General features: G+C 36.5%; 2 protein-coding genes and 1 long non-coding RNA gene across 4 annotated transcripts; 2 read left to right on the forward strand and 1 right to left on the reverse strand.

Moving 5' to 3' along the window:
* The first annotated feature begins 16,224 nt into the window (after nucleotides 1–16,224).
* LOC149415831 (uncharacterized) lies at nucleotides 16,225–29,540 on the forward strand. The gene is made up of 7 exons (XM_089641732.1): nucleotides 16,225–16,327; nucleotides 25,594–25,798; nucleotides 26,346–26,495; nucleotides 27,752–27,907; nucleotides 28,081–28,218; nucleotides 28,350–28,646; nucleotides 29,536–29,540. Exons 2-7 carry the CDS (start codon nucleotides 25,645–25,647, stop codon nucleotides 29,538–29,540), a joined length of 900 nt encoding a protein of 299 aa, XP_089497858.1. The 5' UTR covers nucleotides 16,225–16,327; nucleotides 25,594–25,644.
* Nucleotides 29,541–35,925: 6,385 nt separating this feature from the next.
* LOC149415832 (uncharacterized) lies at nucleotides 35,926–37,401 on the forward strand. 2 transcript variants are annotated; one of them, XR_016303583.1, is made up of 3 exons: nucleotides 35,926–36,221; nucleotides 36,325–36,608; nucleotides 36,705–37,401. It is a non-coding gene; the product is annotated as an uncharacterized LOC149415832 (long non-coding RNA). The 2 variants fall into 2 exon arrangements; XR_016303584.1 differs by having other exon boundaries at nucleotides 36,774–36,816.
* A 96-nt stretch (nucleotides 37,402–37,497) lies between these two features.
* Nucleotides 37,498–41,861, reverse strand: LOC149415833 (uncharacterized). Its single transcript, XM_089641801.1, has 6 exons — nucleotides 41,559–41,861; nucleotides 40,988–41,167; nucleotides 39,630–39,806; nucleotides 38,984–39,202; nucleotides 38,540–38,789; nucleotides 37,498–38,115 (listed from the first exon to the last, which is right to left on the reverse strand). The coding sequence occupies exons 3-6, from the start codon at nucleotides 39,708–39,710 to the stop codon at nucleotides 38,105–38,107; spliced, it is 561 nt and encodes a 186-aa protein (XP_089497927.1). The 5' UTR covers nucleotides 39,711–39,806; nucleotides 40,988–41,167; nucleotides 41,559–41,861; the 3' UTR covers nucleotides 37,498–38,104.
* Nucleotides 41,862–72,089: the final 30,228 nt, after the last annotated feature.

The raw sequence follows: 72,089 nt of genomic DNA on the forward strand, positions 1-72,089 counted from the left end.
TCTTTAGGTGCCATCCTCGTGCCCCCGTACCCTTCAAGCCCCCTTAGGGGTACCTGCGCTCAGTGCCCAGGTGCACTTTAAAAAAAAAATCACCAAAATTGAACCATTAATGTGCTTTTTATCTTCATTTTACTATAGGTAAACAAGAGGGCTCAGGTCAATCCCTGAGACTCCCCACTTTAGTGTTCATAACTTTTTCAGTTTTAGTGTTGAAGCATCACAGTTGACACTATTAAGTGCGCAACGTAATTCCACCCAAGAAGTGTCCTCGTCAAATACCATAAATACAATTTTCGCCTAGTTTTTAAGTGTTTTAGCCTAGCAGACAATTCATCACAGTGTAATGAATTGTGATGAATTTGTTTTAGAAAATTAGGTGCGTAAAAAAAGGTATTTTAACTTAGTTTTCGGCCATCGGGATGCGGGAAATTTTCCCACGTCGTCTGATACCACGTTTCCCAAGATTTGTGCAGTGGAAATACCAGAAAACATAACATCCATTTCTCATGTTTTGACAATATTACGGTGGCCATCTTGATCCCACCAGAGAAACAATTTTATATAGGAGGGCCTCTTATTAAACTTTTAATTAATTAATTATTTATAACTTTAAAAGTGATTTGTGCCAAAAATATTTTTCCCCACTTTCAGTGAGTTTTTATACAATCTGAGGGCACTTTCCCCAAAAAAGTTTTTTTCCCCATTTCTGGGGATTTTGTGAATAAAATGGATTCAGAGGCTATTTCGGGCCAGGAATCCAATGGACATAGTGCGAGACCTCGGAAGAGTGCGGGGACCCCGTTAAAAAAAATATGTACCAAAAAACAAGAATCGAGAAGAAAAAATCGCCTTCTACAGCGCTCAACTCAAGGATCTTCAAAAAATAAACAGATTGTCGACGATTCCAACACTTCGGAAGACGAAGGTGAAGTGGAGGAAATAATTGTCGAACAGGACCCCCAGGAAGACAATACAACTGCACTGCAAGGCACTTCCATTACAATTATGGAACACTCTCCTAACATGGAGAACAGGAAGCGGCACCGGCTAGCTGACTCTCCAACCATGACCGAAAAGCGTGTAGTCCCGGCCATAGAAAGACTAACTAAACTGCGAAGAATTATATCTAAGGGCAGCAACAAGTTAAATAAACCGGACAAGGCAGAAATTTCAACGATCCTGGATTTCCTAATGGCAGATTACACCAACCTAATGATCGACTACACAGCTGTACTTTCAAAGGCTAACCTTGTGGAGGAAATCATAAATGGCCAACTGGAGATAGCCAAAAAAATCGACAACCTAACAGGTATCACCCGCAGCCTCCCCATCATAGACCCCAAGCTGACCTCCCAACTAGCAGCACGACACACATTCGCGAGTACGGCGGCGTCAGGACCCCCCTCTAAATCCATTATTGTTAATGAAGAACAGCGACAGGTTCTCCCTCGTCCCCAGACTGTGCTATTCTATCCGGTTGTCCCAGAAGGTAAAACTTCGGAAGATTTAGAAAAATCTCTCCAAAAAATGCTTAACCCCAAATCTGATGGTTTCCAGGTCGTGCGGACGAGGAAAATCAAGGGTGCAGGACTGGCTCTGCAAACTACCAATGCCAAAGGACTTGAGAATATTAAGAAGGTGGAATCAAAACTTGCACAGGGAGGCATCAAAATGGTCAACCCTCTTGGCCGCCTTCCCAAAATAGTTGTCTACAACGTCCCAAAAGGCGACACCTCACAGGACCAAGCCCTCTTTGATGAGATCTACACTAATAACCCAGAGGGAAAAACAAAAACGTCTAAGGAGGATCACCTTCGCACAATGAGGAGAGTCTCCTTGTTTGGCAGAAGAGATATGGCGACAATGAACATGATCATCACCTGCCACCCTGAAGCAAGGAAAGTACTCATTGACAGCGGGCTGTGCTATCTAGGGTGGAACGCCTGTCGCACTCGGGACTACCTGGGTGCAACCAGGTGTTTCAAATGCCATCAATACGGACACATCAGTAAGGCCTGCACCCAGGAAAAGGAGACTTGCCGCCACTGCGCTGAAGTGGGGCACAACTTAGAGGATTGCCCCAGGAAGGTACAGCCTGCTGTCTGTGCAACGTGTACCAGATTCATAAAACCTGCTTCTCATCCCACAGGCGACAGGATGTGCCCTGCCCACCAAGCCACTATTGAGGTCCAAGTCCGTATGACCGATTATGGATCCAATTAACCCCATTTGTGTAGGTCAGATCAACCTGCAGCGTTCCCGTTTGGCCACCCTGGAGCTGCAGCGGGTCATGCTTGACCTCAAACTTGACATTTTGCTCATTCAGGAACAATACACCTGGGAAGGTAAGACACCTAAGATAAGTTTTCCAGGGGCGGTGCTCGAAGTGGGCCGTGCACCAGGGGCGGGTGTCCTGATTAACTCTTCTGTGATCAGCCCCCTCCTTCTGGCTGGACTGTCCGACGAGTACCAAACCTGTGTATGTATTAAAGACGGTGCAACTGAGATCTACTTGATCTCAGTCTACTTTAAATTTGGGAACCCGGTGGGACCACATATCCTGAGTCTGACGCGCGCCCTCAACGCGCTTAGAGGACGCAACGTAGTTGTGGGAGGAGACTTTAACGCTCGCTCGCCGATGTGGTTTGACTCTTGTGACTATAGGACGGAACGTTCAGACGCCGTTGAGGACCTGATTGCGGCGCAGGGTCTTTGCTTATTAAATGAACAGAGTTCTCTTTCTACATTCTCAAATTCACATGGCGAGAGCAACATAGACTTAACTATCTGCTCTGGGTCTGTTGCGGCCAGGGTATCTAACTGGAAGGTCTACGAATGCGAAATAACCTCGGACCATAGACTTATAACTTTTACGGTTGGACTCAAGAATTTCACTCCTCCAAGATCCTCCTGGAGCTTCAAAACATCAAACGTAAATTGGGATAACTTTGGGATTGCACTACGCGATACACTAAGGGACTTTCATCACGCAGCTGCCAGGGATCCGGACAATTTGGGGAACTTTTTTAATGCGGCTGTGGTTTCAGCTGCAGACTCATCCTTGGGAAAAATAAACCCAACGATGAACATAAGAACTCCTTGGTGGTCGCCTGAGCTGACTTTGCTAAAAGGGGCCTACAAAAGGGCCTACAGGGCCATGAGTTCCGTCAGGCGACAGGGTCACACACAGGAGGAGACTTATCGACGCCTGACGGAGCTCAGGAGAGCCCGCGGGTCCTTCAAACGGGCTATCCTTCTAGCAAAACGAGCTGCTTGGCAAAAATGGGTTAATGAAATAGGTAATGCCAACCCTTGGAATATGCATAGCGCCATCGAGAAAACGGGTAAAGGTTCTGACCGGTTTCTTAGTAGCATCATGGGGGAAGGGAACGCTGAGACCTTGGATGTGGCCTCCACTCTCAAAACACTTCTGGGTAAGTTAGTTCCTGTAGACTCAGTAATTGGGGAAAGCGACCACCACAAACAGGTAAGGAACCTGTCGAGGATTCCACCTTGTGACCTCGCCCAGGAGGATAGCTTCATTCGAGTCACTAGACAAGAATTAGATGTAATAATTAAGGGTTTGGGTCCTAAGAAGGCACCAGGGCATGACAGGCTCAACGGTGCGATAGTGAAGCAAGTTTGGATCTACGCTAGGGAGGAACTCTTCCAAGTGATGGACACGTCCATGAGAAGAGGGGTTTTTCCCTCGGAATGGAAGAGAGGCGTGCTCAGGATTATCCCTAAGGGAAACGATAAACCGATGAATGACATCAAAGCCTACCGCCCTATTACTCTCCTACCAATAATGGGTAAGATTCTGGAAAAACTAATCAAAACACGACTACGGCAGACTCTTTCGGCTCCTACTGACAGGCAATTTGGATTCGTCCCTGGGAAATCCACCGAGCACGCTTTATTGTTTGCGCTCGATTGGGTGAAGGTTTGTCCGAAGAGGTATGTTGTGGGAATATTCCTCGATATTACTGGTGCCTTCGATCATGCATGGTGGCCGTTGATACTCACCAAGGTCAAAAACAGGGGCTGCTCCAAACAACTCTTTAAGATGATCGAAAACTATCTCTCAGAGCGATCTATCATCATATCCTTTGGAGACACCACCATAGAACGTGAAGTGGACATGGGTTGCCCATAAGGTTCCAACTTGGCCCCGGATCTCTGGAATATTGACTTTGATGACTCCTACAGGTTACCATTGCCTGAAGGAAGTGTCACGGTGGACTATGCTGATGACAAATTGTTCTTGGTTTCGGGGAACAGCAGAAAGAAAGTCGAGAGCAAAGCTGAAGAGGGTTTGAATCTAATACTTGAATGGGGAAAGAGAAACCGCATGACCTTCGCTCCCCACAAAACCATGGGTCTCCTGATGAAAGGCTTCCTAAGCAGAGCAAGGAACCCGACCATCAAAATGGGGGATACCTCTATCAGATTTGTCGAAAATGCAAAATACTTAGACGTTACTTTGGATCGATCGTCCTCCTTCCTGTCACACGTTAAAGCAGTGTCCAGCAAGGCACAAGCGCTGTTCCTTAAGTTGAGGAGAATCTCCACGGCGGTTTGGGGATTGCGTTCTCTGGCGCTCCGGACCCTATACAGGGGGGTGTATGTTGCGCAAGTTTCATATGCGGCCTCTGTGTGGGAACACCGACTGGAGAACGCACATATACTCTCAGCTCTCAAACGGGGTCAGCGAACCCCCTTGCTGGCTCTTTCCGGCGCGTATAGAACAGTTGCTTCGGACGCTTTGCCAGTTTTGGCCGGCATCTTGCCTATCGATCTGGAAATCAGGGAAGTGCTCACCAAGCAGAGACTCACCAGAGGATGCCCAGCCACACACCTAGGAGTCACTCTGACTCCGGGTGGCGCGGGGACTCTCCTTGGGCTGCTTAGGAGAATGAGAAAACTGTCACTCAATGAGTGGCAGATCAGGTGGGTCGAGAACTGGAAGATGGACTCACTCCTTCTTCCCGTCAGTTAAAGCCAGAATGGAAGGGGCTCATCTCACACGGGATCACTATGTTACGCAGCTGCTTTCTGGACATGGGGAATTCAGGGGGAGACTTCACGCCCTCTCACTGGCCCCCCATCCCAGTTGCGCCTGTGGTGACTTAAACCAGACAGCCGAGCATATTCTGTGGCACTGCGAGATCATGAAGGATGCACGTGATGAACTAACGGCCGGTTTGATTGTCGATAACAGACCAGTGGTTAACGCTGATCTAGTCGCTAACAGAGTTAATTTCGAATGTCTGAGGAAGTTTACAAGGATTTGGGTTGAGAGATGGCCTGTGCTTAGAGTTGCCGACTAGTTTCACATAAAATTTTAGTCCCGGGTGTATTTGTTCCTGAACTTCCATGGTTTAACTCTAATTGCTATTTTACTCTTCTGCCTTATTTGTACCACGCTCTAATAATCGCTTTTGATTCTTCTTTCTTAATATGTTTTTGCCTTTCATCTCAATAAGTATGTTCTTCAGCTCCTTATTCCTTTTCCTTTTTTTTTTGTTTCTTCTTTCCTTTTTGGTTTTTTTTTGTTTTTTTTCCTCTAGCTCTACCTCTTGTATTAATGGCTCCTGAGACCACAGACTTTTCTCTTCTTTTTTAACGATCATGCACATTTTATTTATTTTAATTTTTTTCAGGTGTTTAATTATTGCATCACAATAAATTTTCTGCTTTCACCCTTTTAGGCCAGAACTGAACTCCGTGTCTGTAATGTATCGTCCTAATCCCCAAAAGGGGTTGGTCAAGACCTATCCCCACATACGTTCAGGCGACGTACAGACAGGGGGGGCTGACTCTCCTTGCCAGCGCCACCCCCTGGATCACGGGCGGAACTGAAGAAAGAGGGAACGATGCCCCACGACCTTCCGTCCTGCCTCTGGAACTCGACGCTTTTCTCCTTGGGGTCTTGGGTTGTCCCCCTTTCCCGCTTACTGTCTTCAAGGCACCACCGAGTACTCAGCTTAAGGACGCGGTAAAAAGGTCTAGTAACTTCGATCGGATTTCCGCTCCGTGCCCCAGGGACAGCCTAGCACTGAGGGATGAAGCTTTTCCATTTACTGTCTCCCCAGCTTCAGACCATTTACTTACATGTATATTTCTTTTGTTAATTTAGGAGACGCAGTGCCGGCCGAACATGTACATCACTTTTCAGTTACCTGTTTCACCAGCTCATCATTATATATTTAAAAAATTTACTATTATTCCCCTCTTGTTTATGTTTGGCGCTTGCATACCGCCACCTAACCATGTATGCGGGGACATTGGAGGTCTAGAGTCCTTATTTATGAAATTGTAGAGTCATTTATACCAAAAAATTAGCTTCCTTGCGAGAGCCCCGAAGGGGTGACAATAAGTCACCTATACCGGGACGGGAAAGTGGTGGGTCCCTCCAATGACCCACAGAGGAGAAAAACATTTTTCTTGTTCCGAGTGCAACTATGCAAGTTATCAACAGTGTACCTTGAAGAGATACTTGCTTACTTACAGCTAAGAAAAAACTTTTTCGTTTTCTGGCTGCAATTATTCATGTTCTCAAAAGAGAGATTTGAAAAAACACCTGCACACTTACAGTGAAGACTAGTTTGTTTCATATGCAATTATGCATTTTCTCGAAGAGACTCTTTGACTGGATACTTTCTTTCTTCCTTGTGTTAACATTCTTCACGAAAACTATTTACAAAATAAATTTTAGTTATAGACGTGATGTTTCACCAGAGAGTTTCCAGTAAATAAAAGATGTATCATTTGTTATGGTCAAAATATTTATCAACTTTCTATTTCTTTAAATTTGTTCTGAATCGCATTGTAAAAGATTTGATTTCTTTTAAACTTAAATGTACGAATTATGTGAAAAAAAGATAATTATGTCATACTACTTACACGAATATCAAAATATGTGTGAATATGTGTACAGTAATGAATTTAATTATTTATTCAAATCATATAATTACACTTCTAAATTGACTGTCAAAACTATAGAATTGTAGCAGCAGCTACTAGTGCGTTCTAGAAAATTTTCTCTTTTGTTTACCTTGCGGAGATCGCACCTTGTACCTAAGAGAATTATTTGGTAAACACAGCCGCAAGGTACTTCAACCGCTCGAGAACGTACTACCTGGGTAGACAGGAAAAAGTTCCATTGATTTGACTGATGACGATTTGTCTCTCAGATATTTTAAAATTTAACTATTTTTTCGGTACACAACAGAACCGACAAAATTTACGTTTTATAATTTTTTACTTATTGAAAATTGTTGTCGAAATGCCTTCATGCAATCATACACTTCGTTACTTTTCGTCTAACTTTACCAACCGCATTTGGCGTTGTTCGCCGTTCACTGATGGCATCGCCATTGCAATGAAAAGTTAATGTTAAATAAATAACTTTCCTTTTTTGAGGTGATAAAATACCAAAATATGTCTTAAAGGAAAGGATGTTTTCTGATGACCGCGCCGCGCCGCCGCCCGCCGCCTCGCAGCACATCGCGCGAAATCTCGCTGATTCATTTATTTTTTCCAAATTAAACGACAAAGTATTGTCGTCTATTGGAGATTTTAAATTAGAGGACAAGATCAATTTTTTGGTCTGAAATAGAGGACGTCCTTTAAAATAAAGGACGTCTGGCAACCCTAAATGCAAGGCAAATACCTTTAGCTGTTAAAGATAAAGTCGAACATGAAATGAATAGACTTGTTTCAGAGGGAATATTACAAGCAGCAGAAACGAGTAGATATGCATCTCCCATTGTTCCAATAATTAAGAAAGATGGATCAGTTCGGATCTGTGGAGATTATAAATTAACAGTTAATCCAGGTTTGGTTGTAAATAAATTTCCAGTACCCGTAATTACGGATTTATTGACACAAATCAGTGGAGCGGTAAGGTTTTCTAAATAAGGTTTTAAAATGGCATATTCACAATTACAGTTAAGTGAGGGTAGTAGAGATATAACTACCATAGCTACAAACATAGGTATATAGATATACTCGACTGGTGTATGGTTGGAATGCAGCGCCAGGTATATTTATGCGGGTTATGTTTAATTCATTGCAAGGTTTAAACGGAACAATTATATTTTACGATGATATTTTGACTACGGGCAAATCAGTTGCGGAACATAATAAAAAATTAGTAGCTGTTTTGAATACATTGAAACGTTGTGGTCTCACGGTAAATGAAGAAAAATGTGAATTTTTCAAAATAAGTATTGAATACTTGGGGTACTTTATTTCGAAGGAAGGGTTTAGACCATTAGAAAGTAAAGTTAAAGCAATAATGGAGTCTAGTAGTCCTTGTGATATTAAACAGTTGAGAAGTTTCTTAGGTTTAGTTAACTATTATAGAAATTTTATTCCGAATATATCTTGTTTGTTAGGACCTCTATATAAATTATTAAAAAACGATTCGGAGTGGATTTGGTCAAAGGACTGAGAAAATGCAGTTTAAGAACTTAAAAAAGAAATTTCTTCTGATTGCGTGTAAATACATTTTGATCCACGTATACCAGTAAAATTAGTAACGGATGCATCCTTAGAGGGATTGGGTGCGACAATTTTACATACTTATTCAAATGGTAGTAGTAGACCTATAGCGTTTGCATCAAGGAAATTGACAGACACAGAGCGTAAATATAGCATTTTAGATTTAGAAGCAACAGCGATTGTGTTTGCATTAAAAAAATTATTTGTATATTTATACGGTAGGAAATTCAAATTAGAATGCGACAATCAAGCTTTAGTACGAATTTTGTCAGAAAAGATGGGCATTCCTGTGTTGAGTGCTGATAGATTGCAACGTTACAGTTTAATTTTGGCGGGGTTTAACTATGAAATTGAATACGTAGCATCAGAAAAAAATTGTTCAGTTTTTTTATCAAGATTACCAATAGAAGAGACAAATAAATCGGAGGATTTATATATTGAGAAGCTGAGTTCTATTAATTTTCAGGATATTGAAAAAGAGTTGTTATTTTATGTTGGTGATAACTCTCAGGTTCCATTAAATGTTGATAATTTAAAGGAAACCACTATTAAACATGACGTATTATTATTGGTAAAACAATATTTACGGCAGGGTTGGCCAAGGAAAATTCCAAAAGATAGTGAGTTATGGGCTTTTTGGAAAATTAGAGATTAGTTGTCTTTAGTAGAAGATTGTATTTTTTGGGGACATAAAGCAATTATTCCAAATGCTATGAGAGGGGATTTGTTAAATATGTTACATCGTTCACATTTAGGTAAAGCTAAAACTAAAGGGTTAGCAAGAGGGCATTTCTGGTGGCCAAAAATGGGCAAAGATATAGAAAATTTAGTTAGATCATGTAAAGAGTGTCTGGAAAATCAGGCGAATCTACCAAAAACACCTTTACAACATTGGCCGATTGAGGAAAAACCGTGGACAAGAATACATTTTGATTTTTTTGGTCCGATGGCTTTTACCAATTTTTTAAATTATAGTAGATGCAAGTACCAAGTGGATAGAATGCATTTTTTTTATTGTTGATACATTATTTTACAATATTTCATATTCCAATTCAGTAATGTTGGCTTCACTGGGTTGTTTACCCGTGCTGAGGCCCCCATTTTATAATTTAAGAATTTATACATTTAAAAAAAAAAAGAGAGAAAAACAACATTAAAATAAAGATAAATTTAAACTAAAAATAAAGGTTAAGAATTAAAATATAATTATCACACTTAAAGAAAAATATTAAAAGAGAATGTAAATCGGCATTTATAATGATTTATGTGTTTGTGCGTGTTGAGTGTTTAATGTATTTTTTGTGTTGCGTGTATATGTTTTATTCTTTTATGTTATAGAATTTTGGTAATATTGTCTTTTTGTTCTTTAATCCATTTTTTTTATTTTGTGTTTGAATTTATTTTTATTTTCCTCAATTTTTGTTTCAAGTGGAAGACTGTTGAATGCTTTAATAGCGTGGTATTTATGGTGTCTTTGTCCAAATGTAGTGTTTACCGTCGGGGTTTTTATGTTTTCTTTGTACGCTTGTCTGACCGGTCTATTAGTGATATTTTGTGTTTGTTGGGGTTTGTTTTTTTGGTCGAAAATGTAGTTTAGTAGTGTTTTAACATATAATTGGCGTATATCAAGTACGTCACAGCTTTTAAATATTTGGTCTGTGTCGGTTAGTTTATGTTTTTTGAGTATTACCTTTAATATCGTTTTCTGTGCAATTTCTATTTGAGTGATAGCTGCGTTTGTTGCTCCTCCCCAAGCAATTATTCCATATTCTATTATTGATTGGCATAGTGCAAAATATATTGTTTTCAATTGTTTTATTTTATATATGTTTCTTATATTTAGGAAAATGTGTATTGTTCTGAGGAGCCTATTTGTGATTTGTTTTATGTGATGTGTCCATCTAAGATTATGGTCAATTACGATTCCTAGATACTTTATTTGTTCTGTTTTTTCTAGAGGGGGGCAATCGCAGATGTTGGTGTTTATGCATTCGTGTATTTTTATGGTGTTTGTATTATTTTTTGGCTGTCCTGTGTTAGTTATGCTGTACGTTGTGAATTTTGTTTTCGATATGTTTAGTGTAAGTGTATTTGAGTCCAACCATTTTTTCACTTGCGTGATTCCTAGATTCGCTATGTTATATACCTTATTCCAATTCTTAGATTTAAATAGTAAAACTGTGTCGTCTGCGTAACTAATTAATTCTCCATCTATTTCCATGTTGCAAAGTTCATTTGTGTAAATTGTGAAAAGAACGGGCCCTAGTATGCTTCCTTGTGGAACTCCGTGTGTAATCGGCAGTGGTTTGCTAGTATAGTTATTAATTTTGACTTGCTGTGTTCTGTCTCTCATGTAACTTTTCAATAGTTGGAGTTCTTTGTCTTTGATACCTATATTTTCTAATTTTTTTAAAAGTGTTTTGTGGCAGATTGAATCAAAGGCTTTAGCCAAATCTAGATATATCGCTATGCATTTAAGCCCTTGATCTAAGTTGCTTTGTATAGAATCTATTGTACTTGCAAAGCTTCTTTTGTGCTTCTTTTTTCTCTAAATCCATATTGTTTGTCCGAGATTAATTTGTTTTCTTCCAGGTATTTTATTATTTGGTTTTTTAAAAGTCTTTCGAAAATCTTTGATAGTGAGTTTAACAAAGTGATTGGTCTATAGTTAGTTTTTTCCATTTTATCTCCGGATTTATAAATATGGATTACCAGTCCTTTTTTAAGAGTATTAGGAAAGCAGGCATGTGTTATGCTAAGGTTGATTAGGTGTGTTATAGGTTTTAATATTTCATTTTTTACTATTTTAATGCAATCCGTTGTTATCTCATCTAATCCAGGAGCAATCCGGTTTTTTAATGTATTTATTATTTTGTTAATTTCCATTTCCGAAGTTGTTTTTAATATAAATCTGTGTTTTGTTGGTTGAGTATCGATGTTTGATCTGTTTGTTTGTGTTAGTGTGTTTGTGTTTGTTTGCATTAATTTAAAACAAGCTAATACGGATAATACTTTAAAGGAATTAAAAAGGATGTTTGCTCAATTTGGTACTGTAGAAACTATTGTATCGGATAACGGGTCTCTTTTCTGTTCAGAAGAATTTGAGCGTTTTTGTAAAGATAGAAAAATCCAGCACATCACTTCTCCTGTGAATCATCCGCAAAGTAATGGGTTAGCTGAAAACGGAGTTAAAACGTGTAAAAATTAAAAAAAAATGATTTTACATAATGGGGCGTTACCGAGAGACGTCGATGATAGGTTAAACAAATTCCTATTTGATTATAAGAATACCCCAAATATCACGACTGGTGTAGAGCAAGTGGTGGCTATGTTAGGACGACGATTAAGGTCCGTGTTTGATTACATTTCTCCAGCGATTGCGGAAAGGAGGGGGGAGAGGTGTATGTCGGATAAAGTAAAGAGTAAAATATTAGTTAGTCGAGAAAATCAGAAAAAGAGTTATAAATCTAAGAAAAGAAATATGAATATTTACGTGGTGGGGAAAAAGGTGATGACTAAGGATTTTAGAGGAAAAAAAGGTTGGGTGGTAGGTATCATTAAGAAAAGAATTGGATTTAATACCTACTAAATTTATATAAAAGATACAGGGCAAATTTGGAAAAAACATCAGGATCAACTGACACCAATGAGTGTAAGGTGGAATTCCAAAGAGCATGTAAGAGTGTATAGTGACGATCTAGGCTCTGATATGAGAGTATCAGACCTAAACCTTTCCCATTATTTTCGGAAAGGGGCTAATGGGTCTTCTCCTTTGTTTCAGGAACCACCGTGGCAGTCTCCTTGGACTGGAAGGCTGCGTCATAGAAAAACCTAAAGTGTAACATCCTATTGATAATGTATTATTATTATTATTCTGATATATATGATATCTATATAAATATTATGTTGTAAACAGACTCGGGTGAATTGCAAACCTGGTAGGAGTTCTCCTCTTAAGTGGGGGATAATGTGGTACTCTGTACCTACATACGGACCGCGAGGAGTGGGGAGAACCTGAGCGGTAGTCTGTATTGTCATTCGGTATTCTGTAGTATCACAGATAACAATCAATAAACGATCTCTGTAAATATTTAACCAGCCTTACGTATTGTAACCAACCGTGAATCCAAGCTCCTTTTATGTGAACCTACAGGATACTACACTAACCATCATGCCGTTTCCCCGCAGGGGTAGGCAGAGAGAACAGACCGCCAAACAACTCGGTCTTGGCACACACTCCTTGCCTCATTCACATTCATACATCGTCTCATACATACTCTTCTATTGTTCTGACTCTTGACATGGCCCGACTCAAGTATCTGATTCACTTGGTCGTGCCATGTCTTTCTTGGGCGTCCCCGACTTCTGCTACCGTTCACATTTGCATCGTATATTCTCCTTACACTCCTTTCTTCGCTCATTCGCTCTACATGCCCAAACCATCTAAGCGTCCCTTTCTCGATCTTACTCATTACGCTTACATCAGCATTCCACTCTTTGCGGATCTCCACATTCCGCACACGATCATACATGGTTTTACACACTTACGCCTCAGGGATCTCATTTCAACAGCATTCAATCTACTTTCATCCTTTCTTTGCTAGTTCCATTCCTCACTTCCATACATCAGGGTAGGTACCAGCATTCATTTGTGGACTGCTCACTTCGCTTCTTTGGACAATTTTTTGCTAGCGCCAACTGCGTTCATACCTCCATTAATGGAGTTACCTGCATTTACTCTTCTTTCAATAGCTCTGTCAATCTTCCTATCTCTCGTAAACATGCTTCCTAAATACACAAACTCATCCACCTGCTCCAAGTATTCCTCATTCACAGCTATATTGCACACTGTTTTCGTACTCTCTCTTTCAAACACCATTACTTAAGACTTATTTAAATTCACCAAATTCATTCTTCATGCATACTTCGTTCATCCTAGATACGAGAGACTGCAGATCATCCATACTATTAGCAATCAGCACCGCATCATCAGCATACAACAGGCAACATACTTTCAGACAACTCAAATTCGCGCCCAATCCCACCTCTTCCAATTCTTGCATACAATTATCCATGTATAGATTGAATAACCACGGTGACATTACGCAGCCTTGTTTAACACCTTTTGTGATATCACATTATCAGACAAAATGCACCCAACAATAAATTCCAATATAACTATCCATAACTCTTGTAATAATTATACTGACAACTGCAATTCACCTAAATGCTCAAAAATCACAAAAAAATAAATATTAAATATTCAGGCATAATTATAGACCAACATATTAAATGGGCAGATCATATTGCGTAAACTAAAATAGAATACGTAAACTTTATTACGTATTCCTCAAACTAAGAAATATATTACATAAATCTTTGCTACTAAAGGTTTACTATGCATTAGCCCAATCAGTTCTGCAATACGGAATAATAGGATGGGGAGGAGCGTATAAAACCAACTTAACCCCACTTGAAATAGTACATAGAAGACTCATCAAAATAATTCTAAAGAAACAATTAGACTATTTAACCCAAAAATTATTCGATTAATTCAAAGTATTACCATAAATAAAATTTATCAAAAAAACGCATTACTACAAATCCATAAAGACAAACTAACAATAAAGTCATTTAGCACCAGACCGAGAACCTTAGGATAAATAATAATCCCTAAACTTAATACTACAACAGCCCAACATCATTACACATACTCAGCAATAAAATGCTTTAACGAACTCCCTATAGAAATACAATCCGAGAGGAATTATGAAAATTTTAAACAAAAACACAAAAAACATTTTACTATTAAATAATCTCTAAGTATGTGTTACGATGTGCCAACCTATATTTCCATTATGTACAAAACAAATGCCATCTTATATTTTCATTATGTATAAAAAAAATAGTCCTTCTTACTACCAAATTGTAACAACTGATAAATATGTAAAGTACTGTTAATTTGATAGTGCCCCCTCCCTAAACACGAGAATTTCTCAATTAGGGAGGTATTGTTACCACTAATTTTATATATTATATATATTGGTTAATTATGTATTATATTTATATTGGTTAGTAAAAAATAAAAAAAAAATTAAAAAAACCGTCGGTTGCAATGGACCATCACAATCCCAGACCTGTTGCGGCCAAACGCATCAGTTTACATATTCGGATAATTTTAATTAGATTATTTTTATGCATTTAAACGTTATTATCACAATCTTGAGCAAGCTTGATGCAACGCTCGAAGGTCATTTTAACAATTTTTAACGTTTTTTAAGGACTCGGTTGTGTTTCGTGTCGTATCTTGTGATTGACATGTTTTATATTTAAATTCAGTCAAGCCTAAACTCTTTTACTTTCTCAAGTTATAATCTTGATGTGTAGAGCCATTTACATTATCTTTTTTCTGTCTGTGCTACCTTTTATGTTAAATATTTTTTGTCTATGGCACGTCATAGTATAATATTGTCATGAATTTCGCGTCTATAATATCTTGTGTCTGTGGTCACGTCAAATACTGGTTTGTCTATAAATAGCGTGTTGTGATTCCAAACCGGGTTTCAATTCTACATTAACATTCAGTCTACATTCATTATCAATCAACTCTCGCTTCTCTTTCTGAGTTTTAAGTCTACCCTCTTGTTTGTGACATTAAAACATATCAAGCCAAAACACAAGTGTTTTACTTAGAAGAGAACCTCTCAATCTCTCTCAAACGGCAAGCCAATCCTTGGCGTGAAAACGAAAAAAACCAACAAGCCGATCAGCCTTACAACCTGACTGGAGGCTTCTGGAGTCACGAACGAGGACGCTGCTCAGGTTGAACGTAGACCCTTGGTTGGTATGAAATGTTAGAATTCTACACTAACTACGATCAAACATAGCAGCTTACGTATTCTGGTAATTTAAACTTTTGTTTCTATGAAAAGCATTTCCACAGCTATGTTGCAAAATGTCATTCGTCAGTATTAACGAATTCTTATTTTGCAAAATTTGTGAATGAGGGTAATGAAAAAGATCGACAATTGGCGATGAAAACAATGAGCAAAGTGTTCCAAGTTGTCACGGAGGCCAAATTAAGAGGAAAAAAAACCTAACAATGTTTTTAATGATAAACTAATGTTTATTAGACAAGGTTTTTATGCTTAGCATAAATGATAACAAATTATTATAAGCATAAATAATTACTCACCTCAAATATCCATTCCCATCGGCGAAAAATTTTTAACCGGGAGATATTTTCAATTTGTATGGATGTTTCAGGCGAGTAATTAATGCTTATAATAATGTGTTAATTTTTTTTATTATTTTACCAGCTTACGTGTACCCGGCATTTCTGGGGGTTATTTACGATTTGATTACAAAACATCAACTCTTCTCTGCTTTCTATAAATATAACATGCGTGTATTATAATAACTAATAACTAGCGAATGACAACAGTTAGGTACTTGTAACTTGTGATTTATAACTAATATAAGAAGTAAGCTAACGCAATTTTAAATGGTTTAGTTTGTGGGTTTTTTATATTTTTAAATATTGATCTCAATCACACATATATGTGTTGAATTTTTAAATAAAACTAAAATATTGTAGAGAAATTTGGTGTTACGAGATTTAAAAATCCTTTCTAGGTCTTTTTGTATCTCAGCCATAATTACTGAGTTGGCAACACTGAATATCAATGGAAAATTTATGACGCATGGTTTCTTTACGGCCAATGGTTTCATCCTGTTTCCAAATCTATTTCTACATAATATACATTACACTGTTTAACCCTGGAAGTTAAACATATCACCACATGCATAAGAATTACTGGTAAGTTTTAAAGATGATATTTTCTAATGACGCTATTCGTTTTGGCAGTGCCACTAATTCCAAGTCAAACTGAGGTAACTCTATTCTTTAATTTGAACTACGGCTACTAAACAAACAATTGCGCTATGTCTAACGCTAACGTGAACTAGCTTATAGCACTAATCGGTAAGTTATGGAATACATTTAGTTTGAGGAACTGTCAATGTGACCTGTGAATGCAATATGTCAGCTAAGATAACAAAAACAGTCTACACAACACAAACTACGGAGTTCCTAAAGGATCCACATTAGGGCCACTCCTTTTTCAAATTTATATAAATGACATATGCCATTTAAATCTAAATGGCGTAATTGACTTATAAGCACATGCTACTGCTATATTTTACTTGGTCAAAAACTTACTAGAAAAATAACAACTGAATTTTAACACATTAAACAACTGGCGAATCAAAAATATTGAACCGTTAATATATTTTTTAAACTATTTACATGATCTTAAGCTCATAAAAATGAGAAGCGCTGTCTAATTTGTGTATTTGGTAGAATAGTCCATCTTCTACCAACACAAGTAAAGAGAGGATTATACCTTAGTTTAATACAGTCCCATCTAAATTATCTAATTGAAATCTGGTGAAACACATATAGAACGTATTTAAACGACCTCCAAATAATACAGAATAAACTCCCTTGGAGAAGCATTAGATTTAAAACTTAATTTAAAATTATTTTTAATATTTAAACATAAATTAATTAATTGATTTTTAAGATATAGAATGGACAAAAAGAGACATCTCTTGTCAATTTCGGATAGTATTTTCTCTGCAGGTGAATAATAAGCAAATTGCGGCCACCTTTTACATCTGTTCAGTAGATTCATCTGAGATTGTGATATTTCGTCAAAAGAGGTCTATTTAAGATAAAAATAATTAAAATATATTTTTTGACAAAATAAGATGTCACAAATCTCGGCTGTGTGTTACAATGAATGTGCTGATTCATCTAAGACATTAATAATTCTTCTCTCTTGTGAGCTGGTTGTGCTTATAACCTTATATAGTGCAAATGCAAAGTGATTGCTGATTGCTGCCTGCCACTGAATCTGATGACAAAATAGAAGACCTAAATTGCGAGTACCATTTGTCTGGGTGAGTCTTTCAGTTCATTTGTATTTTGGTGACTGGGTTTGAATTGTTTTTTCTCCCTGCAGAGATAAAGTTATTAATCCACAAATTATTTTTCATAGGGAAATATAATATTCCCTGGATGATCTGTGCTACCTACACGCCAGATCATCATCCATAATTTTGGTCCTACGTAGCTCGGATATATTGCTAGCGAAAATTAATTAATATTTAGTGATTTAGATTTGGAAACATGATAAATGGATGTTCTTTTCACGTAATTTTTTTGGTGATTTAAGAAGTACCTATCAGTACCAATTTCTAGCATACATAAATAATTTTTCTAGCATTAGAAATTTGCGTATTTTTTTTGGTAAATTTCATTAAAGTCAAATTACTTAATATTATTTAGGTATAGTGAATTTAGTTTCGTTTTTTTTACGTATTCTTTGGTAGATTCGAAACATATAATATATTGGAATTGTCGTAATTTTTGGAGAATTCTAATTTACAATACTTACAACATTAAGGATGAAAGTAGATTGAATGCTGTTGAAATGAGATCCCTGAGGCGTATGTGTGGTAAAACCATGTATGATCGTGTGAGGAATGTGGATATCCGAAAAGAGTGCAAGGCTGATGTAAGCGTAATGAGTAAGATCAAGAAAGGGACGCTTAGATGGTTTGGGCATGTGGAGCGAATGAGCGAAGAAAGGAGTGTAAGGAGAATATACGATGCAAATGTGAATGGTAGCAGAAGTCGGGGGCGTCCGAGGAAGACATGGCACGACCAAGTGAATCAGATACTTGAGTCGGGCCATGTCAAGAGTCAGAACAATAGAAGAGTATGTATGAGACGATGTATGAATGTGAATGAGGCAAGGAGTGTGTGCCAAGACAGAGTTGTTTGGCGGTCCGTCCTCTCTGCCTACCCCTGCGGGGAAACGGCGTGATGGTTAGTTAGTTAGTTAGTTAGTTAGTTAGTTACAACATTATTGTATACTTTTTTGGTTAAGAATATTTTGTCATCTCATTAAAAATGCCGAGAATTGCTGAAGAAGTTTCTGGAGATATTCAGGATAGAACGTTGACTCTTTTGACGGCAAAAAAGGAAAATCTTTTTTTGCGGATGAATGAATTGTATAATTTATCAAATAATTTATATACCTTCGAGTCAAGAAAAAATGAAGACTTCATGACAAAGTCGGATATGATTGAAGACTTGAGAGTTCAGTTTGAAACCGTTATTGATAAACTTAACGACCGTCAGTTGACTTTGGACGACTCATTTAAACCGGATTTCCAACAATTAAATGCATTTGATGATATTTATTTGAAAGTCAAACGAAGTCGATTTAACCTTCAAAACGCGTCACGCAACGATTCGCGGGATCATTGTATTATTAAATTGCCACCTTTGGAATTACCATCATTTGATGGTAAAATGGGTAATTGGCCTACTTTCTACCAAGCTTTCAAATCTAATGTACATAATAATAGACAATTAACCGACGCCCAGCGTGTTCAATATTTAATTGGTAAATTGACACACGGCGCTTTAAAGGTTACTTCAGGCATTGTACCTGGAGGTGACACATACAATATAATCTGGAATGCTTTGGTAAACAAATTTCAAAATAAACGTGCACTAGGCACACATTATTTAAATAATATTCTTGATGCAAAAAATTGTACAAATACATCTGGCAGTCTTGACTTTTTTATTGAAAATTTTTCTGCATCAGTAGCAGCGTTAAAACAATTAGAGATTGAAAATTTAACTGATTTTATATTATTTCATTGTGCATTTAGAAAAATTGATTTTCAAATCGCACAGATTTTCGAGCTGTCAGTCAGGAATAAAGAGATTCCGACATATGACGATTTAGTCTCGTTTGTTCAAGATCAGGTTAAGATTTTAGAACGTTTAGGCAATTCAAATGAAGCCGGTAAAAAACTGCCCACTACGTCGTCATTTCGTTCTAATAAAAATTTTAAATCGTTCCTTGCTAGCAACGAGAATGTACCTCGGTTTACGGCTTCGCGCACAAATTGTTGTCTTGTTTGTAATAAAACTAATCATACAATTAAAGATTGCGTTAAATTTTAAAATATGAGCTCTTCACAGGCGCGTTTTGAATTAATAAAGTCAAAACATGCTTGCGTAAATTGCCTTAGTGGAGGGCATACAATAAACGCGTGTAAATCGGTTTTAACTTGTGAGTTTTGTAAAAAACGTCATCACACTTTGTTGCATTTTGGCAGTGCTGATGACAATGCTAAAACTCCATCAAGTACCCACGCACACACGTCGCGAACATCTACAGGGACATCTGAAAATTGTGATACACAATTAGAAGAACCTCCGCTAAACATAAATAACTCATGTTCCCTTTCTGTGAAAGCGACACATAATACGATTCTATTATCAACCGCGCAAGTATTCGCAAAGAGTAAAAATGGAAATAAAGTTATTGTTCGGTGCTTAATGGATAACGGTTCACAGAACAATTTAATTACTGTTGATTGTTGCAAGATCCTCAACTTACCAATAATTCCTTTAAACAATTCCTTTGTAAAAGGAATCGGTTCAGCATCCAAACCAATTTTGGGTTACGTTTATTTGGACATTGAGTCCCGCGTGTACCCGAATAATAAATATAATATTTATGCGCTTGTCATTGACAGTATTACAGATCAGCTACCTAATCACTATATAACCAAGGGTGATATGAGTTACTTAAAGGGTATACCTCTCGCTGACTTAACGTGGAATATTCCTGGATGCGTGGATATAGTATTAGGTGCACAACTGTTCCCATATATTTATTTAGGGAACAGGGTTGAATCTGGTAACGGCGAACCTCCGGCATTAGCGACTACTTTCGGTTTTGTATTAATGGGTGACTACCCTAGTAATGTGCTTAATACAAGTACGTCATTTTCGGCACTTGCGCTTAATGACTTAGTACAAAAATTTTGGCTGTTAGAGGAAATACCCAACATGCAATTTCTAAGTCCGGAAGAGACGGAATGTGAGAATTTATTTATATCATCTATTTCTCGCACCGTCGACGGAAGGTATTATGTTGCTTTACCTTTCTGTAAAGACCCGAAGCAATTGGGTAATTCCCTTGCTACTGCTCAGCGCCGATTTATGGCTTTGGAGCGAAAATTTAAACATTCACCGGCTTTGCGGGAGAATTATAATAAAGTTATTCATGAGTACATTGAAAACGGTTATTTAGCAAAAGTTTCAAGGTCGGATATTACCGATGACGGATATTACATTCCGCATCACGCTGTCACTCGCCCGGATAAACCTATGCCTCGGATTGTACTTGACGCGAGCGCTAAGACACATACAGGATTGTCATTAAATGACGTGATTTATACTGGTCCGAATTTGCAAGCCGATCTGTTTTTGCTTCTGTTAGACTTTCGTATTTTTCCCATTGCTATTACTGCAGACATAAAGCAGATGTATTTGCAGATTGAGGTTCCAAGCAAGCATCGCAAATATTTGAAAATTCTATTTCGGTTCGCGGACAACGATCCCATACAAACCTTTCAATTCAATCGGGTCCCTTTCGGACTAACAGCTAGTCCATACTTGGCAATGCGCACTGTTCGACAGTTGGCCCAGGATATGAGACAACATTTTCCGGACGCTGCCAATGTGGCAGAGTCTAAGTTGTATATGGACGACCTGGTATATTCTATTGTAGATGAACCCAGTGCCGTACGTCTGTCGCGAGAATTGATCTCGTTGTTTAAGTCCGGTGCCTTTGATTTGGTAAAATGGACTAGTAATTCTTCAGTGGTACTTGAGAATCTTCCAGATTCGCACCGAAGCCCTGTGGACTTTACTGTTGGTTCTAACAATGCCGCTAAGGTGTTAGGCCTTTCGTGGGAACCAGCTGATGACAGCTTCTTCTTTACGTGTTCTTATGTTCAGGAGAAGTGCACGAAGCGGAACATACTCTCCATAGTAGCCCGCTTGTTCGATGTTCTCGGCTTGGTCGCCCCTGTCATTCTGTATGCGAAATTACTTATTAAGGAGCTATGGCTGTGTAACATTGGTTGGGATGATATACCCCCTGAGAGCGTTATTCAAAGGTTTTCGGCTCTCACACAGGAATTTCCTTTAATTTCGACAGTAAAAATCCCCCGCCATGTTGGCGTCCTAAAGGACAGTACAGCGCTCGTTGTCGCCTTCTGCGATGCGAGCATGAATGGTTATGGCTGCGTGATTTATTTGCACACCACTGATCTCTCTGGAAATATTTCAGTGAGGTTATTGTGTGCAAAATCAAAGGTTTCTCCCACGAGAGTGACAACTCTCGCTCGTTTGGAGCTTTGTGCCGCAGTTTTGATGTCAAAGTTGATACGGACGGTTCAAGATAGTTATCGTGCGCGTCTTTCTATTGCAGGAACATACGCGTTTTCAGATTCTACCATTGCGCTCTCCTGGATACATTCCTCACCGCATCGTTGGTCGGTGTTTGTTAGCAATCGTGTAGCTCAGTGCCAGGAAAATTTGTCTCCGGAAAATTTTTATCATGTCGCCGGTATTGAAAACCCGAGCGATTGCCTTTCTCGTGGCATGCTACCCTCTCAACTCGTTTCACATGATTTATGGTGGAACGGCCCATCATGGATTCGCCACCCACCTTTGGAATGGCCAGTAAAACCTTTTCGCCCCACCAATACCGGTGAAATGCCTGAACACAAAGTTAATGTGCTCACTGCAATGGTTCTGGGTGAACAATCGGTTCTGGGTGAACTGGCCCAGCGTATATCCACTTGGGATAAACTACTAAGGAGTGGCGTTTATATTCTCCGATTCATAAAAAAGATATCACCTTCCTCTGGAATTGTCAATAATCTTGTGAATGCTGAAAAGGCTGTACTTCGTTCCGTGCAAAATGCTCATTTTTCAAATGATATTGCTGCACTTCAGAAAGGCAAATTCCACTCCAAAAGGCTTCAGGGTTTGTCTTTATTTCTTGATGAGGACAATTTGTTACGTATCGGGGGACGCCTTTCTAAATCGGACTTACCTTTTGAGGTTAAACATCCGATATTACTACCTAAACATGACTGTGTTGTAAATCTCATCATAGATCACTTTCATGTCATGAACTGTCATACCGGTCCAGGACTTCTTATGTCTATATTACGTCAGCGCTATTGGATATTGGATGCTAGGACGGTTATTAGGGCACGGGTGCGGAAATGCAACTGCTGCTTCCGCTCAAATCCATCACATCCTACCCCAAAGATGGCAGATTTACCTTCATATCGTATTACGGAAGCAAAAGCCTTCGTTCATACCGGTGTTGATTACGCGGGTCCTCTACGTATTACGCTTGCTCGTCGGAGAGGACAACATTCGCAGAAGGCATATATTTGTCTGTTTGTATGTCTTGTGACTAAGGCTATTCATATTGAGTTGGTCTCTGACTTAACTTCAAATGCTTTCCTGGCTGCTTTCAGCCGTTTTATTTCACGGCGTGGCCCTGTGTCGTGCTTGTATTCGGATAATGGTACCAATTTCGTGGGTGCAAAGGCACAATTGGATGACCTTTACAAGTTTTTAGTTGAATCGGAATATGAGCCCGCGTTAAAACGAGAACTCGCCAAGCGTCGTATCGAGTGGAAAATGATTCCACCACGCGCACCCCATTTCGGAGGTATGTGGGAGTCTAACGTGAAAAGCATGAAAACTCGCTTATTCCGAGTGATCGGAAGTCAGCTTCTCACTTATGAGGAGCTTCAGACTGTGTTGGTGCAAATAGAGTGCATAATGAACTCTCGCCCGCTCACAGCCGTATCTTCCGACCCTGATCCGGAAATCATAACACCTGCGCATTTTTTAATGACTACACCATTACAATACTTACCTGCATCTATCCCGACGGGCAGTAAAATTAATTTCGCTCAGCGCAAACGATTATTGGATAGTATGGTTCAGTCTTTCTGGAAAAAATGGCGTGTGGAGTATCTGCACACTTTGCAAGTCAGGCAGAAGTGGGCTACCCCTGATCATCCGATTGAGATCGGAACTGTCGTTCTAGTGGGACAGGAAGATTCCCCTCCGTTGAACTGGCCTTTGGGTGTAATCACTGAGGTCCATCCCGGATTGGACAAAATTGTTCGCGTTGCGACGGTGAAGACACGATTTGGGTTCTTCAAACGACCGGTTATCAAGTTATATCCCCTTCCGACTCAATAATTTGCTTACTTCTATTTTTTGTTTTTATTTTTTGTTATTTTTTTTGGTAGTTCAAATTATCTCCGACTATGCCATGATATTCCGTTACAGTTAATTGTACTCTTGTCAGTTGAACTTTATTAAGTTTATACTTTTCGTTCTGTTGAAAGCTTTTTTTTGGTGACCTTCCGACGTAATTCTTGGATATTATATGTGAATAGAGTCACTTGAAATGATTTGACGTTTATTTATTTGTACGTTGTTCTCTTACTTCTTTGCAAGTTCTGAGAACTTCCAAGGCGGGGAGTATGGAGAAGCATTAGATTTAAAACTTAATTTAAAATTATTTTTAATATTTAAACATAAATTAATTAATTGATTTTTAAGATATAGAATGGACAAAAAGAGACATCTCTTGTCAATTTCGGATAGTATTTTCTCTGCAGGTGAATGATAAGCAAATTGCGGCCACCTTTTACATCTGTTCAGTAGATTCATCTGAGATTGTGATATTTCGTCAAAAGAGGTCTATTTAAGATAAAAATAATTAAAATATATTTTTTGACAAAATAAGATGTCACAAATCTCGGCTGTGTGTTACAATGAATGTGCTGATTCATCTAAGACATTAATAATTCTTCTCTCTTGTGAGCTGGTTGTGCTTATAACCTTATATAGTGCAAATGCAAAGTGATTGCTGATTGCTGCCTGCCACTGAATCTGATGACAAAATAGAAGACCTAAATTGCGAGTACCATTTGTCTGGGTGAGTCTTTCAGTTCATTTGTATTTTGGTGACTGGGTTTGAATTGTTTTTTCTCCCTGCAGAGATAAAGTTATTAATCCACAAATTATTTTTCATAGGGAAATATAATATTCCCTGGATGATCTGTGCTACCTACACGCCAGATCATCATCCATCCCTATATATAATAAAAAAAAAATTAACTATAACCCAGATATCCCAACTAAAAACGTATACCATGAAACAAACTTACTGAAAACCAGAAAACTATACGAATATCACATATGCCTATTAGTTCACAAAAACAAAAATGGATTTTTACATGCGAATTCAACATTAATGAAAATATCACAAGTATATGAACACTTTACAAGAAAGAATAATAAACTGTATAAAATTTCAGTAAAGACTGAGAGTGGTAAAATAAACATAGGCCATTAGAGTGAGCACACAAACAATCCTCTTGCCGACAGCTTGATAACAGTACCTACATAGAATGAATATATTTAAGAAAAAAATCTGTTTGCTCTCAATATTAACTAGCTGACGTGTACCCGGCGTTGTTGGGGGTTATACTTAGGAGATAGACATATACAACACAGGACATTTCTGTAGGCCTTTTCAGGTTATACATTTCCGTAGTACATTATTTTGATTTATCTCACAAGGTTTAGCCAGCGTTAGCAATGTAAACGCCCGAAAATATTTTTTTACTTGTCTTGATTACAAAACATCGACTTTTTTATCCTTTCTATGAATATAATATACTTGTAATATATATTTTAACTTTTCGGAAGAAATTTCCTAAACGATTGTGAAAATCCTATCAAAATCCGTTGCGTAGTTTAGAAGAACTAAGCGCAAACAGACAGACGCGGATAGCGACTTTATTTTATAGTATTTAGAGATGATCAAAATTAAAATGTACTTATTAAAGTTAGGTAGTAAACAATAATATTTAGATTTTAGCTAGAAGTATTGGCGGATCCAATACACACCAAAACCTGTTTAAATAGAGTAATCCGACTATCCTCTTAATCGTTTTCAAATGACTTCAAGTCCATAATTACAAGATCAAATATGTGTAATGCGTATAACTTGTTTCGACAGAATATTCCAACTGACACAAAATATTGAATGCTCATACAAATGAATTTTTCATTATGACAATGTCCTGTTTCAGTTATATTTCTTTGGGATTAAACCAATTACCAAGCGTTACCCCAGGAGTGCCATGGATCTATTAAATTCAGAAACTGTTTCAATCAAGACGGAACCAGGACCCCGGGAAGTAGTCGAGGCTGAAATATCGTTTACGAATATGGAATTTGACCTGTCAAAAGTAAAGAAGGAATTTTCGCAGTATGCGGAGAGTACTCGCGCAGCCAGTAAGTTGCATTGTATATTATGAAAAAAAAATGTTAAATTGAAATGTTCGGAATCCATGTCCATTTTGAAATGTCGCGCAGACAGGACATGCGCTTATTCAGAACGTCCTCTTTTGCCATGTATTACTTTTATATTTTCATTTTAATTTATCTTTACAGAAATCTGTCAAACTAAGGCAAATATTTATCTTGCCAATAAAATTACTCGATTTCTCAAGTTTTTCCTCTAAAACAACCTTATTCCATTCTCTGTAAACAACAAAACTCTGTGCTGAAGGTGCTCAAGAGCTAATGGTTCTTACTTCTTGAAACATTGGTCCCTGAAGCAGATATCTGGAGTCCTTTTTTATAGTGTCTTATCCAATTTTCCCCATGTAAGGAGTTCAGTTGTATCTTTAAGTTGTATTTAAAAAACATTTTATTGCAGATCTCTCGCAGAGGGGCAATCGTAATCCTAAATGCATTGCTTGAAGTTATTGATGTGCGTCTCTGCATTATTCATATGATCATCTGATCTATGTACGTATTGTTTGTTTTGTTTTTCCAGGTAGCTTTAATATGGAAAATGTAACCATCAAGGTGAAACCGGAACCCCGAGAAGAAGGGGCAGCTCCATATAAAATTGAAATTGACATAGACCTGCCGGGTGTTAAAACTGAATGCTTAAAACGCCCTGAAAGAATTATACAGTCAGCAGGTAAAACCGATTGACTTTTTTTCATTCAACAATTCGTTTTTTTTAACTCTTCTTATACTTGTCAACCTTTATCCGTAATAATTTTCAGACTTACTGAAAGATCTGAAGAAGCGTACTCCGGGAAAATGATTATCTTATACTGTAACTACTCGTGCACTTATAAAGTCAGAGTTTCATCTGCGCACCCACACTGGAGAAAAACCTTATTTGTGTTCTTACTGCAACTATTCATGTTCCGATTGTAACTATTCTTGTACTTAAATGAAACAATTGACGATACACATGCTGACGGTGAGGTAAAACCTGTTCCACGTTGCGATTGTAACTAGTCATGTTTTTGAAAGCGAGATTTGATCTCTTTTTTTTATATCCACTCAAGGTGGAGAAAACCCTTTTTTATGTTCCGATTACTAACTATTCAAGCTCTCAAAAGGGATATATGACAAGACAGTCACAGAACAGCCTTGCTCTAAACTAGCGATTAGCAGTCTTAGATCTGCGTAATATCAGAGAGTGTCCAGTATTCAATATCATTAATAAGTGGTCAGAATAGGTGAATCAAATATCCTATGAATAATGTTAAATCGCGTTGTATACTGATTTATTTTCTTTTTACTAAATGTAACATTATTTTTTAATCGTAAGTTATCATTACAATTAGCACAGTAAAACCGATATATCTATCCATGATTCAGTTGTGAATGGTTGAACAAGTCGATGACTCCCAAGGAAGACATGCCAAGATCAAGTAAACCAAATACTTGAATCGGGTCATGTCAAAAGTCAGAATAATGGAAGATTATGTATGAGGCGATATTTGAATGTGACAAGACATAGTGTGTTCTGTTGAAGTCCATTCTCACTGCCTATCTCTGTGGAGAAACGGTGTCATGATTAGTTACAAGGTCAACTTTTAGGATAGCTGGCCATGCTCAGTTAGTATTTTTTTGAAAAAATCCCTTTGACTTAATTACTATAATGGTACTATAATTCAACTTAATTATTATAATAGACAACTTTTTGCACAGCCTTCTTGAAACATTGGCCCATTTTATTTCTTATAGTCTCTTATGCAATTTCCCCCATCTACAAAGTTATTCAGTTGTATCTTTAAGCGTAATAATTAAAAAAATATATATAATTGCAGATCTCGCAGTGGGGCGATCCTTAAATGCTTTATTTGTAGTTATTGATGTTCGTCTTGGCATTCATATAATCATTTGATCAGTGTTTGTATTGTTGTTTTGTTTTTCCAGCTAGCCTTAATAAGGAGACTGTAAGCATCAAGCCTGAACCAGAAGCCCGAAAAGAATATGAAGGGAGAGTTCCTTATAAAGTTGAAATTGACATAGACCTGCCGGGTGTTAAAAATGAATGCTTAAAACGCTCTGAAAGAATTACACATTTAGCAGGTAAAACCAACTTACTTTGTTTTATTCAACAATTCGTGATACTTGTTCGTTTTTTTTTACGTTTGTTAAGCTTTATCCGTAATTATTTCCTGACTTATTGACAGATCTAAAGAAGCATACTACGGGAAAACGTATCAATGATCAATGTACGAATTATTGTTTTGTTTTTCCAGGTAGCTTTAATGTGGGGACTGTTACCATCAAGGCGGAACCTGGACCCCAAGAAAAAGATGAAAGGGGATGTCCAAATATGGAAATTGACATTAAACTGTCGGAACGTTTTAAAAAAAGACAGACAGCCCAGACAGCAGGTAACAACGGTTTTCATTGTAGTATTTATCAATTCGCGCTTTCCTATTTTACTAACGTTTTTACAAATTAATGTTGGTGATTTGTGTAGGTGATAAAACTTGTTGCGCCTTTATCGTTTTTTTTTTGACAGATTTGAAGACAGATCCTGTGGAAAAACGATCATCTTGTCCTCATTGTAACTACTCCTGCTCTCGTAAGTCATCTTTGACAAGACATATGCTGACTCACAGTAGAAAAAAACCTTTTTCATGTTCTGAGTGCAACTATTCATGTTCTCAAAAGGTTTATTTGTCGACACACATGCTGACTCACAGTGGTGTAAAACCTTTTTCTTGTTCCGATTGTAACTACTCATGTTCTCGAAAGGAACAATTGACGAGACACATGTTGACTCACAGTGGCGAAAAACCATTTTCATGTTCCGATTGTAAATATTTATGTTCTCGAAAGGGAGATTTGAAGAGACACATGATGACTCACAGTCGAGAAAAGCCTTTTACTTGTTCAGATTGTAACTATTCATGTTCTCAAATGGGACAATTGACGATACACATGTTGACTCACGGTGGAGTAAAACCTTTTCCATGTTGCTCTTGTAACTATTCATGTTCTCGAAGGGCAGATTTAAAGAGACACATGCTGACTCACAGTCAAAAAAAGCCTTTGTAATGTTCCGATTATAACTATTCTTGTTTTCAAAAGGGACAATTGATGTGACACCTTCTGACCCAGAGCCGAGAATAACCTTTTTTTGTATTCCGACTGCAGTTATCCATGTACTTTAATGTGCAAATTGACGAAGCACACGATGATTAACGGTGGAGAAAAACCTTTTACTTGTTCCATCTGTAACTATTGATAATTTTGGAAGAGAGATTTGACGAGACATATTCAGACACAAAGCGGTACAACCTTTTTCATGAACCGAATGTGTCTATGTATGTTCTCAAAAGGGACAATTGACGAGACACATTCTGAAATATCTGGAATACTGACATACAAATGTATGTCTGTATGGCCATCGTCCCTTACAAAAGAAAATTTTCACACGGACCATTTCGTCAAAATACTGGTGACATGCAACAGCAGGGGCCGCCAGAGGCGCCAGTGATTGTAATACGAGGCTATGCCTTCTGGATAGTATGCAAAGCCTTCTTTGACTATCGATGCATTAATTTTCTATCTGAGATTTACATTATTTATAATTTTTTTCAATTAAATTTTAATTTTGGAGTCTGACAATAGTTTGTGTCCGTACGTGATATTTGTTTTTTCAATTTGATGTGAATGCCTTGTTTCGTAATTTTGTTTTGCAGTGTGATGGCTTACTTTGTCAATTGGAAAAGTACCATTGTTGCTAATCAAGAAAATATTGATGATTATATTAGAATCTGTATAAATAATGTTTTAACTAGATTCAAATTATCTATATATATATATATGTATAAGGGATGTATTATGTTAACATTAATTGTTATTATTACCGAGGTGTGTCATTATTTCTTTGTGTATATTTTAATAATAATAAATGTTTTATTTTCAAATATATAAGTCTATTTATTATTCTCATTTGTCTAAATGCTATTTAGGTTATCCCTATTTTTGCTTGCCTTTGTATGGTTTATCTAATATGTACCTATCATCTTTGAAGAACAACTATCTTTAAATTGAGTTGTTATTTGATTGATTTCACTCACGTGTGATATATCTGAATAAACCCAGTAGGTATGATAAAATATAGATTAAAGGCTTACAGTAGACAGGGCAGTAGTCTATAGTAGACAGTAGATATGATAAAATATAGAACACAGGCTTACAGAAGACATTGCAGTAGTCTATAGTAGACAGAAGGTATGATAAAATATAGATTACAGCCTTACATTAGACGGTGCAGTAGTCTATAGTAGACAGTAGGTATGATAAAATATAGATTACAGGCTTACAGTAGACAGAGCAGTAGTCTATAGTAGACAGTAGGTATAATAAAATATAGATTACAGGCTTACAGTAGACATTGCAGTAGTCTATAGTAGACAGTAGGTATGATAAAATATAGATTACAGGCTTACAGTAGACAGGGCAGTAGTTTATAGTAGACAGTAGGTATGATAAAATATAGATTACAGGCTTACAGTAGACAGGTCAGTAGTTTATAGTAGACAGTAGGTATGATAAAATATAGATTACAGCCTTACATTAGACGGTGCAGTAGTCTATAGTAGACTGGCATCCTTCATTTGAGAAATATTTTAAGATTTGGAAATGGGAAGTGAAAGAGATCGTGCAGAAGCGATATAGTTTGTTGAAGAACTTCCTTACGTGATTGTTTTACAAATGAGGTTGAAACTTTACTCTAGCTCTTTGCTGAGTTACTCCTACTCTGATGACGGATGATGTAGAACCCAGGATTGTGGTAGACAGGTGGAATTGTGTAACCAAATTATTAGTAGGAACTTCAGCATGAGAATTTGGAACAATTCAACAAAATCAGCTCAAAGAAAAATCAAACTAAACTTGAAAAAACACAACAATAATGTAATCATTTTTATTTACTAAATCTTGCCATTTCAATAACAGAAATATGTACTTAAATAAAGGTTTAAGCAAATAATGAGTAGGTATGTTTACTCTATCCTTTTTTATTGACGATAGTGGGAAAAAATTGGTTTTTATATTTCCAAAAGGTAGTTTGAAACATGCTGTATGCAATCAGTGCATCTGTTTGAGTGGGTACTATATTATACAAGTCATATTCAAGGTTATTTAACATATTATTTAATAGCTGGTGGCCTGTTTAGGACAATTCTTGCGGGCCACACTGGTGGCATCCGCAGCACTCTTCTTCGGGAAGCCGGCTCTGTAGAAAACACACAAGAGGTACTGCGAGGATTAGTATTGGGTCCAACATTGTTTGTAACTTTCTTAAAAGTTACCAGCCGTAGCTTGCCACTGGGGTGACTTATGACACAGGTTATCCAATGAATAGTTCCCGGGGCGGTGGTATCCATAACTGCCTCACATAATGAGAGTATTTGTAATTCATCGATGTGTTCTTACATTGTTCTTGTTTGACGCACTGATTGGCCAGGCCTCTCACGAATCCAGGTAGACAGCGACCCGCGACAGGGCAACCGGGCGGCTTGGTACATTTGGCAGCTTCCCCTGAAAACACCATGGCGCAAGTCCGGTCCGAGCACAGCGCGCAGGTGTCAAGTATTTCAATCGCACCACATTGAGGGGCTGGAAATATTAATACATTCTTAATAATATGCATATTCAAATCAGAATGGGCCTCAGTTCATGGGATTTGCGTCCCCCCTCAATAGTAATAGACCACAAAAATTGCATTTGAAAAAAAAGTGAATAAGAAGATATTGGGGTGTTTTAAAATAAGATAGTTGGTAATAATGTTAATATTTAAATTGTGAGTATAAGTTTGATGAAAATAATAATAATGATTGTTTGGTGTGTAAATTGTGTAATCATGTATGTAATCGAAGGACCATTGATTTTATACAAGTGACCATTGCACAAAGTAGAAAATATGTTGAGTGATCTCATTTGATTCTGCGCTATTGAAAACATAGTAATCATTATTTCACTTGATCTTGAAGGATATTATTCCTCCAAGCCCTTGATCTAGTTTGTAAACATTTATTTTAGAGGTAAGTCATCTAAAAGTACTTTCTTGGCCGCGCAATACACTTCCGGCCCTTTCCTTGATAAATCCACTCTTGCATTTGCAACCATCGGCTGTGTTTGGGTTCAAGTCTCCCTGGCTTGGTTTAGCTAAAAAAAAGTTGTGTAAAGGCATTGATAAGAAGTTTTTACACATAGAATTTGTGTGTGTGACACATATAATAAAATGAAATCGATTGGCGTTTTTGGTACCCAACCAAGTACCCAAACAAAACAAAAAAATCAATTAAGCAAATAAAACTTTTGGCAATCACAAAAAGAAGAGAAAATCTGTTAAGGGTTGGTGGTTTTTAGGAATAAATTCTACATTGCTTTACTCAAACGCCTTGCAGAAGCACTTACTGTTGCAGGTCTTGTTGATGATGGTGCAATACTAGCAAATGATAACACGGTAAGGCACAGGTGTCGTAGTTGTTTGGACTGAGCTGGAAATTGATTGACTGTAATGCAGACATTCTTGGCATCCCTAGCGAAGCCCACCTAGTAGTAGCATTTATTGTTGCTTTTTTTGATGGTGCAACACTAGCAAGTGATAATAAGACACTTAGGTTTGGTAGTTGGTTGGATGTTGTTTGGACTGGCCTTAACACTGCTTGATTGAAATGCAGACATTGTCTGCGTCCCTAGAGAAACCTACCTTGTTGAAGGTCTTGTTGATGATAGTGCAATACTAGTAAGTGATATCACAGTAAGGCACACAGATCTGGTAGTTGATTGGTTGTTGTTTGGACTAACCTAGACACTGCTTGACTGGAATGCAGAGGTTCTTGGCGTTTCTGGCGAAGTCTGCTTTGCAGTAGCATTTTTTGCTGCAGTTCTTGTTGATAGTAGTAGAAGGTTCCCCAAGGGTGGCGCAAGTTGTGTCGCAAGCGGAGCAGCAGGCGAAGAACTCGTTTTTACTCCGCATTTCTCTTGAGGCAAATACAAAGTGGGCGGTGAATTTCCAAGGGTGATAATTCCTAAACTAACACACCACCCGTAAGATTATCTTTCATAAAAACCACGCTACTAATACATACAAATTATGATTTAATTAGTGATCGCCTATCTACTACCTAGGGTCTAGGCATCTAATGTTTTGGACAAGGAGCGCTAAAATTTTACTTGCGCCATGCGCCATTTGGCTCAGGACCGGCCCTGACTAGACGAACAACAATAGTAACGCCTTTTGACTTTAACATGGTATTGTTGTGATCTAGTAAAGCACCCCAATATATTGCTAATTATTCAGAAGATGGTCACCCGTTATAAAATGACAACTCCGGCCGCTCGAGTCACCGAGGGTCCCAGTGGACACGGCGGCGACCGAAGCGCCCTTCTGTTCTTGAGCGTCGTATAACCAACACGATCTTATCCATTCAAATCACTTTCGCTCTAAAATGTTATTCGTAACCTTCTGATTAATAAATTATTAAACGTTGAAGTTTCTTTCATTACTCCGAATCACCAATCCGAATGACCCCGCAGCACCAAGTAAGTATCCTGGCGAACCACGACTCCCGCAACATGAAACTTCCACAGTATAATTTAAATCATAATACATAAACCATAATATAAGAAATAAAAATCGTGTACCTAATAAAAGCTTGAAAAGAAATATAGATTGTAAAACAACAAAAGATATTATGAAACAGAAGTTAAGAACATGTAATTAATTTTTCAATTTTGGATACTAACAATTCGTGGTGGAATCCATTATCTATAAATAGTATAAAATAAAGTGACATTCGCGTCTGTCTGTTTGTGCGCTTAGTTCTTCTTAACTATGCGAATTATATCGATAAGTTTTTCAGCATCATTTAGAGAATTTCTTCCGGAAGGTTTAGATAAATAACCCATCCATTGACACATATTGATAAAAAGCAGAGAAAAGTCGATAAAAAGATTATTTTTGGCCGCTTACATTGCTAACGCTGGCGAGACCTTATGAGAATATCGAAATAATGTACTACGGAATTGTATACCTTAAAAAGGCCTACAGAAAAGTCTGTTTTTATATATATATATATATATATATATATATATATATATATATATATATATACAAATGTTATACATATCGCAGTTGCCCTCTGGTCCCCAAAATCTCCAAGTGCGTCTTCTGTTTCCTGGGAGAAAGGGCTGCCGTCGGACCAATGCAGCTCAAAATGCCCTTCGTCTTACCTAAAAAAAAGACAAAATTTGAGAGCAATGATTACACTATTCTAATATTGTACACATATTTAATAAATTTCATGGAGAAAATTAATTAAACATATTTTAAGAAAAAAGAGGACATTAATGGTGATGGATTAATTCACTGTTGAACTTTCTTGTATTGGAAAAAATCGCGTTTTATGCAGTTTCTGCAGAATTTGTAAGGAGCGAAAACAAAACTTCTTGAGCGAGTTTCACTGCAATATAAATTAGGTGTATACCTTCAGAATATTCCTTCAAATGAGGATTCCACACCGTTGAAGCGTAATGTAGGTGACTTACATCTTATAAATATTAGTTAAAGAGTAACAAATTTAAATGTTAATTATTATTGCCACAGCACTAGAACAAGTAACACATCTGCCCTGATGGACACTGCAATGCTGTCCGAAACGTTGGCTAAATAAAGAGCTAGCGCAACACGGCATAACACCCCAAAAACAAATTAAAAAAAACACTTTTGGCCGTGAAAATCTTAAATCATATTTACAGCACTAGAAGTGATTCAAATTCTCCTGCAAGGGTTTCATATAATTTCCACAACTTTGTCGTCAGCAAACATCATGGAAAATGCTGGTTAAATCTGAATAAGGTACTTACATGATGCAATTCTGGAGAGGTTTAAATGACCTTGTTTGATGTAATCGTGGCTTTGTTTAACAGTTTTTTCATCCTAATACGTGGTATAGTATCGCGTCAGAATACGGAGAGGTCTGAAAAGGAAAATTAATTAAATTATTAGCCAATGAAATACATTCAGGAATCAGGAACATTGTATCAAAGAACGAGAGGTCAGTACCTGTATTTAACAACGGGTTCGGGTCCTTCTTTCAATTGGTGGAGATAGACCGGATATTTTATGATGACTGGAAGATTAAGCGTTTGCAACGCATTCTTTTTTCATCCCAAAAGTACCGTATTTTTGCTTTCAATCGCGAAATGACACCCACAAACAAACGTATTTCTTGCTGCTTCTTGCTAGCACCGGATTATCGAATCCGTCTGAGCAACCTTTAACACAACACGGCATTAATTTATCACCTTGAAGAATTCTAGCACGCAACATTATTTTTAGATGGTGAAAGAAAATTCAAAATATTCACGCTAAAAACTTCAACTGACTTCAACTTTCGAAATGGCGTCTTGGAAATTACCGTTAATTTTTATCGGAGCATAACCCATGCTTAGCTTCTCTTTCTGTTACACAAGTCGCTATGGTAGAGAGCGAGAGATCAAACTACAACTTTTGCTCTGAGCCAATGAGATCTGAGCTTTCAGCTACAACAGCTTTGTCTGTAAAAATCTGGGTTGGGGATAACTCTTCCCATCAGGGTTACAAGGTCAGACGGGAGTTATACGCCCCTGGGACAGAGGAAACTAAAAAAGGCGCGACCATAGACAATAAAATATTAATTCGTAGCCTACCCCATTCATTGGACTAAAACATTATTTAAAAAATAAAAATGTTTGAAATGTCGAAATATTCCATCACAACAAGAAAGATCTTTAACCCTAGAAAGATAGTCTGCGTAAAATTTACGCATGCGTTTGCGAAATATCGCTCTCTCTTTCTAAATAGCGCGAATCCATAGCTGTGCGTTTAGGACATCTTATTTGTCGCTGAGAGCTGTCATGTAGTGTTACGGCCGTTGTGGCCAATCTAATCTGAGCCGAATACTCGACTCAACCCTGCTGAAATGCCCAAATCCGTTTTGCCCAAAGCACTTGATCGCCACACCACTCAAATTTAAGGAAGCTAACCTCGTGGATTAAAGACGCTGAAGGAAGACCTACTTATAAAAAAACTGACAACAGAGCGAAATACGCGAAAGCAATCGATCTGTCATCGCTGTCATCTGTCATCAGTTCACGCTCTTGTCGGTTTTTTAATTCGAATTATGAACATTTTGAATATAGTAGATGCGGTGGAATGGGCCGATATGCTTGATAATAATATTGGATTATATAGGCGGCGACAAGACGGCGATATAAATTTTATACATATATTAAATGATGCAGACTTTTATACCCGTTTTAGGATGACTAAAACGTGTTTTTTATACGTTTTGAGCCAAATAGAGGATAACTTGACTTACGCAAGCGAAAGGTAAAATTTTGACTTATTCGAGTGTCATTGAATATATTTAGCACTTATCAGGTCTGAAAACCTTTTATCTAATGTTATCATGCTTTGTTTATTTCTTTTTTAGAAACTGCCCAGTTTTACCATGCAATCAATTGCTTGTTGCTTTGCGTTTCTACGCAACTGGAAGTTTCCACATAACAAATGGAGACTTTTTTAAAATTTCCCCATCTACGACCAGCAAAATCGTAAAAAATGTTTCTCGTGCCTTGGCAAGTTTAAGGCCTGTCCACATTAAATTACCAATAGGGGAAGAAATGGAAGTAGTAAAAAGGGAGTTCCACGAAATAGCCGGATTCCCCAACGTAATAGGTGCAATTGATTGCACTCATGTCAAAATTCAATCCGTGGGTAAGTGCCAGACAAGCATGTGTTTTAGTTTTGTCTGCATGTTTTTCTGTACTGTACCAATTAAGTATTGTGTTGACCATCTGATTTCTCCGAAAGGTGGACCAGAAGCTGAAACGTTCAGAAATAGGAAGGGCTACTTTTCCATTAACGTGCAGACCATTTCAGATGCCAGAATGAGAATAAGAGACATTGTAGCAAGATGGCCAGGATCTACACATGACTCTTTCAAGGCTGCCGAGCCAGAGCAATGTTCGAGACAGGGCAGTACCCAAATGGAGCACTCGTAGGAGATATTCCATTAATGGTGGACTGACATGCTTCGCTCTAACTCTCTTAACGTTCCAAACTCTTCTCCCATTAGCTTATTCGGAGAGTCATTTGTCATGTTTTCAGTTGGTTGTTGGTCATTCACTGACCCATAAGGGTTGGGAAATGGAAGGTTAGGTACATTTATAAATTAAACAATCTCTTCTTGCTATACAAATGTCTCATATATTGCAATAAATGAATCCACGCTACTAGAAAAAGCTTTATTCTCTTTGTGGATGGATTTGGCAGTTAATTTACTGATTTTAAATCTATTTTTGCTGTCATGTCTCTCTAAACTGTCGGCCAATGAAAATACATGCAGTTTTGTTAGGTTTTGATGAGCAAATATTAAATATTCAGTACTCGACGTAAAATGTGTTACGAGGTTGAACTTTCAGGAAATTAAAAAAAACAAAAAAAAACAAAGAAAAAACTGTTTTGTTAATGAAGGTTTTTTGAATCTGAACTCTTAACTGTAACCTTTGATAAAACTACAGAAAAAACATCATCCACATAAAGATTCAGCATTAAAAAACTAGGCAGAAAGTTACAAGTTTTACATAAATAATAGAAGAGTTTACAGTTTATAGGAACATAGTATGGAATGTGTTAGTATGGAATGTTATAGGAACATAGTATGGAAGCAACACCAATAAACCGGAGTGACCAATCACAGGCATCCGGAACGTTGGTGTTGGCAGCTCTCTATGCCGTGAAGGAGCGCATCTAGTGGAGTATCCTTGTTCATCAGAGCGTTTGGAGTGGGAGTCGTAACCCTCGGCAACAGAGACTCGAAGATGTGGGCAACATGAAAGCAAACCAAAGAAAGATTAAAAAGTACACATAAAAGGCATTATTATTGATATTGGTCTGCGAAGCTAATGAACGATGACCAATAAACAAGAATCATAAATCATAAAGAAAATAGTTCCCACAAAGCAAAACTAGCAATTAATAGAATATAGGGAGAATTTGATATTGTTTACTGTGACATACATATATATGCACATTATGAGAATATTTGAAACAACTGAAAATAACTTAAGAAAATTGTGACATACATATATACGCACATTATGAAAATATAGGAAATAATAAAAAAAACAAGAAAAAAATCCTTTAGTGCGGGAATACTTAGCGCGTGCACCATTCTCGAGTGCTCCAGCCGAACGTGGATTTACTTGATTTTAAGGACATTCTGCAAAAGAAAACAGTATAACATTATTACAAATGTATGTTTTATTTCATATTTTAGACATATCTGCTGACACCATATCGAAATCCGGAAACACCCAACCAGAACAACTACAACACAAAACATATAAAAACAAGGAACGTGGTAGAAAGACAATATGGATTGTGGAAAAGACGATTTCCGGTCTTATCCAATGGCCTACGACTAAACATCGACACCACGATGGCAGTTATAGTTGCATGTGGAGTTCTTCACAACATATGCATCAATCGTGGGGAGGAATATCCACAAGATTGGATCCACGGTGTTGGTGATGAACCCAACAATGTGGCATTCAGGAACAATGCAGGGAACAACATCGCCCATTTAAATAGAGACGTTATTGCAATTAATATGTATGTACAAGCATTATAATATTAACAATTACCACTTTCTAATTTCTTTGTAATTGCCTCCTGAGCTCTCCTCTCCAACTTCAATATATCCAGTTGGATTTCCCATCGGATTTCTGCTCGGGCTGCCTCTGCGACCTTCTGCTTCCTGGCATCACTAAGGATTTGCAGTTGTATATCCGATTGGGCTTCTTTTGAGACCCTCGCCGCATCGAGCATTTCCAGTTGGACTTTCAAGTGGGCAGTCTGCATACTCAGGAGGTCGCATTGCAAAAGAGACTGGACCTGTTTATTGTTATTAGTTAATTTTGTAGAACTCCATTTCAATTTTTATTTATTTTATATATTCAATAATTTGTTATCTAATGTATAAAAACAGTTTGATAATGCCTTCAGAGGGCGAAACAGCTGTAACGCATAATAATAATTACAAAGCAGAACTTGTTTATAATAAACTGTTTTTATACATTAGACTGGACCTTTTGCATTTGAAAGTTTTCAGTCTGGGTCTCTAATAACACTCTTTCCGTCGCAAGTTGGGTGGTAGCAACATTTTGCAGGTCACTAAAGAGCGAGTCCTTTGTTGATTTTCCCAAGCACAGTCGCCTCTTGAATGCCTTCCTTGGAACTACGGGTCGAACAGTTGATACCACTGGCATCACTGGACTTTCAGGAAGTGTGAAAACTGGATTTTCATCCTGAAAAAAATATAAAAAGAATATCAAGTTTTATAACCAGCCACAAGTAATTTAAAAACAAATAATGTGTAAACCTTTCAAAAGACCGTGTAATAAAATAACATTTTACACAAGTATCTATGGGAAAATGAAGAAATTAAAATATTTTGCAGATTAGTTATTTCAAGTTATTGATGGCCGAGCGGTAAGGCTCACGACTAGCAATCCGGAGGTCGCCTGTTCAATAATAATAAATAGTATTTTTGCTGTACATTACAGAGTGGAAGATACTCTCAGTATCACCCTGTTTGTTGTAACACCACCATTAAAGAATTGAAAGATGGAATGAAATGGTTTTAGCCATGCTTGGTGACCAGATTTGAATACCCAAGTACTTGTATAACCATCTTCCCCTTCCTTCCCTAATACCTTCAGTTTCACAACACACCCCAATTGGAGATGCCGCAGTCTCACCGTACTGACTCCCCGGAGTTGGGAGCAGTTGAGACACCAATGCGAACAATGCCATTATTGACAATTAGTCGGCTGCTCTACTTCCTCCCGGCTGTACCTGTTGCCTGTTGCCTGTTGATCATCTTGGACGGCAGGACCATTGCAATCAAACCTTTCAAAATAGAATACAAATATGTATGTCACGTTAAATTATATTAAATTCTCTCTATATTCTGTTAATTGCTAGTTTTGCACTGTGGGAACTATTTTCTTTATGATTTATGATTCTTGTTTATTGGTCATCGTTCATTAGCTTCGCAGACCAATATCAATAATAATGCCTTTTATGTGTACTTTTTAATCTTTCTCTGGTTTGCTTTCATGTTGCCCACATCTTCGAGTCTCTGTTGCCGAGGGTTACGACTCCCACTCCAAACGCTCTGATGAACAAGGATACTCCACTAGATGCGCTCCTTCACGGCATAGAGAGCTGCCAACACCAACGTTCCGGATGCCTGTGATTGGTCACTCCGGTTTATTGGTGTTGCTACTTACTGTTATGATCAATAATACATACTATGTTCCTATAAACTGTAAACTATTCTATTATTTATGTAAAACTTGTAACTTTCTGCCTAGTTTTTTAATGCTGAATCTTTATGTGGATGATGTTTTTTTCTGTAGTTTTATCAAAGGTACAGTTAAGAGTTTAGATTCAAAAAACCTTCATTAACAAAACAGTTTTTTCTTTGTTTTTTTTTTTTTTAATTTCCTGAAAATTCAACCTCGTAAGACATTTTACGTCGAGTACTGAATATTTAATATTTGCTCATCAAAACCTAACAAAACTGCATGTATTTTCATTGGTCGATAGTTTAGAGAGACATGACAGCAAAAATAGATTTAAAATCAGTAAATTAACTGCCAAATCCATCCACAAAGAGAATAAAGCTTTTTCTAGTAGCGTGGATTCATTTATTGCAATATATGAGACATTTGTATAGCAAGAAGAGATTGTTTAATTTATAAATGTACCTAACCTTCCATTTCCCAACCCTTATGGGTCAGTGAATGACTAACAACCAACTGAAAACATGAACAAGTCATAAGTAATGTGCGCTTTCCAGCTATTGTTGAACTACAATGACAATGCATTGACAAGCTTTTGGATTCCACTACGTAATGGTAGTACTAAAAGTGAGGGTTTATTTGAGTGCGCCAATTCTGGGTCTACTGCCATATACCGTAAACATAATGTATTCCTAATTGCTCCGGGTACTAATGCTGACTCAGTGGACATGTTCAGTCATCACCAAATACCAATTTAATTAAAAACAAGATATTTTAACTTACGAATTTACCATCCCGGAGGAACTTAATCCAATTGCTGCCTCAACCTTCAGCAGCACTGGATCTTCTATGTCTTGACTGGGCCCTCCACCAATTCCAAATATTTGGCAACGAACACTTGCCCTCTGTGTTCGGGCATCTCGTTTCAAGTTGTCCCACGCCTTTTTTAGAGCTACTAGGGGTCTGCAATCATATATAAAATATTACGAGAAATCAATTGGGATGTATACAAATTCTAATTAACCAAACATTGCACTCTTCCTAGAAAGGTTACGCAGAGAGGACAGTCTGTCAAACCACTTGCCTCGCCCACAATCACACCATATATCATACATACTCTTCTGTTATTCGGACTATTAACATAGCCCTACTCAAATATCAGTTTTTTTTTTTATCTTGCCGTGTCTTCCTCGGGCGTCCCCGACTTCTTCCACCATCCAAATTCGCGTAATAATATACTCTCCTTACACTCCTTAGTTCGTTCATTCTACGTGCCCAAACCATATTTCTTAATCGAGCTTCAATGGCATTTGAAGAACACATTATTATATGAGATAATCAGTATGTAACTTACCGGTTAATTGAGTTGCTGCTATTAAAACCGAGAACCACTTCGTTCCAAGCAGTTTCTTTAGATTTCAAAAGTGTGGCGTAATTTGGGCCGCCTGTAGACCTAGACAAAATGACCCGCGACGAGGTAACTAAATCGACAAGTCGCATTTTCTCATTTGCGGTGAAATTTTTTGAGCGTTTTGCTTTGTCCATTTTGTATATTTATGATTTTGAATCTAAAGTTTCAACTGCATAAAACGTCAAACTTGACGTAAACAAAAAAGTTAAGTCAATTAACACCTTATTTTTTACATATTAAATACGTTTGTTTTAAAAATATGAAATGTCGGTTTATGTATTACACTATTTAAAGTAAATTATCTGTATAAATAATAAATACAATTAATTAATGCTTCGGTATTAATTTGAAATGTAAAGTTTCTAATTTGACGTCATTTTTTTTGTCTATGTAAATAAACAGTGCTACACACGAGGTGTTATGATCAAAATGTTAGCCTCAGGCGAAATGGAGCAAATCACTACGATCACTTAACTGAGCAGCGCCTGGCTCAGGCTCAGAATTCCTTTGATAATCCATCGAAATTGTTGGCCACAACGGCCGTAAGTGTCGATAAGGTAAGTGTCACCTGTTTTGAAATATAACGAACGCGTGAGTCAAAATTACGCATGATTATCTATTACGTTACTTTGATGATATGTGCCAAAGCTGTTTGTAACTGATTTTTATATAACCATATAATATGTTTCTAATATAAATAAGATATCATGATAATTGTTGCTTTTGTACTAAAAAGGCTGATTATTGTAGTAAAAAATAAGTTTCGTATGAATGAGTAAGTGTTCAAAAATTTCGTTGATTTATAGAAGAAGTATAAAGTTTTTTTTTTCTTTTTTAATAAATAAAGGAGTATAAGTAAACTATATTTAATATAAATATTCTTAAATATGTGTTAATAAATAATCACATAAAATTTATTGAAATAAATAAATAAACCTCGACCTGCAGCTGCATAAAACATATGCGTCAATTTTACGCGTGAGTTTCTTTTCCGTACTACACAATATGATTATCTTTTTAGGGTTAAAACAAAGTGCTGTCCTGCAAAAACGAGCTTAAAGTATCTTTCTTTAGTGCTCATTTTTTCAGGACAGCGCAAGTAATGTAAAATCTTGCTCCAAGATGAACAATCAATCTGTCTAAAAAAATAATTTTTTTTTTTTTTTTTTAAATAATCTACGATGACTTGAAATTTGAAACTCTTTAAATAAAGGATTTGATTTATCATTCATCGGAAAGGGTTGTTATTGAGAAATCATTTTCAGCGTTCATGTTCGGGTTCTGTGAAAGTCCTATTCAAATTCTGTAAGTATATATTAATAATTTAGTATCTTGACAGAACTGAAATAATAACAGAACTTGAAAAAAATCTTTCATAGAACATGAATTTAATTTTGAAATTTGTAGAATACTAAAAATTCTTCTAAGCAACCCGTCATTTAGATTATCAAATATGAAATATGAAGACGTGCTTTTTACGACGTAATCAAATTATGTAATTTCTTTACTTTTAACAGAAAATTGAAGAACACAAAATTTTTTATTTCGTTTACTTAGAATACATTTATACATTTATATTAAGAAATTAAATTCAAGATAAGTCATGAATTCTTTATCGGAAAATAGAATTTCTTTGTCCTGCTAAAAAGGAAGTCACCATTCTTTTATGTTTTGATTAAAATATAATTTTATTCATTCATTTTTTTTCTTGGAAAATGATTAACATATATTGAACTACTACTAGGAGAGGAGTTTTTATCGTAGCCAGTAAAAGAACCGGGCATTTTCATGTGGTACTTTGTACTTTGGACAAATCAACATAATACCTTGTTCCAAAAAACTCAAAAGTAGTTTATACTGGGACCAAGAATTAAATACTTATGAGCTATTTACAACCCCCCCATGGAGTCGAATAAATATTGGCGTAAATTACTTCCTTCAGAATTTTTTTTTTCTAAATAACTGCCCCTACATGGATTTGAAAAATTACTGTGGGGAAGCAAATATCGGAAATTTTTGTGGGGAATTACTTTTCACAGAAAACTTCTATGGAAACCCCTTATCTAACTTGACTCAATTGAGTGTTTTGATGAATTTTAAAGGAATTTTGACCCATATGTGTAAAAGAAATGTACAATGGACAAAATCAGAATTGCTTGACCTAAATACCTATTCGATTAGAAACGATTTGATTTCGTTTTTCTTGTTGTGTTTTGTTTTAGGGTCACGGATTTCTCACTGTTAATAGATTAAAGATATGCTAGCGCTATAATATTTACAAGACGCAAGTCGAAAGAAGTTGTAATGTTCTTAAAAGGCCAGGTTCATGAAAATTATATTAATTGTCTATGACTTCATTCTTGTCTATGCATAACCTATATATTTTTTGACATGTGGTTTCTTCTCCGACAGTCTTTCTTCCTGTTTCTAAACTTTGTTTATCCCGCCCTGTTAAACTTATTATCCCATGCATGTGATTGTTATTGGTAAGTAATAATACTTTAATTCATCGTATTAATTTTGGTAGCGGCTGTTCTTCCAGTTTAGTTAGGGAATCATTGGGTGTTTTGTCACAGCAGAATGTTTAAACTGTCAATTTGACATCTACATATTATGAGATTATAATAACAAATGCATTTTTTTAAAATTACAACAAATATACGTATTACAGATGTTTTATTACAGATGGATTACAACGGAATGGCGGTAGACATAACAGTTAATAAATAAAAGATTTACCCAAGATAAAACGACGTCTTTCTCAACCATTGTCAAAACTTCAAGGTTTTTTAATGTGTACTTTTGCTAAGACTTAAGAAGCCAAATTTTAAAAACTGATTTATATTAGAATTCCGTTACAACTTTTATCTGTTTCAGATATATTTGTTTGGGGTTAAACAAAATACCAAACTCAACCAAAGCAGACCATGGATCTACTGAAGCCAGATACTATATCCATCAAGACGGAACCAGAGCTCCAGGAAGAAGGTGGAGGTGAAATTCCATTTTCGAATTTAGATTTCGACCTCCCAGCTGTAAAGAAGGAATGCTTGCAATATGCTGATAGTTCTCAAACAGCCAGTTAGTTGTATGCTTCAGCGAGATTCTTCTGGTAGTTTCGATGGCGCTGGAATTATGCCTAGGCAATAGGCTAGAACCTTCTAGAGAATGCGCGAAATATACATAGTCCAACTCGCAAATTATTGTCGTAGGTAGCTCGCTTGGACGTCGCGAATAGGTAGCTCTTAGACAGGTAGTTGTAACCTATTACGCGATGAAATTTGTTGCATAAAAAGTCTCGTACATTCTCATCACATGCGTTTTAAGCCGGTCGGCTTTCTCGAATACTCTAGCAGTATCGATCGCTACAAATTCATAAATATTGATTGAGAAAACACTATCTCATTGACTTAAAACTCTCTACTTACGGTGCTCTAGAGCAGTGCTCCGCAACCTTTTCTCACCTACGACACACCAAATTTCTTCCTAGAATTCCGCGGCACACCAAAAGCTAAAATATATAGATATTAAATTGATACGCAAAATTTACAATAATTTTTGTTTTTTTTATTTGAAAAGTATACATACATACATACTATTATAAGATATTTATTTTAACGCAATCTTAATAATTATTATAAAATAATAATAAATCAATGAGCGATTCATTGTTTAATTAACCTGCGCTTCTTTCAATGAACACAAAAGTTTTATATTCCGCTCGATTTTTGACAGCGTAACCCGAAGTTCTTGGTCAAGACCTTTTAAGCATGACCGCTTATCATTTTAATAAAACCGTTGAAAACCTTTGCTCACATAAATATGTCGTTGAAAATGGAAGTAGTGTTAAGAATGCTTTGACGGAAATGTGAGGATATTCTTTTTTAACGTAAATCCAGAAAACATCTAATTGATCTTCGGAGAAGTCAAGTTTTAATGTCATGTCATTATTTAAATCTGTAAATTCCACTCGAATTTGCAGAGGCAGTGCTTCCGTAGAATTTATTGCATTGGTTGCAAAAGGATTTCGAATCCAATCGTATTGTTCCGTATTAATGGAATAAAAATATTGACCAAATTTCTGATTTCTGAGGTGCTGATATAGTTTGGGCATATTTTGATTTAAAAGAAACTGACACACCTCGTGACGAAGCTCAAACAATCTAGCCAAAACTTTGCCTCGGGATAGCCAACGAATTTCAGTATAAAACAATAAGGATTCATATTCGGCTCCCATTTCTGCGCAGAGTATTCCAAAGATTCGCGAGTTTAGGGCTCTTGATTTAATTATGTTTACGATTTTAATGCATTCATTCATCGTGTTCAAAAGTTCCTCCGGTAAATTTTTGACCATCAATGCTTCTCGATGTATGCAGCAGTGGGTAAATTGTAACGTTGGATTTTTTTGTTTTACTCAAGAGACAAAACCCTTTTTACTACCCGTCATTGCCGCAGCGCTGTTCCGTGTAAACAGCAATGCAATTGATGATGGACACTGCAATGCTGTCCGAAACGTTGGCTAAAGAAGGAGTTAGCGCAACACGGCATAATACCCCAAAAACAAATAACAAAAATACTTTTGGCCGTGAAAATCTTAAATCATATTTAGCAATGCAATTGCTCCATTTAATATTATATATTTTGAAGAAATCATCGGTTACTTGAAAAAAATCTTCACCGGTAGTTCGCTCTGGAACCTCCTTACAAAATAAAAAATGTTCTTTAATAAAGTCCTCGTCAACGAAAAGTACAATAGCTATCAACTGTGCTTTATTTTTAATATCGGTTGTTTCGTTGATCTGAAGCGCAAATTTTTCAGCCAATAACAGTTTTCTAATCAGTGTTTCTAATATATTGTGAATACGTCTTTTAACAGCATCTGCAGACAATGAATAATATATTGTCACTGTGTATTAAATACATATTTGTATTTAATACACAGTGACAACACTGTGTAATGAATAATATTGTAAAATTTCAAATACATTGAATTTGACCGCGGCACACCTGTGTCCGGCTCACGGCACACCAGTGTGCCACGGCACACCGGTTGCGGAGCACTGCTCTAGAGCAAGGTTTTTATTTCTTGAAGAAGTTCCCTCAAGCGGACGTCTGAGGTCATTTTTATCTGATATTGGCCTTTAAAACTTCCATCCAAATTCCCATTTCTACATTGTTGATCAATGGTATCTTTATTCGTGAAAAATTAGTTTATTTTTTTTCAATTAAAAAAATGTTTCGTTTAATATCAATGGTACGAAGATACATGGCTGCCCCCATGTGGGTACAATTGGAGCAGTTTGATCCAGGCGTCTAATATTTTACCTAACACATGGCCCTTTATATTATTTTTTTAGCGTTACAAAAAAACACAAATCATCATTTTACCGATTACAGTGATATCCTGCCTTCGCGTGTGCTAATTTAGACTGTTAGGGCAGCCAAAATAAACTCGCGCCAGGCGCCGTTTGGATCGGGGCTGGCCATGCAAAGATATATTCTATTAATTGTCCTTTTTTATTCCAGGAAGCATAAATGTGGAGACAGTTACCATAAACGCGGATCTCGGACCCCGACAAGTTGAAACGGGGCTTACTTATATGAAAATTGACATAGATCTGCCGGATGTTAAAGAGGAATGCTTAGAACGCTTTGGGAGAATTACCAAGGCAGCAGGTAAAACCAATTTTCATTGTAAACTTGAACGATTCGGCCACTCCTATTTTTTTTTACGTTTCTAGGAACTTACTTCGCTTATTTACTCTAAGTTTAGGTAATAAGTTTAACTGAGTCATTTTCATCCATGTTATTTATCAAATTTGTCGACAGATCTTCAGACGCATTTTGTGGAAAAAGGATACATTCCTCCCGTTCGCAACGACTCCTTCTCTCCTAAGTCAAATTTTGCTATGAACGTACGCACCCATGTAACAGAAAATCCTTTTTCTTGTTCCAAGTGCAACTATTCATATGCTCAAAAGCGAAATTTAAAGAGACACATACTGACTCACAGTGGAGAAAAACCTTTTTCATGTTCCATTTGCAATTATGCATGTTATCAAAAGGATCAACTGAAGAGCCACATGCTGACTCACAGTGGAGAAAAACTTTTTTCATGTTCCGCTTGCAACTATGCGTGTTATCAGAAGGGTCAACTGAAGAGCCACAAGCTGACTCACAGTGGAAAAAAACATTTTTCATGTTCCCTGTGCAACTATGCAGGTTATCGAAAGCATCATCTGAAGAGCCACATGCTGACTCACAGTGGAGAAAAACCTTTTTCATGTTCCGTGTGCAGCTATGCGTGTTGTCATAAGGGTCAGCTGAATAGGCACATACTGACTCACAGTGGAGAAAAACCTCTTTCATGTTCGGAGTGCAACTTTGCGTGTTATCAGAGGGGTCAACTGAAGAGCCACATGCTGACTCACAGCGGAGAAAAACCTTTTTCATGTTCCTTGTGCATTTATGCATGTTATAGAAAGTATTGTCTAAAGAACCACATGCTGACTCATAGTGGCAAAAAACCTTTTTCTTGTTCCGCTTGCAACTATACGTGTAATCAGAAGGGTCAACTGAAGAGCCACATGCTGACTCACAGTGGAGAAAAACCTTTTTCATGTTCCTTGTGCAACTATGCATTTTATTCAAAAAGCAACCTAAACGGACACATGTTGATTCACAGTGGAGAAAAACCTTTTTCATGTTCCGCTTGCAACTATACGTGTAATCAGAAGGGTCAACTGAAGAGCCACATGCTGACTCACAGTGGAGAAAAACCTTTTTCATGTTCCTTGTGCAACTATGCATTTTATTCAAAAAGCAACCTAAACGGACACATGTTGATTCACAGTGGAGAAAAACCTTTTTCATGTTCCGTGTGCAACTATGCATCGAACCAAAAAAGCCACCTTAACAGACACATTCGGATTCACAGTGGAGAAAAACTTTTTTCATGTTCCGTGTGCAACTATGCATGTTATCATAAGAGTAATTTAAAGAGCCACATGCTGACTCACAGTGGAGAAAAACCTTTTTCATGTTCCGTGTGCAACTATGCATCGAACCAAAAAAGCCACCTTAACAGACACATTCGGATTCACAGTGGAGAAAAACTTTTTTCATGTTCCGTGTGCAACTATGCATGTTATCATAAGAGTAATTTAAAGAGCCACATGCTGACTCACAGTGGAGAAAAACCTCTGTGATGGTCGGAATGCAACTATGCAAGTTATCAACAGGGTATCCTGAAGAGACACTTGCTGACTCGCAGTGGAGAAAAACCTTTTTCATGTTTTTTGTACAACTATGCTTGTTATCAAAAGGGCCAACTGAAGAGCCATATGCTCTCTCACTTCGTAGGAAAACCTCTTTAATGTTCCTTGTGCAACTATACATTTAAGCTTATACTATTTAAGTTTTAAGATTGTATCTAAGTGAAATTTAGGATCATATTATCAGTGTCCATAATTACTTTGACATTAAACAAAATTCAAAACAATATACCTATCTCGCTATTGGTCAAAAGTGAGATCGCTTCGTGCTAAAATTTTGCGGAAAACTATTTTTTAGGCGTTGAGGATTATTAACCACAATGCTTAACTGTGAAGGTTGCCTAAACCCAATAAATAAAGATGAGTATATGTTTACGTGTACCAAGTGCAAAATAACATTTCACAATAATTGCCTCAATATCTCTGATTCCAAATACAAAAAAATGGCAGAAAAAAATAAAACTTCTTGGAAATGCCCAAAATGCCTAATCAGACCAGGATCACCGTCTACATCCTCGGCTGCAAATACCGACGATGATGATATGCTCTTTATTCGTCTGACCAAACATTTTGACCAAAAGGTCACTGAACTTAAAAAAATGTTCGAAGACGAAATTAAGGAACTGAAGAGAAGCAACGAATTTATAAGTAATCAATATGAAGATCTGTTATCAAATTTTAAAGTACTACAAGACCTACAAAAAGATACACAATCCTTACGTGAAATAAATATAAAGAATGACTTAAGAATTTCAAGCCTGGAAACCAGACTAGCCACTATGGAACAAAATAATCTCTGCGACTGTGTGGAAATGGCGGGTGTTGAATTGCGGCCGGGAGAACAACCAGCTGAAGCCGTTCTTCGGGTAGCCAATTCCCTTGGTATGCCATTGTTGCAGCAGGATCTACGCCTTGTGACCAGGACCCAGGACCGCAGAACTAACGCCCCCGATAAACTGCAAGTAAATTTCTACAACCAGAAAACGAGAGATATGGTCTTATCTTTCAAAAAAACAGCCAAAATACTTAACCCAAAATCACCCATTTATATTAGTGAAGTGCTTACGCCTTACTATAAGGAATTGCTGTGGAAAGCAAAACAAAAGGCTAAAGAAACAAAATTCGAATTTGTATGGTTTAAAGCCAATAAATTACTCGTTCGTAAGGGTCCGGGGGAAAAAATCATTCAAGTCAAACATGAAAGTGACATTAAAAAAATGGTATTGTAGATTTTTAATTCTAGAGAAAACCCTTACTGTAATGGATATTATTAAAAATGGAATGTATTACCAATTATAGGACGTCAAATCCTAAATTCTGTAAAAATGTACTACAAACACACTCATCCTCTCTTCAAATCTTACAGCAAAATATTAGATCAATTTCCAAGAATTTTGACGAATTCTTGCTACAACTTGATAATATTGGAACCTCTTTTCATATAATTATTCTTACTGAATGCTGGATACCAAAAAATTATGCTCCTAAAATTTTGAAAGGGTATGATCACTACAGCACTTCAATACATACTAAACAAAATGATGGAGTTGTTGTCTATACCAGAACTGACCTGATTGGTTTATCTGTCAAGGAAATCCAAGTCAGCGGTGCAAACTGTTTGCAAATAACTCTCAAAAATGACACATGTATCTTAGCAATATACCGTTCTCCATCCTCTTATAATATTTCACCATTCCTAAAATCAATTAATAACTGTTTAACTGAATTATGTAATATTAAAAATTGTATTATTGCTGGTGACCTCAACATAAATATTCTGCCCACAAACGAACATCCTCAGTGCCAAGAATACTTAAATACGCTCACTTACCATGGATTCCAAAGCACCATAAACACTCCCACACGTGCTACATTAGACTCCATTTCATGCATCGACCACATCATGGTCAAATCCAACTGCCCAGTAATATCTATTGTATATGAATCTACACTTACCGACCACTACACCACTATTCTTTCCATACAAACATGCAACAGAAAAGACAAACATAAAAACACAACAAATAAGAAAAAAATCATTCAAATCAATTATGATTGTGTTCGTCAATCTCTGATGAGTAAATCATGGTCAGAATTACTTAACATTATAAATCCAGAAGACGCCTGGACGTACTTTATCAATTACTTACAGACTACCATTAACGAACATACAAACATAATTATAAAACATATACCAAATAATATTTTACCAATTAAGCCATGGATTAACCACACTATTATTAAATCTATCCGTAAACGTAACAAACTCCACAAAAACGTTATTAACAATCCTTATGATATACAACTTCGAAACTTTTATAAAAGATATAGAAACATTTGTACCCAAATAATAAGAAAGGCTAAAGAGATATATTACAAACAGAAAATAGAAAACTGTAATAATGATCCTAAAAAACTTTGGAAAACACTTAAAGAAGCCACCCACTCTCAACCTAATCCTACGAATGACTTAAAACAACTAAAAGTAAATGATAAAATATTTAGTTTTTCTAATAATCCCGATATTATTGTTAATCATGCAAATAAATACTTCTCAAAAATAGGTGAACAACTCGCAAAAAATATCGATGTAAACCATACCAACTCCAGTTCACTGAGCTGTAATACAAATTTGCCCAACAACTTGCATTTTAGTCTAAAACAAATTTCAAATGAAGATACTAGATTGATCATAAACTCATTAAAAAACTCGTCTTCAACTGGCTTAGACGATATATCAAATATTGCCTTAAAAAAACTTGTATCAGAAATAACCACTCCCTTAACAAATCTTATTAACCTAAGCATCCTAAAAGGCCGATTCCCCGACAATCTAAAACACGGAATCATAATCCCAATACATAAAGGAGGCTCTAGAGCGGACATAACGAACTATCGTCCAATTACATTACTAAATTCACTATCTAAAGTCTTTGAAAAAACTATTAATAATCAACTAATTGAATACCTTGAACAAAATAACATACTATCACTCAACCAGTTTGGATTCAGGAAAAATAAAGGCACCTCCGAAGCCCTGGCAACAGTTACCGATTTTCTAAATGAAAACTTAGACAAGGGATCAAAATGCATATCAATATTTTTAGACCTGTGCAAAGCATTCGATACTATCTCTCACTCTAAACTTTTACAAAAACTATCTAATATTGGTATAAATGGTGATGAACTTACTATTATTAGCGATTACCTGTCAAACCGAAAGCAAAGTGTGAAAATCAACAACTGCAATAGCAATCAATTACCAATTAGCTACGGCGTGCCTCAAGGAAGTGTTTTAGGTCCTACCCTGTTCTTAATATACATAAATGAATTATGTAATCTTCAAATAGATGCCAAAATTGTAAGTTTCGCTGATGATACGATTCTCCTCTTCAAATCAAGCAATTGGAATGATGTATACATAAAAGCTAACAGGGGCATAACTGTGGTTAAAAGATGGTTAAACAATAATACACTAACAATGAATGTGACCAAAACTAAATACATTGAATTTAGTATTAATCCTTCCTTAAGAAACCCAGAAAATCAAATTAAAATTTGTGCTTGCAACCTGACAAATCCGATAATATGTGATTGCCCTTATTTAGAACAGGTAACTAAAATTAAATACTTAGGTATTATTTTTGATAGCAATTTAAAGTGGAAAGAACATATAACCTCTACAGCAAACAAACTTAGAAAATTCATTTATTTTTTTAGACAAACTCGCAACTTTCTCAACCTAAGCCAGCTCAAAACAATCTACTATGCACTTTGTCAATCTTTAATAGAGTATGGTATCATAGCATGGGGAGGAGCAAACGCTGCCGCCATTGATCCAATATCTAAAGCTCAGAAACTTATAATAAAGATTATCCTCAAACTACCAATCACAAGCAGTTCGGATGAAATCTTTAGGAAAATCTGTGTTATGGACATTAGGCAACTTTATGCCAAAAACATACTAACATACCTCTTCAAACACAAAACTACTTTTGACAATATCCAAACTGCTCGTGATACTAGAACAAAAGGACATAATTTCTTACAAATCCCTTTCGCTAAAACAACTTTTGGCCAGAGAAACTTTAGATATTTTGCAACAAGGCTATATAATGCTCTCCCACTAGCCATTAGACTGAACGATTTTTTTCTGAAATATAAAACAGACATCAAATCTTGGATCATCAGCCAAGACAGATCCATGATAAATTTTTTTATAAAAATCCCTACATAAGTATGTACTCCAACTAGATGCTGATTAACAAATGTATCATTTATTATTATTATTTATTATTTTATTTTCTATCTTTTTCACAATATCATTTAATGTAGTGAAATATTTAATGTATCAAAAAATATGTAAACATTTTTAATGTATCAAATACGTCTGTCTCGACACAGGTTTATCCTAGTGAGACAGACATCGAAAAAAAAAACCTGTAAAAGAAACTTTATATTGATAATAAAAATAAAAATAAAAAAAAATAAAAATAAAAATAAAAAAAAAAAAAAAAAAAATTGCCTCCCAGACGAAATTAAAAATGAAAAAAAGTGTAGGTAAATTTAAGAAAAAGTTGTTCAATTTTATGCTCAGTCAACAAAACAATGATCGTGAACAAAATCGTAATGTAATATATTAATATGTAACGTATTAGTTTTTTCTAGTTAAATAAGTGAAAATGTTATTTAATTTTAATTTTCTTTTATCTAGATTAAAAAAAAACATAAAAAATAAAAAGTGGTTTCGCTTCGAATATCCTGTCAAAATAACGAAGTCATAGCCAAAACACATATTTGAAAACCTTGAAGATATGACAACGGTTAAGAGAAACGTTGTTTATCGTGGAAAAACTATATTTATATATTTACAATGTTTACCGCCATTCCGCTTTTAACAAAATATCTGTTAACCATATGTTTTTTGTTGTGTAATTGTAATAAATGCCTTCTAAATACTAATCTAATAATCGGTAGACGTCAAATTGACAGTTTAAACATTCTACTGTGACGAAACGCCCAATGATTCCCTAACTTAACTGGAATAACGGCAGCTACCAAATAAATAGCGATGAATATAAGTATGAGTACTTACTTTACCAATAACCATCACAGGCGTGGGATAGTATGTTTAACAACGCGGGATAAATTGAGTTGGGAAACAGGAAGAAACGGCTGTCGGAGAAGAAAGCACTAGTTAGCACTTGTCAAAAAAATTTATAGGTTATGCATAGACAAGAATGAAGTCAAAGACAACTATCATAATTTTCATGGCGACCAGATAACTCAAAGAAAAAACATTTTCATCATGTGACTTTTGAACATATACATATTGATAACATACGTATTCATCATATGATAATTAATCACGGTAATTAATAAGAACGGTTTTTATTAAGAATGATCGTAACTAAGAATAATGATTTTTAAGAACATTTCATATTCAGAACAATGAGGAAGTTGAGTGAAAAATATTTTTACTTATAAAAAATATGTTCATGTAGATCAAAAAATATCGGTTCTAAATATATAAATATATTTCTATATTATTATTCTTAGAATTAGTTAAACGTTCTTGAAAAAGCATTCAATTGTAATAGACTGTATACGCTCCACGATTGGTCGAAATAATTCTGACGTCACATGTGTCGTGACTTGTACGTACAACGGATCACCTATGGTGCATCTCTTTCTATTACATGAGAGATGGTCGGTTTAGATGAGAGAGGTGTATAGGCCAAACGTTTATTTGGGCTTGTCAAATATATGTACGTATTTGTTGTTATTATTATATGAAATGGATTTCTAAAGATACATATTCGTATACTTTATAATAATATGTTGTTTATTGCATAACTTAGAAGTTTTTATTATTATACATGTCACATAACATGTGATACACTTCAGGCCGCCGGCCGCCCAGAAAAGTCTCACAGTGAACTGGGCTGTAAACCGTTATTTTACTTTTGGTCCTTACTTTTCTGCGCGGTGGTCCTGAATTCGCGAGGGGCACGTCAAAAAATAGCGACGGAATACCGTACCGGGCGGGAAAAGCAAATATTTTAACTTAAAATATTAATTTAAATAGGAAATCTTAATCAATTTTCTTTTTTTTAATAACATCAATTCTAATAGACGGTTAACATTGGTAAAAAAATTACTGGAATTCCTTATTGAAGAATTAATTTTTTTTCCATACAATTTTTTTAAGCGACGTGGTTCTTACAGTTTGAATGACGTTACACCCACACCCCGCCTCTTACCGCTCGGATTCCGCTCGTTTTGGCGGGCTTAGTAAAATTCAAACTTTGAAAATTAATTTAACTATGAAAACAAACTTTAAAAAAAAAAAACTCGTATTTAAGTTTGAATGCGAACATTGATAAAAAAAATTAAAAAAATGGACTCAACTTCCTTATTGGGCCTGTAAAAATGATGATTTTCCCAAAAATGTTAGTTTTTGCTGATTTTCTAACGCATTTTAATTCAGACTACAATTATTAGTAAGAATCTAAAATTTGAGTCCGTTCGGTGCCATGGAGTGTGAGAAAAATGCTTTTAAAATCAGAACCCAAGTCTTGAAATGTGGACATTATAAATGAAGATTATTCAAAAATAATGAAAGTTTGCGGTTATTTTCTGATGCATTTCTATTTGGACCACAATTATTAGTAGGATTCCAAAATTTGAGTCCGTTCGGCGCCATAGAGTGTGAGAAAATATCTTTTAAAATCCGAACCCAAGTCTTCAATTAGGACCTCAAAAATGATGATTTTTCCAAAAATGGTTCTTTATGGTTATTTTCTAATGAATTTCAATTCATACAAAAAGTCTTAGTTGGATTCCAAAATTTGAGTCCGTTTAGCGGCCTAAAGCCTGCGAAAACAGCATTTTAAATCCGAACCCAAGTCTTGCAATTAGGCCCGTTAAATTGATGAATTTTCCGAAAATGGAAGTTTATGCAGATTTTCTAATGTATTTCAATTTGGACCACAATTATTAGTAGGATTCAAAAATTTGAGTCCGTTTGGCGCCATAGAGTGTGAGAAAATAGCTTTTAAAATTCGAACCCATGTCTTCAATTAGGCCCGAAAAAGGGGTGATTTTCGCAAAAATTGTATATTTTGCCGATTTTCTAACGTATTTCAATTCACAATACAATTATTAGTAAAATTTCAACATTTGAGTCCGTTCGGCGACATAGAGTGTGATAAAATAGCTTTTAAAATCCGAACTCAAGTCTTCAATTAGGCCCTCAAAAATGATGATTTTTCCAAAAATGGTTCTTTATGGTTATTTTCTAATGCATTTCAATTCATACCAGAAGTCTTAGTTGGATTCCGAAATTTGAGACCGTTTAGTGGCATAGAGTGTGAGAAAATAGCTATTAAATAGTACAACTTAATTGGGTCTATCAGCTCTGGTAACATTAAAACTTATATCTAAACGAGCATTGACTGTTTTTGTGAGAGAAAGATTTTACAAAATTACAAGATTCTTTGATAGTAGTTATTGTCACGATAACCAAGATCAAAGAGTTATATTAGTATTTAGATACTCGCTTATACCTCGATTGCATTCAGTTGGCAATGTTTTCTCAGAAGTTGTAGATGTAACTGCACGGAATATAGTTATAAGAAGGCTATAATAACATATCTCAAACATAATAATCAATATCAGGAATGGTAACATTCTTCTGCATGGCTCCTTGATATCTTATATTGTCAACTAACATAATATATATTATGTATTATTTTGTTAAAAATTATTATTTCTTATTTAAGTATCATTGAATCGCTAACAGCCCTGAATTGTTAATACCAAGTTGCGATGTCTAATCAGCTATTACAAGTACAATTAATTTAGTGGGTAACAATAAACTCACTACTGACTATTATCATAGACACTTCATACTTAGACTTATGACAGGTCTTATACAAACCTAGTATAAAGTAGCTCAACTGTTGTTACACTGGTATATATTTCTTTTGAATTATGCATTGTCTTACTGCACTTATATTAATAACTGCATCACTTGCAATAGTGTTTTTGTTTACACACAATAATTGTTCTATTATTTACTGTTATTATTATCCTGTTTACCACTGTACGCATGTAATTCGATTATCACTGTATTGTAAAAGCCATTATATGGCGTTTGAATAAATAAATAGATATCAGCATATGTGCAGTTGTGCACCCCATCTAAAATCTCTGGATGACGTTTGATCTTCGAATTCCTTATATAAAAATAACTCTCCATGCCAACCAAACCAACAACAACCAACTCCAACCAAATTCAAGAGGTCCATAAATGAATATTTCTCTGATGGTTTGTGAATAATGTTTATGTCTCTATTATGATTTGATTTATATCTACAACCTCTCTGATTTGATTTATATCTATCTTCTCTCCATGGCATATGGTGCTTTGGGGATCAATGGTGAGGCACGAAATAAAAGTCGGTGTCGTGAAGGTCACAGTATTTATTTGAGTCAGAGTAACCGTAACGAGAGTTGACGCTGGACAGATGTATTCACCGGATGCTGGCTGTGATAGCAGGTCAAGCGCCAGTCAGTGAGTCGACGCCGGGCGCTGGTGACCGGGACTCGATGACTGTAAGGCACTGGCGATCTGGGAATCAATACTCCAGTGCTGACAGGAAAGGCCGAAGGTGCGGCGGACCTTGTAGGCGGTTGGGCGGGAGCTGCGTAGACCAGTGAGGATGCTGCGGGTCCTCGTGGTGGTCATGATGCGTGGATGAAGCGTTGGTTAGAGACGCTGGAACCAGGGCGCTGTAATCCGTGAAGCGCTGGCCAGGGACGTGGCCGAGGCGCTAAGATGATGTCCCGATAGAGTCCATGATTGTACGGGCAAAGCCGGGTGTATTGTCCTTCGCGGAGGGCGCGGGGCGCACCGATCGTCACTCGTGAGATTTGTCCACTGACGGCAGATTGATGACTGACTGACTGACTCGCTGCGTCGGGCTTATTTATACTGTTCGGCCGGTGGCAACAGTAGGTAGATGGATTGCAACTAAATCCGAGGCACTCGCACATTCTGTGTGTTTCGGGAATCTTCGACAGCGCGGCAATTATACGTAGGCGGCAGACTCGAACCTTCTGGCGAATTGTCGTAATATGCCAGACTGACTGCGTATATAATATTGTCGCCGGTAGGTTGCTTTGTTTTGTTTACTTATTTCGGCCGCAGGTACGTAACACGGGAGTAGGTACTAAGTAGGTTGAGCGGTTGATTATTAATTAGTTAATCTGGATTTTTCTCGACGCCACAGTGCTTTGAGCTAGCCGTGAATTGTCTTGGGTTTGGCTGACACTCAACCTACTTCCCGTCTTATTTTGCCCTGCCATTGTGTAGTAGAAGTACTCTATTTTAAATAACTAATGTAGCACCCTTACACTGGGGCCTAAAAATTGCACCGCGAAGCGATCGAAAACATATGATGAAGTAAATGTTTAAATTAATTGCTGCACTGGAGTAATTCTGAAAATGCAGAGATCTGTTGAAAACTCACAGCGTGAATTCACTTCCAACTATTATTTATTTGAAAATATCAAGTATTGTTTGTAATACATGTGATGTGTTTACTAGAATATTCCGTCTTCCATCACAAATCACAGAGCAAGCAGGTTTTTGCAGACCAACAGGGAGATCGGACCCTTTCTAGAGTAGATCTTTAAAATCATCATGTGATTTTCCGTTGTAAATAAAATTCAGTGAGTTTTACAAATGTTTTTACTAAACAGACCTTGAAAACTAAAAGAATGATTTACATTATTATTCATTGCTGTGGTGGCTTAAATGTTTTGTTATTTTCAGGAGCCTGGATCATCCTCCAAAATCCTCCAGAAGATCACTCTTCTCACCCTCTCTGATGAAGACTGTAAAAACAAGTCCACTAGTATCACCGTAGACGAGACTAACGTGTGCACATTCACTAAGGTTGGCGAGGGAGCTTGCATAGTAAGCCATACATTTATACATTATTTAGGTGTTGTTTTTTGTAAGGTCCAGAGGCAAAATGGCGGATGTCTAATACATTTTTTTCGAGTATATAACCCATTTATGAGGGGTATTTTTGCAAAACTTACTTATAACGATTTTGTTTTCATGATGTCTTTGTCAACGGTATTCATAGTTTGTGAAAACACCGAAAAAAATTCGCTACCTGTGTACGACATTTCCAAATCTTGGGTAAATTTTAGTGAATATAGGCGGTTTTGAACTATATTCGGCAGATTTTCAAAAATGTATGTAGGTTCAATTTTTAATAATTAAGAATTTTACATATTTCGTTAGAGTTTCCTGCATTTACCATTTCTTTAATATCCCTCTCGGCGTTTCGATCTCTCGTAAATATAGTTCCCAAATACAATAACTCATCCATCCACCTTCTACAAGTATTCCTCATGCACAACTATATTGTACACTGTTTTCGTACTCTCTCTTTCAAACACCATGACCTAAGACTTTTTACATTAATTTTAACTCATTCTTCATACATACTCGGTTAATTCTAGACACGAGAGAATGTAGATCTTCCGTGCTGTCTGAAATCAGCACTGCGTCATCAGTATACTACAGGTTTTCTTTTACATCAATCAATTTCAAGCCCAATCCCACCTCTTCCAATTTTTCAACATAAACCCATTCAACATACAAACTCACCGGTTTGCTCCATGTTTTCATCAAATAGTTAATTTTCAATGGTTAAATTGATCAAATAGACGAGTTCTCACAATTTGCATAGGTACCAGCATCTTATGTTGTTCACATTAAATACCTTGAATGTAAAATTCCTGTTTGTTTTTGCTAAAGAAAATATATTCTTTTTTAGGGAGACTCCGGTGGCCCACTCGCCGATGGAAATGTATTGGTCGGTATCGTCTCCAGAGGAGAACCTTGCGCCAAGGGTAAACCTGATGTTTACGTCAGGGTCAGCTCCTATTTATCTTGGATCAACAACAACACTCAATCTTAACTATTTTTCTACACAAACAAATGTTTCCGCTTACTCTGGTGATAGTAGGAGATTTTCAAATTTTGTCAGGTTATTTGTAATTTATTTTTAAGTATTCATATATATGGAACAAATCAATTATGATAATAATGAAATTACATAATTTAACCGCTTTCCCCGGCAAAAAAAACCCACAAGCGGTTTGGTACTTTTAAACAAATTAGTTAATGGCTTAATAGATGTGCATGATTAAAATAAGCTTATAACGTTCCGAGTACCATATTGGAACGCGAGGCTTCCAGAGTTGTTCTTTATTTATTTATCGCAAACAGACTATAACGTTTATAACCCAGTCCAAAAGCTACATAGGCTTGGAAATCAATTCATTATTATGTCTTTTATTATTTTTATTTCGGTTATTTAAATGCACTTTGCAAAGTAATATATTTAAACTTGTTTTAAATTAATAAATAAAGCATTAAAAAATATAAATTTTATATGTTTGGTATTCCTAAGGATTTGAAGATATATTTTTTTTGTATTTATGTAATTCACCCTAAAAAGACTGTTTTGCGCCGTTAGAGTTCAAATATATGGTTTAACGTGGATTATCTATTAGGGGACAAGACATGTCATATATTAAAGTTGTAGCGATCGTAGATTCATCTAGATTGTCTCGCTAAAGGTAAACAAAACGAGCTACCTGTCTATGAGCAACCAACGCACACTGGGACCAAATACCAGAAGTTGATACAGTAAACAAAAAAAATAAATTCAATAGTACGATGTCGCTTCATTTGTTTCGAGGTACCTCGATATTTGTAGCATTATTATATAGTAGGTAGAAACCCTTGACCATACCCTTCTACCTGTGACACCGCTCAGTACAGAGCGAACACTCGTGCAGATAATTCTCCATTTACAAGTGCCAGCATAAACCTCAAGTTCAAGTATTTATTTCGGAAGACACCTATTACGAATCCCAAAAGTGAGTATAGAACCATCATGTTCAGGTATTTATCTTATTTTTTCACATTACATTTTGAACATTATTAATTATTTTAATAGATAAAATTGTTTATCAAATATATACAAAAAATTTATCGTGATTTTTAAAAAGTTGATATTATTTTAGAGATTTGTTGAGCAACGGGCACCTCCGGGCTATCATTCAAACACTTTTAGGACCAGTAACTATTGTTATTTACGAATCACTTTTAAAATCTTGCACATATGTACACTTTTTTAAGTAATGAATTATTTTAATGTGATCGGGAGCTATAATTAAAATGAACATTTTTTTTAAAAACTCGGGATCAGACAATTTAATATCATGTTAGTTACAAAACCTGTCAGAATAGAGATTTATTTCAAAATAATCGTTACCGACTTTCAATTTCCATTTTTTTGGACGTAAGGTGGTAAAGTGTAATTCAAAGATAAAACTTCATGGTCTCCCTTCCTAAAACTGTTTATACCACATATCTGGTCATAGTAGAACAAAGATAGAACGCGTTTTCTGAGAGACATTAAGTCGTGTCAGTTGGTGACAGATATATCACAACGAAATTCAGCGGTTTTTTTATGATTCGTGACAAATACAGCACTACGTGAACCGAGCGGAGAAATTTATTCATTTTCTTTTTTTCACACAGGTGTGAATTCTGATACCTTATTCATGACAAGACGACAATTATTCACAATAATGAAGAACTCTGGACACGTACACATTCCAGATCAGCTAAATTCGCTGCAAAAGGAAATGGAGTTGAGGACAGGATGCATCGGTGATCCCAGAAAACATATTTCGAGAAGGATAAATCGCTTCAAATACGAACACTATTCACGATGGGTAGCAGCGCACCGGATTGAAGTAAGATTTCTGGAGAAAAATAAAACATTGCTGGATTCATCAATTTATTTTCCTAATCTTACACTAAAGCGCGGTGATCCCGGTCGCCCGAAAATTACCTTTGATCAGAGTACAAAACGAATGAAACGACAAAAGACTCTGGATTTGAGAAAGTCTACTCCTCTAACTGAATTAGTTTATGCCACACATATGGAACTTAGAACTACAGGACAGACAGAGGCATCTATAGCTATCACTGATATTTTATCGGATTCATCAAGTCCCAGTAAAAGTAGCTAATAGAAAGTCTCTTGAAACAGTTACTATGTCAGGAGAGGATGCTGTAGCACTCGTAGTGGAAGCGGGATTATCTCGACACCAATACAATGTAATAAGATCAAATGCTCCAAAACTATACCCGTCTTATAAAATTATACAGGCCGCATAAAAGGAATGTTACCCAGTGACTGCAAAAATCAATGTTAGTGATACTTCAGTTCATGTTGATTTGCAGACAATACTCAATCTTACCATTAAGCGTTTGGTCTTCGCTCAGGGCGATGAAATACGTACACTCAATTCTAAGGAATTATAAAATATGTTTTCATTTTTTTTTGTTATCAGATTCTCTGCGAGCAAAAGGAAGTAGCCAAAAAAAAAGTTGACCACATTCCCCATAGAAGCGGTAGAACTGCTAATGGCTCCATCATTACAGCCGACAGGTGAAAATTATTCAAGTACTCAGGATGTTGATGATGATGATGATAGTGACGATTGCGATTATTATGATGATCGTGATGATGATGGTGATGATGATAGTTATTTTGACTAAAACAAGTCGGAAAAAGAGAATTGATTTTTTTTTGTTATTTATTTATTTAAATGGTGAATATAAAATATGTACATAAAAAGTTTACATATATTATGTATTTAAAATTTTAGTTTTTTTATAACCTTCCTTTCCACATTCAAATTTTCTCTTAAAAACGTCCCTGTGAATAAATGGCGTTTTTCATCACTCTTGCCCCAGTGTGCGACGTCTGGAACTACTTCAACAATACGTTGCGAGTTGGTCTAGCACATTACGCGAACTCACTAAAAGGTTCTAGCCTGTTGCTTTGACATAATTTCAGTGCCAACGAAAATTCTAGTAGCATCCAGACTGAGTGAGTTGTCTCCATTTTACCTGCGATCTACTGATACCATTGGCCGGTCTGTATAAATAGGCCGGACGCAGCGAGCAGTCAGTCAGTCAGTCATCAGTCAGCCATCAATTAGCAAGTCTCAACGAGTGACAACCCGCGCAGGCTCTGCCCCCGGCCATCGTTCCTAGCGCTACATCGGATCACAGCGCCCTGGTTTCAGCACATCTGACCAGCGCTACAGCCGCTCACCAAGACCACTCGGCATCCTCCCTAGTCTATGCACCTCCCGTACAACCGCCTACCTGGAGCACAAGAAGACCCACGCTCTTCACCAGTTCCTGACCGTCAACGAGTCCGGTCACCAGCAGCGGCGTCGACTCACTGACCCGCGCTTGACAAGCACATCACCGCCTGCATCCGGAGTGTTCAACATCGGTCCTAAGTCATCTCACATACGGCAACCTGACTCAATAAAACACCGTGCCTCCTAACCAGATCCCCAAAATGTCATTCAAATCTATGAACTTATAAACAATTGAATATTCGCGAGAGAGAGATTTCACCCTATATGGGGGGTGAGGTGGCCTTTCCTAGAATCTGAATATGTGCACTTGGAAAAAGAAAAAGCTTTGTCGCCACTGTGAGTCAGCATGTGGCTTTTAAGATGTGCGTTTTGAGAATATGCATAGATGAACAAGGAACAAGAAAAAGTTTTCTCCGTAGTGACTCAACGTGCGTTTCAGATTGCCTTTACAATAACATAAATATGTGCACTCTGGAACATAAAAAAGGTTTTTCGCCACTGTGAGTCAGCATGTGGGTATTAAGATGGGCGTTTTGATAAAATTAAATGTTTCACACGGGACTTGAAAAAGATTTTTCTCCACCGTGAGTTTGCATGTTGCACTTCAGAAAACATGTATAGTTGCACATAGAATATTAAATAGGTTTTCCTACGATGTGAGAGAGCATATTGCTCTTCAGTTGGCATTTTTGATAACATGCATAGTTGCATACGGAACACGAAAAAGAGTTTTCTCCACTGTGAGTCAGCATGTGGAACTTTAGTTGACCCTTACGATAGCACGCATAGTTGCACAGGGAACATGAAAAAGGTTTTTCTTCACTGTGAGTCAGCATGTGTGCCTTTAGGTTACAATGGTAATAACTTGTAAAATCGCACTCCAAACATGGAAGAGGTTTTTCTCCACTGTGAATCAGCATGTGCCTCTTCAGCTGACCCTTTTGACAACACGCTTAGTTGCACTCCGAACATGAAAACGGTTTTTCTCCACGGTGAATCGGCATGTGCTTCTTCAACTGACTCTTTCGACCACACGCATAGTTGCACACGGAACATGAAAAAGGTTTTTCTCCACTGTGAGTGAGCATGTGACTCGTTAAATTAACCTTTTCTAAACACGCATAGTTGCAAACGGGACATGAAAAAGGTTTTTCTCCACTGTGAATCAGCATGTGCCTCTTCAGCTGACCCTTTTGAAAACACGCATAGTTGCACTCCAAACATGACAACGGATTTCTCCACTGTGAATCAGCATGTGCCTCTTTAGCTGACCCTTCCGATAGCACGCATAGTTGCACACGGAACACGAAAAAGATTTTTCTCCACTGCGAGTCAGCATGTGTGTCTTCAGGTTACCCTGTTGATAACTTGTAAAGTCGCACTCCGAACATGAAAGTGCTTTTTTTCCACTGTGAGTCAGCATGTGCCTCTTCAGCTGACTCTTTTGACGACATGCATAGTTGCACTCGGAACATGAAAATGGTTTTTCTACACTGTGAGTCAGCATGTGGCTCGTTAGGTCGCTCTTTCGATAGCATGCATAGTTGCACACGGAACATGAAAAAGGTTTTTCTCCACTGTGAGTGAGCATGTGGCTCGTTAGTTCGCTCTTTCGATAATATGCATAGTTGCACGCGGAACATGAAAAAGGTTTTTCTCCACTGTGAATCAGCATGTGCCTCTTCAGCTGACCCTTTTGACAACACGCATAGTTGCACTCCAAACATGAAAACGGTTTTTCTCCACTGTGAATCAGCATGTGCATCTCTAGCTGACCATTTCGATAGCATGCATAGTTGCACACGGAACACGAAAAAGGTTTTTCTCCACTGTGAGTCAGCATGTGGCTCGTTAGGTTGCTTTTTCGATAACATGCATACGTACACACGGAACATGAAAAAGGTTTTTCTCCACTGTGAGTCAGCATGTGGTTCATTAAATGACCCTTATGATTACATGTATAGTTGCACACGGAACATGAAAAAGGTTTTTCTCCACTGTGATTCAGCATGTGCCTCTTCAGCTGACCCTTTTGACAACACGCATAGTTGCACTCCAAACATGAAAACGGTTTTTCTCTACTGTGAAACAGCATGTGCATCTTTAGCTGACCCTTTCGATAGCACGCATAGTTGCACACGGAACACGAAAAAGGTTTTTCTCCACTGTGAGTCAGCATGTGGCTCGTTAGGTCGCTTTTTCGATAAGATACATAGATGCACACGGAACATGAAAAAGGTTTTTCTCCACTGTGAGTGAGCACATGGCTCTTTAAATTACCCTTTAGAAAACACGCATAGTTGCACGCGGAACATGAAAAAGGTTTTTCTCCACTGTGAATCAGCATGTGCCTCTTCAGCTGACCCTTTTGACAACACGCATAGTTGCACTCAGAACATGAAAAAGGTTTTTTTCCACCATGAGTCAGCATGTGGCCCGTTAGGCGGCTCTTTTTATAACATGCATAGTTGCAAACGGAACATGAAAAAGTTTTTTCTCTAACATGGGTGCGTACGTTTATTGCAAAATTTGACTTAGGAGAGGAGTAGTTGTGATGGGGAGGAGTGAATCCTTTTTCCACAAAATGCGTCTGAAGATCTGTCGACAAATTTGAAAAATAACATGGGTGAAAAAGACTCAGTTAAACTTATTTCCTAAACTTAGAGTAAATAAGCGAAGTAAGTTCGTAGAAAGGTTAACAAAATAGGAGAGTCCGAGTCGTTCAAGTTTACAGTGAAAAATTGGTTTTACCTGCTTCCTTGGTAATCCTTCCAAAGCGTTCTAAGCATTCCTCCTTTACATCCGGCAGGTCTATGTCAATTTTCATATAAGTAAGCCCCGCTTCAACTTGTCGGGGTAAGAGATCCGCGTTTATGGTAACTGTCTCCACATTTATGCTTTCTGGAATAAAAAAGGACAATTAATAGAATGAATCTTTGCATGGCCAGCCCTGAAACAAACGGCGCCTGGCGCGAGTTTAATATTTACTGCCCTAACAGTCTAAATTAGTAAACGCCAAGGCAGGATATCACTGTAATCATTAAAATGATGATTTGTGTTTTTTTGTAGAGCGGTATTCATCAAAAATATCAAGGGCGATGTGTTAGGTTAAGTATTCAACGCCCGGAGCGAATTGCACCAATTGCGCCCACATAGCGCCAGCGCTGTATCTTCGTCAAATTGTTATAAACGAGAATTTTTTTTATTGAAAAATTGCATTTTGATGTCCGCTTCAGGGACCGATTCTTCAAGAAGGAAAAACCTTTCTCTAGAGCACCTGTAGTAGAGAGTTTGGTAGTTTTCGGTCAAAGAGATATTGTTTTTCCAATCAATATTTATGTATTTTTAACGTATAATACGTGTAATTCACATCATATCCCGGTGTAAATCGAGGAACCAACAACTTATTATGAATAATATGATAAAGTTTAATGAGTGCTGTATTTTGGTATTTTCCGGCAAGGACGCAGAGTAAGGTGAATACCCAATAAACCTCATATTTTATAAGAGAGGATGTTGTGCACAAGTGTGTGTCCTGTTTGCATGACATTTCTAAAGAGACATTGATTCCGGACATCCGAATTTTAAGTTCTATATTTTACACGTATGCAATGCAACAAACTGGCTGTCTGAGTACTCTCCGCATATTGCGAGCATTCCTTCGTTACAGCTGGGTGGTCGAAATCTAAATCTGAAAACTCAATTTCACCTCCATCTTCTTCCTGGAGCCCTGGTTCCGTCTTGATGAATATAGTAGCTGGCTTCAGTAGATCCATGGTCTGCTTTGGTAGAGTTTGGTTATTGGTTTAACCCCAAGAATATATCTGAAACAGAACGTTGTTAAAATAAAATAAAATGATAAAAATCCAAAAGTACAATTAAAGCAGGATACATGAATTAAGGCTTAACTCGTTAAATCATTCCTCCTTATGTACCATTTAAAAATTGAATATAACAACCTGCAAATCCTGATACATTGATAAACACCTAACTTTTAAACAGCATATTCAAGATATTAAAGATAAAATCAACCCTTTAATTAGCGTATTTAGCCGGATATCATATCTGTTACCAAATAAAATTAAAAAAGGTCTATATTATAGACTCGTACATTCACATTTAAACTACTTGATTGAAATCTGGGGAAATGCATATGAAACATATATAAATGAACTACTCGTAAAAAAAAAACAAAGTAATCAAAAAGCTTTTTCACTTCAAACCTAGAACATCAACAGAAAAATTATCTGTGGAAACAAAACTATTAACATTAAGAAACTTTTTATGAATATAAAACATGTCTCCTTATATGCAAAATAAAAAATAAACTCATACATCCAAATACAAAAATCATTAAAACGTACCAAGTACACAGACACTTTACACGGCAACACGATAAAATACATTTAAATACCATACATACTCATTACGGCAAGCAATCCATTGGTTACGAGGGGAGGAACATATATAGTTGCCTCCCAGATGAAATTAAAAATGAAAAAAGTGTAAGTAAATTTAAAAAAAGTTGTTCATTTTTATGCTAAATCGACAAAACAATGATCATGAATAAAATAGTTATGTTATATATTAATGTGTAATCGATTAGTTTTTTCTAGTTAAATAAGTGAAAATGTAATTTTCTTTTAACTAGAATAAAAAAAACATTAAAAAATGTGGTTTCGCTTGGAATATCCTGTCAAAATAACGAAGTCGTAGCCAAAACACATATTTGAAAACCTTAAAGATATGGTTAAGAGAAACGTTGTTTATCGTGAAAAACTATATATATATATATATATATATATATTTACAATGTTTACCGCCATTCCACTTTTAACAAAATATCTGTTAACCAAGTGTTTTTTTGCTGTGAAAATTGTAATAAATGTCTTCTAAATACTAATCTAATAATCGGTAGACGTCAAATTGACAGTTTAAACATTCTACTGTGACAAAACGCCCAATGATTCCCTAACTAAACTGGAATAACGGCAGCTACCAAATAAATAGCGATGAATATAAGAAGGCGTACTTACTTTACCGATAACCATCACAGGCGTGGGATAGTAATAGACAGGAAGAAACGGCTGTCGGAGAAGGAAGCACTTGTTGCCTCCAACTACGTCCGACTAAAGCTTTTTCCTTAAAATGTGTTCTTCTATCAATTAATTTTCTAATTTGTTTAATAAAATGCTTAATTGGGACGATTCGAAGGGGTCATAGGTCAAGGGGTATGTCAAAATTTTTCACCTCAAATTCAAGATGTTATTACAGCTGTACTTATTTAAAATTGAATAAAACAAAGGTAGTGAACATTTTCAGTGAGAGAAACAATTTGAATATCGTTCCATATAGGCACCACACCTGTGCTATTAACGAATTCACATAAATCAAGTCAGTAACCTGGAAATATTGACATTTACCCTAATGACGTACCGAAATGTACAAGACATTTAGATCTGTTCTGGACTGATTAGACATCCACTTAAATAACACGGTATATCATAATTTCATACCAAGAACATTAAAATTGATGCATGAAATACCTAAATAAACTCCACAACTTTGACATATTTTCATTAATTCATTCAAAATCACGTTACAAATCCTAACTGATGATTTTTCGATTTCTTAATAATTGATTTTCAAAATATAATCGTTATCAATTAAAAACCTTATCAAATCACCCCGTGTTGTGGGTTAGTTCTGCCTCAAAGTCTCAACAAAACAGTTCCATTATTTTACCTGGCTAATTATTGATTTGATAAGGGTTATAATTAATTTTAATTACATTTTTATTTGTTTTCCGAGTTTCAGTAGAAAAAATTAACAATGTTGTTTGCAACTAAATAATTGTTGAGCTTTAATGTGTTTGTGATATTTGCAAGTAGATTGTTTATTTGTTTTTGACGCTTTTATGTAAATGTTTTGTTTGTGTATTTATTTGCAGGTATCGACACTTGCAGAGAGCCATCTCTTTGTTATTCTCTTTCGATGAGACCAATCCAAGTTACAGTACTGCGCATTTGTCTACAACTTACTGTCCCATATCTTTTTCGTCCATTGACATTGTTTTTAAAACCTTTTGTTTAAAAATGTGAGTATATTCAATAACAAACCTAACAAATCGACAGTCCCGAAAAACAATGTCAGATGTGTATGTATTGTATTTTTGCAATAAAGCTGTTTAAGGTTTCATTTCTGTATTTTAACTGCTTTTGAAATCAAGAAATGTAGTGTTTTTTGATATATTAGCTATTTATTTAAATGGAGAAATACATTATCGAAAACGATAAAAATGCAGAAACGAAACTTTTAACACCTCTCCTGCCATACTAAAAATGTGCACATCTGACATTTTTCTTCGGTACCGTTGAAATGTTGGGCGGCAGGCATATTTTCTTTTATAAAATTGAACATTTTAAGTAACAATAATTTCATTCGGCATTTTATGATATTACCTAGCATAGAATAAATAATAACAAGAAGTGCCTTGTGGGCGTGTTTCGTGATCCAAATATTTGCCTAATCGGTGCCTATATTTTCCTACAAACATCTTTCGAAGTTCAAATGAGATGGAGATCTACTATGTCAGGCTAGTGTAAGAGAGACGGAATGCTAGACGGTTGGGCAACATGTAACACTTGTTTCATTTGGGAGGAACTCGTAATGTTTATTCTATGGTACGTAGTGTTATTCCTTGTTTGAAATATAACTATAAAGTTTAGCGTTTCTTATTCCATGTCCATGTAGCTCGTAATTGTTATTCAATTTTCTTTGAGGTTCCTTAGAAATCATCCCTGTGTCAATTTTATGTAAAAGAATTCATTACAGATATCATTATACCCTCCTTAGCTTTGACATTAGGTCCTAGATTTTATATTTTTTGTAGAAGATTCATTTGAGATGTAATTATGCATGTAATTGCTATAGGTATTATATCTGCAAGCAGTAGTAGCCCAAGCAACACAACAATCACATCTCGAACGGAGCATGCGGCGCAACCATAAATAAACCACTCTCTAGATCGATATCTTCGGGCTTTTTGTATGGCCCCATTTTGTCACCTCCTTAACCACAGACGACCACAGATAAAACGTCGTTTGGTCCAGACAGGTAAATATATTGTGGACCATAAATAAATCTCAAGGCCATTTAAAAAAGTGCTAACATAGACAATATAACTGCACCCAGCTAACATCGTTCATTCACTAGCCCAAAAAAATTATATTTTAAAAATAAAAATATTGGAATGCAGGAAAAGGAAAATAAAAAAAAAAAAACCCACAGCTATGCACACATAAAAATACTTTTTATTTTCAAAAAGACAATGGACAGTAATACAAAACAGGGTCAGTACAACCGATGTATTGAGCATTGATTTATCATTGAAGTAGAAGATAATACTAATATATCTAAACAAAACATGAAACAGAACAAGACACAGAAAAATAAAAAAATAACGGTCTCAACTAGGAATCGAACCCAGTCTAACTGCAACAACTTAATAGGATTTAATTTGACCTTGCACAAAAATACAAGAATATTTACACAAAATACATATTCAACGTGTTGAAAGATATTCATTATGTCAAAGTAATAAAAAAAGGGAGCGAAAACAAAACTTCTTGAGCGAGTTTCTCTGCAATATAAATTAGGTGTATACCTTCAGAATATTCCTTCAAATGAGGATTCCACACTGTTCAAGCGTACTGTAGGTGACTTACATCTTATAAATATTAGAAGAGTAACAAATTTAAGTGTTAATTATTATTGCCACAGCAGCGGTTTCATATAATTTCCACAGCTTTGTCGTCAGCAAACATCATGGAAAATGCTGGTTAAATTGAATAAGGTTGAATCTGAAACCTTGTTTGATGTAATCGTGGCTTTGTTTAACAGTTTTGGCATCAAAATACGTGGTATAGTATCGCGTCGGAATAAGGATAGGTCTGAAAAGGAAAATTAATTAAATTATTAGCCAATGAAGTACATTCAGGAATCAGGAACATTGTATCAAAGAACGAAAGGTTAGTACCTGTATTTAACAACGGGTTCGGGTCCTTCTTTCAATTGGTGGCGATAGACCGGATATTTTATGATGACTGGAAGATTATACGTTGGCAACGCATTATTTTTTAATCCCAAAAGTACCGTATTCTAACTTTCAATCGCGAAATGACACCCACAAACAAACGTATTTCTTGCTAGCATCGGATTATCGAATCCGTCTGAGCAACCTTTAACACAACACGGCATTAATTTAACACCTAGAAAAATTCTAGCACGCAACATTATTTTTAGATGGGTGAAAGAAAATTCAAAATATTTACGCTGAAAACTTCAACTGGCTTCAACCTTCGAAATGGCGTCTTGGAAATTACCGTTAATTTTTATCGGAGCATAACACATGCTTAGCTTCTCTTTCTGTTACACAAGTCGCTATGGTAGAGAGCGAGAGATCAAACTACAATTTTTGCTGTGAGCCAATGAGATGTGAACTTTCAGCCACAACAGCTTTGTCTATAAGAATTTGGGTTAGGGATAACTCCTCCCATCAGGGTTACAAGGTCAGACGGGAGTTATACGCCCCTGATCATTGTCTATAACTTCTGTATTGTCTATGTATAACCTGCAAATTTTGTTGACGTATGTTTTCTAAACTGACAATCTTTAATTCCTGTAACTAAACTCTGTTTAAAAGCTTCAAAAACAAATAAACAATCTACTTGCAAATATCACAAACACATTAAAGCTCAAAAATTATTTAGTTGCAAACAACAAAGTTAATTTTTTCTACTGAAACTCAAAAAACAAATAAAAATATAATTAAAATTAATTATAACCCTTATCAAATCAATATATAATTAACGAGGTAAAATAATGGAATTGTTTTGTTGAGACTTTGAGGCAGAAT

This window comes from Hesperophylax consimilis, chromosome 17 (genome assembly GCF_061612785.1).
Source record: "Hesperophylax consimilis isolate HC1 chromosome 17, BYU_Hcon_1.0, whole genome shotgun sequence".
In the NCBI taxonomy this organism is placed as follows: Eukaryota; Metazoa; Arthropoda; class Insecta; order Trichoptera; family Limnephilidae; genus Hesperophylax; species Hesperophylax consimilis.

Excerpts from the sequence above, each read along its gene's own strand:
- LOC149415831 (XM_089641732.1), top strand. The coding sequence starts at position 25,645 with ATGGATCTATTAAATTCAGAAACTGTTTCAATCAAGACGGAACCAGGA. Across the intron at positions 26,496-27,751 it reads AAGAATTATACAGTCAGCAG|CTAGCCTTAATAAGGAGACT; the intron begins GTAAAACCGATT and ends TTGTTTTTCCAG. Across the intron at positions 28,219-28,349 it reads ACAGACAGCCCAGACAGCAG|ATTTGAAGACAGATCCTGTG; the intron begins GTAACAACGGTT and ends TTTTTTTGACAG.
- LOC149415833 (XM_089641801.1), bottom strand. The coding sequence starts at position 39,710 with ATGGCATTGTTCGCATTGGTGTCTCAACTGCTCCCAACTCCGGGGAGT. Across the intron at positions 39,203-39,629 it reads CTGCGGCATCTCCAATTGGG|GATGAAAATCCAGTTTTCAC; the intron begins GTGTGTTGTGAA and ends TATTTTTTTCAG. Across the intron at positions 38,790-38,983 it reads AAAACTTTCAAATGCAAAAG|GTCCAGTCTCTTTTGCAATG; the intron begins GTCCAGTCTAAT and ends AACAATAAACAG.